This window comes from Dermochelys coriacea, chromosome 1, assembly GCF_009764565.3.
Source record: "Dermochelys coriacea isolate rDerCor1 chromosome 1, rDerCor1.pri.v4, whole genome shotgun sequence".
NCBI classification, from domain to species: domain Eukaryota; kingdom Metazoa; phylum Chordata; order Testudines; family Dermochelyidae; genus Dermochelys; species Dermochelys coriacea.
In genome coordinates, this window is record NC_050068.2 from 276,871,310 (window position 1) to 276,943,398 (window position 72,089).

Here is a 72,089-nt window from a genome sequence, read left to right on the forward strand (position 1 = left end):
CTTTATTAGGTTTGAGGAATAAAGGATAATGGTAAGGAAAGAATAGGAGTAACTAGAATAATAAAATAGCAATAATACCTTAATCCCTCCCCCCGCAACATTTACAACAGGTCCAAATCACTCAGCTCCCTCCCACAACCTGGCAAGGCAGATAGTGAGTTGAGAATCAGTTCTTTCCTAGGTGATGCAGCACTGTAATCATTGTCCAACGTAAAACTCATAAACAACATAATTAGACGTGGGATTTCTGACAATGTCTTCACCCAAAAAGAACTGCATCCTGAAGCTCCCTGGTTGTGACACGCTGTACCCCAAGGTAGCATCCTGCAATCCTCATATTCATCAATCATATATGGTTGTGATATTTCATACAAAGCATGCCATGTATGATATCATGATCTTCTGAATCCCATTGTTCTGTCAAAATATGTATATCATTAGTGTGTATGAAGTTCTGAGATTTTGTTGTATGGTTGTTATTGGAATATGTTGTAAATTTGGGAGTCCCCATTGCTAGTTCTCCAGTGACAACAAAGTGGGTAATCCACACCCAGGTGAATGTTACATGACCATTAATCAGCAAGGATATTATAAACAAGGGATTTCTGTAAGAAAAGCACCATACAATGGGGATTACTCAATCCTGTGACTCAGCAAGGCCCACAAGAACATGCCTGGGACAGTTTCTTTCCAGGGACATGGATCAAGAGTATAAATTAAGGGACAATGGCATCATTTGGGCACCTTTCTCCTCCCCCTCACTGGAAGCAACAAGAACGCTGGGATGACAAATGGGGGAGGGATAGCTCAGTGGTTTGAGCATTGGCCTGCTAAATCCAGGGTTGTGAGTTCAATCCTTGAGGGGCCATTTAGGGATCTGGGGCAAAAATTGGAGATTGGTCCTGCTTTGAGCAGGGGCTTGGACTAGATGACCTCCTGAGGTCCCTTCCAACCCTGATATTCTATGATCTGAGGAGACTGGACCCAGGCTTAAAGGGGAAGCCTGTGTATTAAACTGTAATCTATCTGCAACATCCAGTGGGATGAGGAAAAACTGCTTGATCCAAATACTGCCTAGTCTAATAAGCTTAAGATTTAGACTGTGTGCTTACCTTTTATTTTCTTTGATAACTATTTTGGACCTTTTGTGCCTGTCACTTATAACCTGTCTTTCTGTAGTTAATAAATCTGTTTTATATTTCACCTAAAACAGTGTGTTTTGGGTAAAGTACTTGGGAAATCTCAGCTCAGGTTAGAGGTGTGCCCTCTCCATATCAAGGGAGGGACAGACTGAGTAATAAACTTACAGTGGTCAGGCTTCAGATCTGGGGTGAAAGGCTGGTGCATTTCTCTGTGTGATTCATGAGTAGCTCAGGGAGCATTCATGCAATCTAGCTGAGTGTGGGGCTCTACATGTTATTGTATTGAGTGATAACAGCACCTGGAGGGGTTTGCTGCCTGTCACTAGCAAAGAATTGTGAGGGATAGCCCTGGCTGAAGAGTTAAGGGAGCACAGTAGTACCCTAGTTCCAGGCTGTACCCTGGCGATCCCATCACACTGTTCTGGAGAATAGATAATTAGTCTGGCTCTTGGTACCCTGACTTGGCCTCCCCTGTTGCTGGTCTCTGCCAGGCTGATACCCTTCAATGACCCAGTAACCACCAACAGAGTTCAAAGTTTCCCTTTGGGTAGAAATGGGAAGCTTAATGGGGACCTCCCAGGCCATGATGCTTCTCTCTTCTTTCCAGTCTCCTCTCCACTACAACAATAACCAAAGCCCAAAATAAAAACAAACCATTTGTCTCTGAGTTCTGGCTTATGGCTGATTCTGGTAGCAGCTTCCAGCTTGTTCTGTCGCCTCCCTGTAAGTGAAGCAATCTGGGAAACTGAGTCCTGAGCCTCTGTAGCCATTGCGGCTGTACTCCAGGGGCAAGTTCCTTAGCGGCTTAGGGTAATATGTTAGGAACAACCAACTCCAGAGGGGGTTACAAAAACATGTACATAATTTGTTTGATAATTAAATTAGATGTGGATTGTGGAAATCTTCAGTGAGGAGGGCCACCAACAACAGCAAAAAATACAGAAAACCTTCATGACAACCTCTTGTTGGAAAATGAGGTAAGAAAATTGACTTAAGTTTCCATTCAAACATTGTGACCAACACAGTACCCCTGAAACAGCAACTTTATAATCCTTTTCAATGAAAAATATTTGACTAGTTCTTGCATTGTAAAAATACTAAAAAAAAAAAAAGAAAAGAAAAGAATGTTTTTGGTGTTTTTGTTTTAATTTGTAAGTCACTTTGCAAAATAAAAGTTATAAAAGGAGAGTTAGAGATAGAGAAAAATGCCTCTGAGGATATTTAAAAAAATAGAATAAAGAAGATTCCACTTAGAGAAAACATAGCACTGTATATGTTAGGTTTAAGTAGCTGCAATAATTATGCACACAGATATACACACTATAGGCAACACTTTCTAAATGTCATTAAGGTTGTCCAATATTTCTCACCATACGATCCTGTTTTCTGTTGCTTATAACTTTGTCAAACATAAAGCATTCAGGCTGAAGTTTTCCAAGCCAGGTATGTGCCCCAGGCTGAATATTTCGGGAGAATTTCAGACAAAGTGGTTCGGATTTTTTCGAGAACAATGACTGAGAAAATCACATTATTTTCCCCATGTTAAAAATGTCTGGCAACCTTTTTAAAAAAATGCTCTAGAGCTCCTTGTTTTGGAGCATGTTTTTAAATTTAGCAGTGAGGTCTCCTTTCTGTCATGGATGTGCGTGTTGCTGTACCCATGAAAATCTGTCCAAATTTGGCCAAGTTATAAGCATTTGAAAAAATCACAATTTGCATATGCTCAGCAGAGACTGGTTGGAGCTTATCAGTTAAAATCTCAGAAGATTCCACCCTCTCCGAACAAGCTTCAGCCTCTCACAACATAAAGTGGTGACCAAACTATGCATGTGCTATTCCCACACAGTAATTGAGCATGTTCCATGTCCTCACAACTCCTATGTTTGACCAGACTGCACATGCGCTATCCTCACAGAGTGACTGATCATGCTTTCTCCAGCCCAGGGCTATGAGGGCTCAGAGTAGCCACACCTGTGAAAGCTGCTCCCAGCTGCTCAGGGCCAGGCATTAGAACTGAGAGCAGGAACCTGTTTCTCCTGTGCTCTCAATGATCCACCTGGTTCCACAATGGATGGAGGAGGAAACTGATTCAAATGCACATGGGACAAAAACTGGACTGGGAAAAAGGAAAGGAGTAGACTGGAACAAGGAGTCTGGTGAGACTGGGACTGGAGGTAGGGGTGGGGGAGTGAAACTGGGATTTGGAGGGGTGGACACTAACAGCTGGAGGGAGGAGAGGGTGAAACCAGTTGGGCAAAGAGAAAGGGACTGGGAGACAGTGAGTAAAACAAGGCTGGGAGCCAGTTGGCTGTCGTTGCTGGGGAACACTGAGATTGGATGAGAGCTGGAGGGAGCACGAGAGACTGGAACTAGGAATCAGTGGGAGAGGGAAAGGGAAAGGAGGAGAAGCAACCTATCTTGCACAGAGCTGAGGTGTGGATTAATTGGGATTGAGTGGGACAAGAATCCAAGAAGGGGTTGAGGGGGAAGTTCAGATCAGATGAGGAGCTCAAGGACAGAGACTGGGACTGTGAGCCACTGAGATGGAAGATGAGAGACAAATTGGATGAGAAGCCAGATGGAGGAATTGGTACTGGATGGACAAAGAGACTAGGGACAAGGTGTTGGGATGGGAGGGGGAAATTGGGACTAAGTGAGGGGAGGGGTAGAGACTTGGACTCTGACAGCGAGCTGAAAGGGGGAGATTAGGACTGACCAAGCAAGGAGACTGGGTCTGGTTTGAGAAGCCTGAAGAGTGAAGACTAGGACTAAGTGGACAATGAGAATGGTCCTGGCATAAGGATCCTGGGGTAGAAGACAGTCAGGACTAGGAAAGGGACAAGTTAGAGGGGATGGGGCAGAAGGGGCCAAGCTTAGGGGAAATGATCAGAAGAATCGGTGAACACTGGAGCACATTCCCCTCCAAAGCTTGGAATGGAAGCCAAGATTCTTGAGTCTCATCATTCCTCCATTGTCAGTGAAACCTACTGGCACAGTATGTGTCTCACTCCCCACTCGTGCTAGTCCATATAAAGGATGATCACATACTATTGCTATTAGTTGCTCAGTTAGCTCAAGTGGCAGAGGTAAAGTTTCCAACCCTGCTGATGTGGGTGTCAATATGATGTCACACAATGCAATTTCTATTTTTTCAATATGATTTTTTAAAAACCTAGGAAATTACACAGAAAAACTATGTTAAAAACACAGTTAAGGTTGCAAAGTCAAGCACTCAAAAGTTAGGAAATGCTAGATTTAAAGTTGTGTGTATTACCTTGATTCATCCCCTTTGTGTTTATGCCTTGTGATAGTCTTTAGTAACATGATCACATATGATTTTTTTCCACAAGACTCCTGCCTTATTCAGTGTACAGAATTGTCTTGCTGCAAGGATGAATCAGGGTTATGTAATAAAGGAGGTTGTCGCTTGTAGGGCCTCTTCTCGTTTGTTGCAGAAATTGAAGGGTGTGTAGTGAATAAGGCAGGGATTAAGAGAAGAGAAATGATGGTTTCATGGCCAAAGCAGTTGGATGCTGCCCTGGAGAACTGGATTCTGTCCCTGCCTCTGCCACTCCTGTGTGATGTTAAACAAGTCATTTAACCCAAGCTTTTCAGAGGTGGTCACTAGCTATGTGCTCCTCATTTTCTGGATGCCTGACTTGAGATCCTTAGGTCTGACTTTTGCAGAAGTGCTGAGTACTCACAAATGCAACTGCAGTAATTGAGAGCTGTGTTTCAAAGTGCTATATAATGCTGAAAAATCGAGTCTTAGGTGTCTCAAATTGCACACCCAAAATTAATGGATATATTTACCTTAATGTCTCTGTGCCTCAGCTCCCATTTGTAAAATGGGGGTACTACCCCATCACTTTACACGGGTGTTGTGAAGATAAATTAACTGTGGAACACTCAGATACTATACTGATAAACACCATTAAAAGTCCATGAGAAAATTAATAATTTGATCTTCATAACAGAGTTTGAATCGTGTGCAGTAGATAAGGCCCAGGACAACACACTGAACAGTAATAAAAAAAAGAAAATGTTCCATAACTGCTCAATAAGTGAACACAGTCTGTCCTGTGTACTGAATAAAGCAAAGGGTCCTGTGGGAAAAAACAGTATGTGATCATGTATTTAAAAACTGTATTATAATGTGTATGCACAAGAGGACAGAATTAAGGTTGCACAGGGAAATGTCTCCCCTCCAACCTTTTGCAGTCCTTTAGAAGTCACCCACAGCATGGCTGCAGGACTCGTGCATTGTTACTCCTGATGTCAATTTTTCCAATGTATGCTCTTCATGATCAGATCCTCATTCCCAGGCCTCCATCTCACTAATTTCCCAAATCACCTCCTCACCTCCACTCTTCCATCTTCCTACTCTCCCGTCCCTCAGAGATCTCTTCTCCCTCACTCCTTCATTAACTGTCCTGCCCCCGACTCCCAGCACAACTCCTTCCCGCCATCCTCCATCCTATGCAATTGTACAGAATACAGCTGGGCTCCTCACCTGCTTCTGGGCTCCTGCACCACCCAGCTCAGCTCCTCCACATCCTCTTTCCCTTCTGTGTACTTTTTAGCTCCTCACTCCTGTGTTTCCGCCCACCCTTCCTCTATCAGCAAGTCAACCACAAAACACACGCAAATACACACACCCCTCCCACCCGTTGCCTTATAGATCCCAACTCTCCATCCCGCCGGCTGCAGCGGAAGCGCTGGGCCGGGGCCAAGGGCATGGTAAGAGCGGTGACTGCTTCACTTTCCCATCACCCTTGGGCAGACAGATACCTTGCAGGCGTGCACCAGGGGGGAAGAGGGTGGAAAAAGGCGCCTCTTGCCTTTGGGAGGCAGGGCAAGGAGCACGCTGCAGAGGCCATGGGCCGTTCCAGCGCAGGAGCCAGGGTGGGGCCAGCTGATGGCTCTTGAACACAAAGCTCAAGCAAAGCCTTAAACAAAACAGGGCTAACGACCACCAGGCCGCGGCACGCTTGTGGCATGGAGCCCTGGGCCCCCGTCTCCACCCCTCCGCTCCCCGCACCCATCACCCCCCCCCCCCTCGCCGGCTGAGCCAGGACGCCACTGCGGGCGGGTGTTGCAGAGTTTCCTCTGCGTCAAGGGAGGTGCGGCTCCCCCTGCTCAGCCCTGCCCGCCCTCCTTCCACCGCCCCCCCCCCCCCGGCCGCCGTGTGTTTTTCTTTTTTTTGGCTGTTGCTGTGTCCGCCTTTGAGCCGCCGCTGCATAGAGGGCTGGGCACACGTGCGCCTGCCTCTCGCTCTCCATCCCGCGCACAAGCCCTGCGACAAACGCGCTGCGTCCTTCGCTCCAAGCCGCCGCCGCCGCCGGGCCTCGCCCCGCGGGACGCCCCCAGACAAAGGCAGGTAAGGCGGCCGCGCCGCCGGGGCGAGGGGGCCACGTGTGGGGCGCGGGGTGGAGAGGGATCCGCAGGCGTCCCCCCACCATGCTCTCGGCTTCCCTTGTGGGGGTCCCTGGTCTGGCAGAGCGGCACGGAAGGAAGGAAACTCACGGTCGGGAGGCACCGTTTGCCGGCGGTGGGGGTCGCGGGCACCGGCGAGAGCTCACGCTGGGGGTGTAAAGAGAGGCGCCCGCCCGCCGCGTATCTGTCTGTACTGGGAGGGGAAGTGGTTTCTCCCCGCCCGGGGGTTCCCCTCTCGTAGAAGCCCGGGGCACTGTGCCAGTCATTCTCCTTGCTCGGCTGAACGTCGCCTGCTCGGGGGGCAGCGGGCTCGCCCTTGCGGAAACAACTATGGCTATGGCCGGACGGAAAGAGCCGCCTGGTGCTTTGATTCGGTGGGGCTGGGGGGTTCCTTGCTTTCTTCCTTTCTCTCCGGCGGGGAGTTCCTCTCCCGGTGCGGATCCGGAGCCTTTCGTTCGGGTCCCGCGGCTTGTGTAAAACGCCTTGATCGCCGGGGGGGGGGGGGGGGTCTGCAGCGCCGGGAAGGGAGCACTCAGCCTGGAGATCTGCCTTTCTGGCTGGCGCGATTTCGGTGGCTTCAAGGCTTATTCAGAGGCAACTGCCTGATCCTAATCGCTTAAGCGACTCGGGGGATGAAAGGGGATGAATAGCGCCGGTTGCGCCTGTAGCGGTTCCCAAACGTGCCTCTCTCTCTCTCTCTCTTTAACGGGAGGGCGGCGAGCGGAGGAGGGGGTTAGGGAAACATCCTCCGAAGGCAGGATCTGCTCAGCTGAGGCTCCTGGCATATTACTTGGGAGACGGGGGCGAGGGGCCTGGATCCAAGATCGTTTTAGCGGGGCTGGGGAGGAAGAGGTCCCGATGCTGTCTCCTTCTGTGGTCACCGCCAGTGCGTGGTCCTCCTTCTCCCCCGCCTTCCGGATCCCAGTCTGGCGGGAGTAGCTCGGGGAGGGGGGGGCAAGGCTGGTCTACTGTGATGTCAGCCATGTTTGGGTGGGTATGTTAATGAGGATCTCTCCCCAGTCGTGTTCGGTCTTGGGCCTTTCCCCCCCTCCCGCATTTTAAGGCTCATCCCCTCTCTCCAGCACCTACTGACAGAGAGAGGGGAGATTCACGCCTGCAATTTTCATGCCGTGTTTGGACGCTGCGCTATTGGATTCCTTTGATAACCCCCCTCATTGCCTACATGCTCCTGGAATATTTTCCTTTGGGGCTTGCGAGGATGAGAATGAGCTGCCAGCCACGCAGAGAGGTTCAGCATTTCTCTGCCATACCTTGTTTCGGCTGAGGAAGCACATAGGATTTTTAAAAGGCATCATCGCCTCCCTGCCTTTAGGGATGCAAAGGAATGTAGCTTTCCATTGCACAGAATTTAATGTTATTTGTTAAATTTTGCAGGCAAAGTTTTATATTACCGTGTGGATCAGCCATTTTAGACCATCTCCTATTTAGTATTGCTACATATCAATCACAGTGAGTGTAGTAGCATTGGTTTATAGGAGACCCTAATTATTTTCAAAACACAGTCATCCTCTGAGGAGGCAATTATTATTTGTAATAGAGGATAAAAATGCTGGTTTCTCCCAATTTCTTTTTCCCTCAAAAATGCATAAATTAGCACTTGTGATTTCATAAGAGTCAGGTGTTACATCAGCCCTTATGCATGTGCACACAGATATGTTCTCCAGACAACTTTCTCCCTTTGATAAAAATGAAACAGTTTCCCCAAAATCCTTCTGTGTTGCAACTTACTTCCCAGACAACCATTTGTATTGATCTTTTCTGCATTAAAAAGAAAATTTAGTTAACTAAATGTTAGAAAACCCAAATCAGGATTTCTCCATTTTGGACTCCATTATTGAAGGATTGAATTTATGCATTGGCGCTATTAAGAAAACAGCTCCTTACACACACACAACTCCCTGGGAGCTCAATATTACACTCCAAATACAAGGGGAGGGGAGTCTTCCTGTTGATTTTGGTCTTAGAATCCAAAATTGGGTCCACTCATAGAAGTTCAGATGTGCCACCAACAGTGGAATTAAGAAGTTGCTGATGCAATTCCAAGTTACTTTTTCAGAATACAGCTGATTCATTGATTCATAGATTCCAAGGCCAGAAGGGACAATTGGGACCATCCAGTCTGACCTACTGTATAACATAGATCATAGAACTTTCCCAAAATAATTCCTTTTAGAAAAATAACCAGTATTGATTTAAAAATTGTTGGTGATGAAGGATCCACCACAACCCTTGGTAAGTTGTTCAAATGGTTAATTACTCAGATTGTAAAAAAATGTATGCCTTATTTCCTGTCTGAATGTTTGTTCTCTGTATTTTAAAGTATTTTAAAATGTTGGTATCCTTTAATATTAAAGTAAAATATTTTCCTTCATGTTCCTTCCTATCAGACTTCTCTTTGTCATCCTCTTCTTTTGGTAATTATCTCATGACATAAGTATCAGTAGCAATTTTTCAGGCAAGTGATTTGGCAACTACATAGTTTCCTGAAGGCGTTGTCATGTTGTTAAATTATTTTTGGTTAGTTACGGAGACTATTTTGTCCACACTTACTACATTTTTCATTTTAATCCCCTCTAACACAAAAGAATATCTGAACTTTTCACCAATTAAATATTAAGTTCTATAAAATCTACTATGAAGTTGCTTACAGTTGAGTGAATTAAGATGGCCGACAAAACCGCTTTACTTAATGCAAGCTTTTAGCACTTTTAGCACCTTATATGCAGCGCTGGTAACAATCCTTATATTTACATGGCCTAGTAGCTTCTGTTATAAAAGATTCTTGTGACCTTTTTTTAGAAACGCTAACACATCCACTGTTTGCAGCAGGTCTTTGAAGTTTTGCACAGAGAAGCACCCAGGCTAGAGAAGTACATTTTTCTTTTGTCCTCTGAAATTTCGTATAGATTTAACTCCTTTTCCCTTTTTCACTTGTATTTCTCAGGGAAAATTTAGCAACCTGCCATAATAATAACTGAATACCAACATTCTAAAGACCTGGGCCAACATCACCAAATAGCAGCAGAACACACTGTACTTGGTATGCCACATCTCAGGTGAGTACCCTAAACACTAGGCTAAAAGTTAGGAGGGAAGTCATCTTGTGTGGAACTGCACACCTACAGGATCGGGCCCCCCAGGTGAGTAAGATGGAGGAGGCCTGTCTTCCCTCAGTTAGTGCATCACACTGGGGCTTAAGCATCTGGATGTCTAGAATAAGGCAGCAGTGCACATGCTCAAAGGCAGCGACATAGGTGCTTAGGGAAGTTTTGCTGCAAAAACATAGGTGACGAGTGAGGTTAGATGGCAGCTGAAAAAGGGGTTTGGGAATAGTAGTGGTACCTAAATCTGGGATTTAGGTGCCTAAAGTGGCAGTTAGGAAGCTAGATCCTTTTGTGAATCTGGCCCTTTGTAATAGTTAAAATATCTTTATATCCTCTGCCACCTTAAGTAAGGCTTAAGGAGTAAGGGTTTTTGATAAACTCTTGATCATAATGTAATGGCAAATACATGATTAGGGCAGAAAAAGGAAAATCTCGGTGAATTTGCTTACCTTTGTGCCTTGTGTTTGCCTGGTGGATGTTTTCACTATTGCTTATCCATTGCCTCCTCCCAGTTATAACTGGAGTTCTGGGGACTTAAGCAGGGGTGCTGGAACAATTTGTATAGTGGGGATGCTGAAAGTTACTGAATTGAACTGTTAACCCTGTATATGATGGAAACCACTTCAAGCCAGGGGGTGCAGCAGCAACCCCAGTTCCAGCATCTATGAACTTATGGTAGTAAACAATTGGCCCTGACTGACATACCCATAGAAAATAATCACAAAGCAAGTGAAGTCTTCACTGAATCTAAAGTGGAAATATCTGTAACTACCCCCATGTAAGTCTGTAAAAGATTGTGTCCAGAAAAAATGGACATGGTACAGGACTCATTCAGTAACTCTGCGTTGTGGGTCACTGATGAGGTTTATCAGGTCTTCTCTCCCTCCTACTGTGGCATCAGAGCCCTAACATTCTCCACCAAAGGAAAATCCACTCAGACTGGGTAACCAACAAGACAGTTCTCCAGCGGCCTGAAAGGACCAGAAGGAAATACCGATCAGGAACCAGCAGATCAGTTAAGAAGGCTAGCCTGCTTTTGCTCAGGGGCAGAGCTGGGTGAGGTTGGACAGAGGAGGAGCTCATCAGGGCTAACCGGGAAACCAGGCCAAGGCCTTGCCCTAAGCACTGCAACTAAGCATTTGCATTTTGAAGGAATTTTCCCCCTCCTTGTTTAAAGGCGCAGACAGCCAAATCACGAGTTGCTGTTTTTGTTTAGAGCTTGATGCCAAGTTTACAGCCCCAAGTATGTGGCCAACTTTGCAGACTAAGGTGTGGAGTAGCTGCAGTACCACATACAGCCCTGCCTGCCACACCTTGGACCCAGAAGTGGGACTGACTTTTTTAGTAAAGAGGAACCATGGAGCAGATCATACAACTCCTAGCTCAGCAGCAGCAGGTCCAGGCAGAGGCCCAGCAGGAGACTCAGGCGAGCCACCCAATAGCAGCAAGCAAGCAACACTGGAATGGATCATCAGCTGCTCCCACTCTGAAGTGACTCAGCCAGCCCCGGTATTGTCCTTTCCAAATTGGGACCTGCTGCTAACCCTGAGACATATCTTGTTATGTTTGAATGCATAGGCACTGCCACACAATGGGAGAAGGCCACATGAGCCACACGACTATCCCCTTTTCTGGCTGGGGAAGCCCAGGTGGCCTACGTGGCCTTAGATGATGAAGCTGCCAAGGATTCTGATACCCTATTCTTGACCAACAAGGGGTATCGCCTAAGACGATTCTAGACAGAACATTTCCCACTGGGGGCACAACCTCACGCTGTGGCTTAGCGGTTAAAGGACTGAGCTGCCCACCAGCTCCAGCTGGCATCTCACTCTCCAGCCAAGATACTGGAGGTGTTGGTGCTCAAACATTCTGCCAACTGTCATCCAAACCTGAGTATGCTGATACAATCTCAGCACGGTGACAGTTCAACTCACAGAGGACTTTATGGCAGCAGGTTGGTCCAGCCAAAGTGAATGGCCTTTGTCTGGTGAAGCCTGGCCCCAACCTCCTGAGGAATCAACTTGAGGTACTAGAATAGGCCCAGGGGGCTCCCAGAGAAGTCCCCAAATGAGGGGTACCCTCCAAATGAAACGCAGAAGGCACCCCTTAAATGGTGGCAGTCAATGAAAGACACTAAACCTTGCATTACTTGGTGGTATCTGGAGTTAGAATGTTATGCCTTTTGTGTACACCAGCTAGGTTCACAGCATCAGAATGCAGATTTCTTTTCCTGGGAGGGTGGCATTATTGCAGAGGAGGGAGATTGGGTCAATAGGTGCATTCTGCAGGGTGGAGGTATGTGATGGGGTCTATTAGGCCTTCTCTGCCCCCTGCTGGAGGTATCAGTGCCCAAACCTCCTAGCCCAAGGAAAATCTTCTAAGAACAGGCGATCAACAAGCCAGGAGAAAATATTGACTACTCAGGAACCAGCAGGCTAGTTAAGAACTTTGCAGACTAACGTGGGGAGAGGTCCTGAAGGGGGCACTACAGAACATCTCTGCACATCACAATGACAAGTGCTGAGAAGTCTATAGAATCTGATGAGAAGATTAGAGGCACAAGAGATAAAATTAGGATCTGCTCAGGCCACAATTGAGATGATTATTAGAGACAACCTACAAATACAGAACAAAAATGACACTCAAGAATTCCAAAATAAAATAATCTTAGATATTCCCCCGATGTCCAACTGGAGATCCCCAAATATAAGTCCCAGCTGTGCCAGAGATTTGCAAGGAGAAAGTTGTCATTGAGTTAATGAACCAACTGTCGATAAATATGTACTGAAGTCTGACGATTCTGTGAAGAATAGTTTCTACCCCTAGCTAAGCCATATTGTTTGTCCAAACATTTCAGAAAGAATCCTCCAATGGACCTGAGTGTCAGGATGAGAGAGCAGGAGGGAGAAATGAAGGACTTATTTGGCCTGTATTTGAGATTGTGAAAGAAGTCCCTGTTCTAAAAGAGATCCCAGGAAGAACATTTATTAGGAATTGAAGGCTATATTCACTTTTAAAATAAGAAAGCATAACTTCATTGAAGTCAGAAGATATGCACCTACTTTCATGAGTGGTAAATTTGGTCCTGAGTCTTTAAATTATTTTCCCAGGGTCAAAACATTTAATTGGGGTCAGGGCATTTGAGGGGGAGACACTCATTATTTCTCATGCCTCCAAACCAAATGTCCATTTCGGAGCCTATAAGCCAGATTGTAATGTCACATTTTCTATGTTATATTCCTACATATCTCAGGTAGAATCACAAGGGAACACATAGAACTGGATCCCTCTTTATATGGATGAGTTCACATCTTTTATAAGGGAAAGATCAAGTCAGATGCAGCTTGAATCCTTGTCTGTTTCTACCATACTGGTTGATAATTTTTTGGAGTCGAGCCTTAGAGACAATATGGATGAAACTGAGAACACCATGTTTTCCTAACAGATTTAAAGTTCTTAAAGCTTATGCTCTAATAAATTTGTTAGTCTCTAAGGTGCCACAAGTACTGCTTTTCTTTTTGCAAACACAGACTAACACGGCTGCTACTCTGAAAAAAGTTCTTAATGTACACTTGTATAATAGTTTTATAATGGGAAACTTGTATTAACTTTTTGGTATGCATAACTACATTAATAATTAGGGCAAAATGCTATAACATGCAGCTCCTACTGAGGAGCTGCGTAATGGCCACTCCTATACTTTTCCATCTTGTAGGGTGCAGAAGGGTAACAATAGGCTTCACTTGGTGGGAAGAAGACAGTGCAAGGAATATGCTGCTGCACTGCAGCAATAGTTCAACGTTTATTAAACAGAGTATGGTAACATAGTGTAGCTCTTCCTCTCAGCTGCCTGCAAACAGGTCTTCACCAACTTTAGCCATTCTTCACAATCATAGTCTGCTTCCAAAACTTGGACCAATCCTACTACCTTTCCCCACCCATTCCTATTTCCCAGTCAGAACTGATGTCCTTCAGATCTTCCCCCAGGTCCTATCAGCAGCACTGGTCTACTTCTTCTCAGATCAGCAAGGCCCTCTGCTCCTGCTCTTTTTCTTTTCCTCTCCCAGCATCAGCTTTCACTGTCTTGCTCTATATTTGAATCGACTCCTGCAAGGTTCCTGTAAGGTGCTGAGCATCCTCATCTTAGTTTTGCAGCTTTTAGCACATAAATCTCAGAGATGGGTAAGCATCATCATCATTTTACAGATGGGAAAACTGAAGCATGGGGATGTGACTTGACCAAGGTCAGAAAGCCGCTCAGTGGCAGAATGAGGATAGAATCTTGACGACTTGTCTAGTATCTTATCTGCTGAACTACACGATCCTTCATTGGAGTCAATGGGACATTTTGTGTATGGGAGAAGAAGGCACTTAACACCTTGCAGACTGGACTTTAAACTGTTCTGGCACTTTCTCACAAAGTTAGGTGAATATGGCATGAACTCCATAAATCCTTTCACACCATGCATTCCAGCTTTCCCTAACTCTTCAAAGTTATGAATAGAGCTATCCGTGAAAGGAATATTGAGCTCTGAGAACATGAATCTCTTACTCCTGTTAGTGAGTAATTTTGAATTGAAAAGGAAATTAATTCCATTTTTCTTTTTTCTATTTTGAATGTGTAGGAATAGTGTATTATATTATAATTAAGTGAGACTTTTCAAACTAACGAGAAATTCTGCACTATTTGGTGTTTGTTGCTAGTCTTTTATAAAGCTTTAAAATGTGATGTCTTCATTTTGTCTTTGTTTCCTTTATGTAAATGTCCAAATGAGGGCTGAAACCAAATAGAAAGTATTAATTAGTGTATTTAGACTCTTTCACATTCTTTTTGATGAATGCTTTTAATTTTGATTAAATACAAAATAAACTATAAAAATAAAATAAAAAAGAAATAAAATACATTACAATACACATTCCATTAAAGGTGTGTTGGGATCTATATATTTTCAGATGATAGTATGTTCCCTTTTGAAAGCTATGAGTCTAAAAACATTTATGTTTTACTTTATGACAAAATAGATCTTTGCTATGGCTCTTTGCTGTTGAGTTACATCAATCAGTGTAATAATATTCTACTGTACTTTATGAACTAAAATTGCCTTACATATATATTTGCATATAGACTGATGCTGTGATTATAGCTATAGGATTTCCGGGTCAGCTATGTTTATTTTATTTTCAAATTTGTATGCAAGTCTACAGATGTTTTGTGCATGTTTTTCCCAATTGATTGTGAAAATCTCCAGTACCAGCACTTTTTAATTATTTATTCGTACTAAATAATTGACAGCGCTTGGAAAACAGTGCATATCCAGAAAGTTGCACTCATATATTAATATATACATCTTACCAGATAAGCCTGAAAAGGATTGTTGAGCCAGATTCAAGTTTAAATGCTAAAAAAAGGATTTAACTATTGGTGATGGTCTCTGGTATGGTGGAAGACAGTGCAAAGCTGCTACAACTCTTAATGAAAGAGCAGGAATGGTTGGCAGTGAAACCCCCCTAAGTGGGAAGGACCATCAGAAAAAAGCTGTCTAGCCAGGCTGCTTAGAGACTGTATCTATTCAGATTCTCCCACTGGTGAAGTTCCTATGGAGTCTGATTGGAAATTTGAACTCCTCTCTGCCTCCTGACAAACTCCATCTGCCTAACATCATCATTAAATGTCCGTAGTCATCAAAGAACTGTTGTGCCGGCAAGAGTGACCACGCTTGATGGTGTCACACCATGTATCGTGTAGTGAAGTTCCCAGATCTGGCTTAGTCCTGTGAATCCATGTATCTCTGGGATGGCCCTTTGAGTGGTGCCAGGTAGGGTTAGGGCATGCTTCCCTTCATGGTTCAATGGAAAGTTTGAGAGCCTTGGATGTTTTTGTCCCTCCTGCTGACATGGCCAAAAAGCATACAACATCACTTTTTAATATAAAGAACTATTGAAGGAAGGCCAAATCTCGGCAAGATTATGACATTTAGCACAAAGTCAAACTGGTTTATGCTCAGGATTTGGTGCTGACAGTGCATATGTAATGCCTCTAGCTGCTCCAAGTCTGCCTGTAAGAGGGTCCAGGTTTCTTATCCACATAGCAATAGACGTCATAGGTGCCCCCTCTACCCAAGGGGTGCTCGAACCTCCCTCCACCCTAGGCCCCGCCCCAACTCCACCCCTTCCCTCAAACCCTCGCCCTCTTCCTGCTCCTGCTCCACCCCTTCCCCATCTCTTTCCACCCCCTTCCCCAAGGACACCCCATCCCTGCTCCTCCCCCTCCCTCCGGGAGCTGACCTGCACGCCATGAAACCGCTGTTCGCGGAGGGCAGGAGGTGCTGGGAGGGAGCAGGAGGAGTGATCAGCTGGGCCGCCAGCAGGGGAGAGGCTCTGGGGGCCACGGGGGGAGAGGGAGAGCTTGGCTGCAGGTGGGTGCTGAGCACTATCTAATTTTTCTCTGTGGGTGCTCCAGCCATGAAGCACCTACAGAGTTGGTGCCTATGATACACAGATTTGATAGGCCCTGGATTTTGTCTCAGTGCAAAGATATTTTTGGGTCCGTAAGCGAGACTTGTACCAAAAGCAATGTAGTTTGGTGAAGGATTTAAAATGGTTATAGGGAAATGTTGGGTCTACTATAGTATCTTGTGTTGGAATGTCATTAGCTCCTAACTACATTTGTAATGGTATTATTAGTGGGGAACTTTTTTTTCCCTTAATGCTAGTTAACATATAAGTGACATGGTCTAAATTTACCTATCAGTCAGTACTATATGACTTTATCAGCCTGCTTAGAAGGTAACCAGGAATGGGCCTAATGTGGCTACACAGCAGATTATCTGGCAGTAGTGCCAAACTCAGGAGTTCACTACTTGGAAGATAAAGCAAAAATAAGCCTATGAGATTTATTTCCAATATATAATGCAAACACAGTCCATTTCTAGATTAGGCACTTGTGACAGATTTGCCCTGGGGTGCCACCTGGAACTGGGATATCACTGAGCCCTCTGACCCACCAGCCTGGTCTCACACTCACACTGCGTTGCTGTGACAAGTTGCAAAGGCCTGTATCTTGCACTTTCACCAGCATTCACACAGATAGGGACATACCCAGCTGCAGTCACAGTAGGCTCTCTAACCACCAGCCTCCCATCCTAGGTCCCCAGAGCAGTACCATCCTGCCCTGCTCAAATCTGGCCAGTATATGGGTTTAACACCCGGTCCCTCAATGTGAAGAGGACCATGCACACTTGTGGTAACCAAGCTGAGATTTTTCCCCGGACACTTTAGTCAACCGCATACTGGTTTGGATTAAAACATAAAATAAGTTCATTAACTACAAAAGATAGATTTTAAGTGATTATAAGTGATACCAAACATATCAAAGCATATTACCTAGCAAATAAACAAAAAACACAACCTAAACTTAATATACTAAAGAAATTGGATCTGAGTAGTAAATTCTCTCCCTAAATGTTGATTCAAGCAGGCTCCATAGATTCTGAAGGGGCTAGCTGCACTTGCTTGCAGCTTAAAAGCCCTAGGTGTTACTTTCACAGGCTAAAAATTGCTTTTAGCCAGGGTCCAGTACTTCCTCCCAGTTCAGTCCTTGTTCCTCAGGTGTTTCCAAGAGTTTCTTTGAGGTGGGGAGTCAGTGAAGACCCTCAATGATGTCACTTCCCTCCCTTAAAGAGCTTTTGCATATGATGGGAACCCTTTGTCTCCACGCTTCCTTCCCATGCCAGTCAGTGGAAAATCATTGGTATTCCAAGATGTAGTCCAGTACCAGGTGACCTGGTCACCTGTCCCTGTAGGGTCCTAGCAGCCATGAGTCAGAGGCTGTTTACAGTGTCCTCAGGAAAACTCCAAGGTGGGAGATAAGCTTTTCCTAAGGCCCATTGTTCTTCCTAATGGTTCATTAACTTCCCATCCAGCTATCTAGACTGAGTGCATTCTGCCTAGTGGGCGTTCCCCATGTGTAAAAACATTTGTAATAGATACATAGACAATATTCCTAACTTCAGATACAAAAAAGGCACATACATACAAATAGTATAATCATATTCAGTAAATCATAACCTTCCCAAAGATATCTCATATGACCTATCTTGCATAAAATACATCATAGTTATGCTATAATCATATCAAGAATATGGGGTGTAGTGTCACAGCATTATAGTACCATCCCAAGGAAACTTAAAGGAAAATACCCTAGGGTTGGGATGGGCAATACCATGTTCCTGTTTGTCCATCAGGAGCCATGTTTTGTATTTTGCCATATCACTACCTCCTCACCAATAACCAACCCACTCCAAGTAAACAGAAGGCCTACGTTACACAGGAGGTCAGACTAGATGATCACAATGTTCCCTTCTGGCCTTAGAATCTAGTAAAACTCATGTTAGAGTGCTTAGTAGTTTTGGCTACATCTATGACTCCAGGTAATAAAGCCCAACATTTAGTACAACACAGAGGTTCTTTTTATTCAACCTTATGAAAATCACTGGTTTAAAGTACTCTTTGTTTTATTTTATTATTTTAGGGACAAGGTCTGTCTTCTATTCCAGCGGTTCTCAAACTTTAGCAAACCAAAGACACCCACATTTTGATTTAAAAAAGACAGAACAGAAATGGCTCATACAAAATGTGAAGGGGTGATAGGATTTCATTACAAATGGCTATTGTCTCAGATAAATAAAGAAAAAAGACACCCCACCTTTTTTGTTGTGGCATGTTATTGCTGGTTGTCATATGCCTTTCGCTTTACGGACGTGCTATAATACATACCACATTATGCTGAAACTTTCGCTGTTTTTGTTGGGAACCTAACTGCTTGGTGAAAGAAAATCTAATTTGACAGAGGGTCCAGGACAGGATTTACCATAATATTTGCCCTATTGTGACTTGGCATATGTTCTCTCCTAAATGACCCATTCTGGAATAAATCACATAAATCATTGGGGTAATCTGATTTTTCTTTAGAAAATTAGTTATGTCACATATAATGCTCTGTCCGTTTGCTTAAGTGGACAATAAGGTGCTGAGGAAATGAGGCAGCAATTCAGGTTGTTTTATAAAGGGAAGAAATAATGCATAGTTTACAATGAGATACATGTGGTGAACATGAAATTATGTAAGGGCAAAAGTGGCCAGCAACTTGATCATATTGAGCTTGGATTGAACATAACATATATGAAAAAAGCATTCCCATTACTATATGTATAAGAGCTGAAAAGCAAGAAATAATAATAAAAATAAAAAAGAAGTAGCAGAAGCTAGGACACGTCATAATTCCTGTATGCCCCAACAGTGCATAGAAATACTTGAGAAATGAACATTTATGACTCTTCTTCTTCTTCATATTTGTTCCTTAAGATTAAAAGTATTTGAGAGATTAATTTAAATTATAGGCTAATTTGTATGGAGCCAAGAAGTGAGGCTGGGAATTATTTTGCTTTCATTACAAGATAACATGTTAAACATGTGGTCATGATCTAATTTTAAAAGATATTGATTTAGGTTAGATATTAGGCAAAAATTTCCCAAAAGGCTTAGGGGGTAAGGAGAATCTGATCTGGGAATCTGTAGAAGCTACAAACATCTGAGAATTCACAACAATTTGAATATGACATATTGGTCATTCAGTGAAGTAGTGAAATGGACAAGATGGACCAATTATACTTAGCACTGGTTTTTTTTATGTTTTAATTTCCCTTCCATTCAGTTACCAGAGGTTTTTGGAAATAATTCTATTCTAGTTTTTTAGTCTTTGGGAAAGATTGCTTGTTCCATCATTCACATTTCTTGATAGAAGAAATTACTCTTATAGGTTACATTTTAAAATTGAAAGTCTTGTTTAAGAAGTCTATTTCATTCTCTGGAAGCTTAAAATATAGTTCAAGGGTATACTACTGAAAAATCAGTGGAAACACTTATGTCTCTAAGGATTATGGTTGTGACTTCAATGGAACAACTCATGTATTTAAAATATTATTATTTATATCCTGAGAGCGCCTAAAGATTCCAGTCAAGGTTGGGACCCCATTGTGCTAGGCACTGTACACACAATAGAATAGAACAGCATTTTTCAAACTGGGGTCGGCGGATACCTGGGGGTCTGTGAGAGTACTCCAGGGGCCTCACAGGCCCCGCTCATCAACTCCTCCCCCTTCCTCCTAAGCACCTTCTGCATGCTGGGAAACAGCAGTTCAGCAGTGTGCAGGAGGTGCTGAGAGGGAGGAGAAGGAGAGGGGACAGAACGTGCTCGGAGGAGGGAGTGGAATAATTTTCGGCCCCACTGATCAACTCCTCCCCCTACCTTCCAGTGCTCCTGCTCTGCTGAACAGCTGTTCCCCAGCATGCAGGAGGCGCTGGGAGGGAGGGGGAGGAGAGAGGACGAAGTGCACTTGGGGGGGGGATGGAAACAGGTGTGGAAGAGGAGGCAGAGAGGTGGATCAGGGATGGGAAGAAGTGGGGTTGGGGTGGGGCCTTGGGGAAGGGGTGGGGTGGGGGGCAGGGCCTGGGGCTGAGCAGGATGCTTGGGAGTCTGTGACATTTTTTAAAATCAAAATGGGGGTCTTCGGGTTGCTAAAGTTTGAGAACCGCTGGAATAGAAGACACACCCTCTCCCTAAAAGACAAGGTAAACAAACAGAGATAAACAACAAAAAATATGATACTATTTCTTGTCACTTTTCCCTTTATATAACACCCCCACTCTCCCACCAATCTCTGCTGTGTTCCACGGCTAGTTCATTATATACCTAAGTACTTTTCAGAACTGGTGCCTTTGTAGGCCCCATTTCTAGTTCAACACATGCCAGAATGCCCCCTAACTGATGCACATGTACAGTATGCTGCACAAACAGTATTAAAGTGTGGAAAAAATTCTACTCAGCAGTCACCCCATGCACAGTTTTTGTCACCCATTTGCAGATTATTCTGCCAAAGTAGAAATTAAAGGGGTAATGTGGACTGTGCATGGGAGCCAATTTCAGGCCTGGAGGCATACATGCACCAATGGTATCTTCAAGACCCTGCTCCAGGATGCTCCTCTGGGGCATGTGACCCAGAAGGTCTGCAGAGCAACCTTGCTGCCACTTTTAGGGAAGCCAAAATAGGAGTGCAAAACTTTTGTTTTGTGCATGGGAGTCTGGTGGGTGCCTTGTCAGGATGTGAATCTTGGAATATAGAGTAATGTAGTCATTAATGCTAATTTAAAAGGGTTTTCTGAGGCCAATTTATAGTCCACAGTATCCGCTAGAGACTTGAAAACAAATACTCTTGATTTTCCCTTTTGCTACTTAACAAGTGTTTATTTTATGTTTTTCTATCAAGGCAAGCATACAAATAGGTTTTGTTTATTTCTCTTCCAATGCATGGGCTTTATTACATAATCTATGATAAAAATAGATATGTGCACATCATTGGCAATGCTGCTTTATACCATAGTAACAAACAGATGTGTATAACCCATTCTTGTTTTGCCTCTTTAAGAGTCAACATCCGTTTCAGAGCAGTAGGTTCATCTCAGGTAGCAAAGTAGGCAGTGCACACATTGACTTAGATTCACTGAGAAAATGCATTTTCTAATGCTGCTGAAGTGAGCTCGGGATTTCTATTGCTGCATTTATTTCCCTTGACCCACTCTTTTGCATTCACAAACCTATATGAATTATCAGTTACAGTGAATGTTGTTGTGTGTTGCCTTTATACTAACATGGCAAGTACAGTTATAAGTATATTGGCTTTAATATTATTAAGTTGTTATTCGGAAAAAAACTTTCTTTGTCTACATGGGAACTTGTTCTTAAAAAAAAGATCCAATCGTCCAGTCAGGATGACCATATAGAGGAAGGGAATCTGTGTAAGTAACAATCACAAATAGGCATGACTCATGGAAGATGTGGTGGAGATATGTGCTAATGTGCTCATCCCTCCTCTCCTGAGGCATGCAGGAGCCCTCCTACATTTTGGATTCCATGGTTGAAGAGGGATGGGAAATTTCTGATGGGCAGGAGGTGAGACACCTGGGTCATACCACTTTCCATGGCATTATCGCCGTCTAATCTTGCAGGCTTTCCCCACTCAAGATGATAGCACTTACAATGACAGTGAATCCAGCTCTGTTTCTGCAAACACTCCCCTTGATTAGCTGCAGGATGAGGACTGGGGCAAAATAACTCCCTTCATTGCTGTCATCTGGCATTAAGACCTGGAAAATAGCCTAGCTGACCTCTGTACAGATAAGCTGCCCCTCTATAATTAGTTTGAAATTCCTAAAACCTGCAGATCTCAAATTATCCAGGGGTTTGGCAGAGCACTACCACTACAGTGTAGCCCTACCACTAGAGGCCAGATGCTGCTACAGAAACTTAGAAATCTAAAGGTTAGAGGAGTTTTCATGCATCACGTAAAACTTCAATTGGGACTTCAAGATTAGGCCTTTGGGGTAAATTTACTTACTTCAGAGGGCCTGCACTAAGCTCTCCACATCACTTAAGCCTGAATTATAAGACCTCTGCTAGGGGTTTAAATTATCCAGATGGCTTCAAACCAGTCCTCTGCAGTAGGCTGAACTTCGCCCTATGAGAGGATGAAAAATTCCTTCCAAAGCACTTCCCCAGAAATCAGATAGCCACTCACATATATCTACAATACTTTATGAGCAGTTGCAAGCAAGCCCAAATGTCTTTTTAAATGACTTTTTAAATGACTTTTTAAAAGAAAGCATAATTATATACACTTTTTATGTCTGTGCTAAAATATGTATGTTCAAAAGGGAAGGGTTTTTAAAAACACGGGTTGTCAGACATTTCATCCTATGTTCAGATATCCTCTTTTTCCACAATAATTCTATCTAAAGCACCATTGCATCTCACTCCTAAGAAATGGAAAGCCCTACCTTGAAAGTGTTTGGGGGCTCTTACATTTCTCATGCTATATAGTATTGCACACAATATAGGCTGTTCACACTATTAAAGCAACAGCACTTCTCTGTATATTAAATTTGAAAATTGTACTGATGTCTGAGTTTCAGGAAACAATTTCAGAACATTTAGGCTGCCCCTTTTAAAGATTCTTAATAAATAAATTCCAGAAAAAAATTAAAAAATAATTTCAAGTTTTTAGCCACAAGTCAAATAGAAATTCTGAATTGAGATTTTTAATTTTATTTTACATATGTACCCAATGGTACAATATATGTAGGTATGACTACATCAAAATATTAGCAGTTGGCATGCTGGTCTGTAACGACTTCTTAAGAACATAAGAATGGCCACTGTGTCCATTGATTATCCTCATTCCACCAAGTTTCTGTGATGTCTATTATATCAATATCCACATTTAATATGAGGCACTCTAGTTTACCCATCTTATTATTTAAACTTCTAGCATCTTTAAAGCACTTTAAAAGCACTTGCCACTTTTTAGCTGTCTGCCATGGTGTAATTGAACGGGACTTTTTTAATCTGACTGTTTTTCATCAGATCCTACCTGTATTTTATCATCTTTCTTCCTCTCCTCCTTACTAGGACATACTGCATCTCCATTAATAGATCCTCCTCTAAGGGATGTCGCTGTCCGAACCATGTGCTCCTCCGCACCTGTCAGCTCTCCCCCCAGTCCTTAGTTTAAAAACTGCTCAATGACCTTTTTAAGTGCCAGCAAACTGCTTCTATTTTGGTTTAGGTGGAGCCCATTCTTCCTGTATAGGCTCCCCTTTCCCAAAAGCCTTCCCAGTTCCTAATAAATCTAAACCCCTTCTCTCTACACCATCATCTCATCCACACATTGAGGCCCACCCTGCGCTGTAAAGATTTCAGGGAATGCTACCATGGAGGTCCTGGACTTCAATCTCTTACCTAAATTTGACCCCCAAGACCTCTCTCCTATCCTTCCCTATGTCACTGGTACCTACACGTACCACGACCCCCGGTTCCTCCCCAGCACTACATATAAGTCTATCTAGATGTCTTGAGAGATCCTCAACCTTTGCACCAGGCAGGTAAATCACCATGAGGTTCTCCTGGTCATTGCAAACCCAGCTATCCATGTTTCTAATGATCGAATCCCCCATGACTATTATCTGTCTCTTCCTAATAACTGGAGTCCCCCCCCCCCCACCGGAGAGGTATCCTGAGTGCAAGAGGATACAACAACATCATCTGGAAGGAAGGTCCCAGCATCTGCTCCAGTTGGATATTCTCCTTCCCTGAAAAAAAGAAAAGGAGTACTTGTGGTACCTTAGAGACTATCAAATTTATTAGAGCATAAGCTTTTGTGGGCTACAGCCCACTTCATCGGATGCATAGAATGGAACATATAGTAAGAAGATATATATATATACATACAGAGAAGGTGGAAGTTGCCATACAAACTGTGAGAGGCTAATTAGTTAAGATGAGCTATTATCAGCAGGAGAAAAAAACTTTTGTAGTGATAATCAAGATGGCCCATTTAGACAGTTGACAAGAAGGTGTGAGGATACTTAACTTTAGGGAAATAGATTCAATATGTGTAATGACCCAGCCACTCCAAGTCTCTATTCAAACCCAAGTTAATGGTATCTAGTTTGCATATTAATTCAAGATCAGCAGTTTCTCATTGGAGTCTGTTTTTGAAGCTTTTCTGTTGCAAAATTGCCACCCTTAAATCTTTTACTGAGTGGCCAGAGAGGTTGAAGTGTTCTCCTACCAGGTTTTTGAATGTTATGATTCCTGATGTCAGATTTGTGTCCATTTATTCTTTTGCATAGAGACTGTCCAGTTTGGCCAATATACATGGCACAGGGGCATTGCTGGCACATGATGGCGTAAATTATATTGGTAGATGTGCAGGTGAACGAGCCCCTGATGGTATGGCTAATGTGATTAGGTCCTATGATGGTGTCACTTTAATAAATATGTGGACAGAGTTGGCATCGGGCTTTGTTGCAAGGATAGGATCCTGGGTTAGTGTTTTTATTGTGTGGTGTGTGGTTGCTGGAGAGTATTTGCTTCAGGTTGGGAGGCTGTCTGTAAGCGAGGACCGGTCTGTCTCCTAAGATCTGTGAGAGTGAGGGATCATTTTTCAAGATAGGTTGTAAATCTTTGATGATGCACTGGAGAGGTTTTTGTTGGGGGCTGAAGGTGACAGCCAGTGGCGTTCTGTTATTTTCTTTGTTGGGCCTGTCCTGTAGTAGGTGACTTCTGGGTACTCTTCTGGCCCTGTCAATCTGTTCTTTCACTTCAGTTGGTGGGTACTGTAGTTTTAAGAATGCTTGATAGAGATCCTTCCCTGAGACTTTCATCCTCCTCAACAGCACAGAGGCTGTCAGATCAGGTGTGGGACCGTTCTACTGTGTCCCAGAAAGTCTCATCTATATACCTCTGTCTCCCTTAGTTCCTCCAGTTCAGCCACTCTAGTCTTCAAAGCCTGTACATGGTCTCTAAGGACCAGGAGCTTGCATCGAATGCACACATACACCACTTGCCCATGGGGCAGGTAATCATACATGCTGCATTGAGTGCAGTAAACTGGGTAGCCCCCAATATATTGCTGGATTTCTGCCTGCATTATCTTTTTATTCCTGAAGCTCGTTCCTTTGCTGTTTTGTTTTTATCAGGGGGTGTTTGGCTTTACGTTTAAAGAATGTTAAGTGTATCTAGCCCCCTGGCTCACACTCCCTCATCTAAACTCCCTCACGAAACTCCCATTAACTGCTCCTGATGGGTGGTAAAGTGCTTAGGGATTAAAGCCTCATTACGAAGCTCTCAGCCTTGCGTAGCAGGCCGCTAGGCTTAGCACACACGCGGTCAGCTCACGGTCCCCCAAACAGACCACACGGTATATTTCAGTCAAGCAGCAAGCACACCACAAACACAAACACACTCACACTACAGACAATCAACTTACCCCAAGGGTCACATAATCGCTTCTCATTCACCTGGAGAACTCCCTCGTGAAACTCCCCTGTTAGCTGTTCCTGCTCGTTAGTTCCTCTGGTATCTTAGGAGTAGGCTTTTGAAAGCCCTGGTCTTCCGGAGTAGCCCCAGCACCTAGTTAAGGGTTGATGGGTGCTAAAGGGCTTAGGGATCAAAGCCTCATTAAGAAGCTCTCAGCCTTGCCTAGCAGGCCACTAGGTTCATTACACACACAGTAGTTCTTAGCAGTTGAGTAAAGCGTATTTTAAATAGATGCTTGAAATCTGAAAGGTAGAGTTAAGTGGATTATCATAATTTAATGTAAATCAGAATTTGGACCTCCACATATTGATGGTGTCTCTCTGACATTTTATTTATAAGGAGAGGAATATAACTTTCATTGTTGTCTATGGGCAAATTAGAACAATCATCTAAAAGATGAGTTAGGAGTTTTCTTGTAACCTAATGTGAAAATAAACTGAAATAGATAAATGGGCAAATAACTTTCCTAATTACATTTTCTTGTATAATTTAATAATGCATTCTTTTTTTTTTAATTTCACAGATATATATAGTTCAAACATTTAGAACCAGAAAACTTCTTTCTCCTGAACACTCTGTATGAAGGACTAATCTGACATCCTCTTCAGTCTAACTGTTCAGTAAATTACCAACATTTTTGGTTTAGCTGAAAGAAAGCTTTCTTTGAGGCTTGTCAGCTTGCCTGAACTGAATCTGACCCACTTATACCTTTTCCATATTGCAAATGCCTAAGAACAGCAAGGTGGTAAAAAGAGAACTCGATGATGAAGTCATTGAGTCAGTTAAGGATCTTCTCTCTAATGAAGACTCTGCAGATGATGCCTTTAAGAAGAGTGAACTGCTGGTTGATGATCAAGAAAATAAAGATGTAGATGTTGAAGAGGGGTCAGATGTAGAAGATGAAAGACCAGCTTGGAACAGTAAACTTCAGTATATTCTGGCACAAGTTGGATTTTCTGTAGGGTTGGGAAATGTGTGGCGATTCCCATACCTGTGTCAGAAAAATGGTGGAGGTAAGGGTCAGTGTTTACTAAACTTGCCTTGCTGATTTCATTGTAAAAACCCAATACATTTCTCCAGGATCTCAAATTTATCTTAATTTTGGCAAGTGTTTATGAGAAGAAAGCACCTCATCTTTATTTCAGAGAGACAAATCTGCTGAAGGAACCAATACATTATCCTGATAAGCTTCTTTGGCCTTGTGTTTTGTGGTAGAATTTCCCTGTTCATGTGACTGTTTTATATTAACTTAAATATTTGCTAAGCAAGGTCCTCTCACTTGTTATTTTCATGGGCAGATTATGGTATGTGAAATAGTTAGTGCCGGATTCTTAGTCAGACTAGGCCTCTTTACATCATTCAGACAGTGTAAAGGGGCATTAAAATGGACATAAATTTAATGTACACTCACTTTAAGGACTAAAGCAGTTTAATGGAGACTTAGCATAATTGAGCATCAAGTCCTTTTTCATTAGATCACTACTTCCTAGATAGTTTGATCATGACTAGTTCTTTGCCAGAACAAAATATTATGGGAATGCAATGGTGTTTCTGTAGGTAATGAATAACTTTAATGTATCATACAGTGTATAATATGAGACAAAAAGGAGCTAATCTAGATGTTAGAAGAACATATTATGCTAGAATATAAATTTGCTTCACTTTTTCTTAATACCTTTCACATAAAAAGGAAACCAAGTTGCATATTACTTGTCTGCTGATTCATGTCTTAGATACATTGTGAGGCATGAGCTGGGGCCTTCCTTCAAGATATGCAACAATAGCCTATTAATCCACACCCTGGTATGGCTGAATGCTCAGCTGAGTTGAAAAAGAGTCTGTCCATATTTGCTGAACAAAAAATGAGAAGGTTCTAGAGAATTGAAAACAAACAAGAACTTTTATTCATGGTGGACATTAAGGGTCAGATCCTTCAAAATGTACAGACTGGGAAAACGGATGCCATTAAAGGCTACTGAATCAGGCCTAAAATAATTATTTGAATTCCAACCTGTGGTCACAATGGCCCACATTCCATAGCTGCATAGTTTTCATTCATTTCAAACCCTTCCACCCTTCATTTAACTTTAATTTCTACCTTTATTCTGATCTAGAACCATTAAATTGTTGGGTCCCTGTGGAATCTGACTCATTTCCTTGTCTCTGTGCTAAATAGGAAGTTCTGATCCAGAAAGTGGAAATTGGATATAGTGTTCTTGAAAGCCATGTATTCTTTCTGTTTAAGGGCTGTTTGTAGGCAGTATATGGGTAGGGTAGGGCTGATCATGTATCCATATTGGCTAACACAAACAAATTAAACTAATTCACATTCATCAAACTTATAGTTATTTTGTGAAGCTTTGGTTAGTGCTAATCAGTTATGAATTTTGCAAACTCATTTCTTAATTCTGTGAACCAGCAGCACCAGTCTATCAGCTGCTTTCCTTAGACCAAGGAAAGATTGTTTTGACATGGTCAGGCATCTTTACAAGTATTGTGTCAGCTTGTGCTTGCCAAATTAATCCAGATGAAACACAAATTAATTAATAAAATAAATAATGTATATTAAATTAAATTAATTAACAATACAAATCTAGGGTTGTTCTGTGGTCTGGGAAAATAAACCTACAGTGGTTGACATTAAGAGCTCAATATTTGTCCTTCCAAAGTGACCGCAGTATCATGGTATCTCCTATTCTAAGTATAGGTAGATCAGTGGTGAGCTGGAGCCAGTTCGCACCGGTTCGCTGGAACCGATTGTTAAATTTAGAAGCCCTTTTAGAACCAGTTGTCCCACGAGGGACAACCGGTACTAAAAGGGCTTCTAAATATAACAACTGGCCAAAAGTGGCACCTTAGGCACTGACTCCGTGGGTGCTCCGGGGCTGGAGCACTCATGGGGAAAATTTGGTGGTTCCAGAGCACCCACTGGCAGCTCCCTGCCTGGCCCCAGCTCACCTCACCTCCACCTCCTCCCCTGAATGCACCACCCCGCTCTGCTTCTCCGCCCCCTCTCAGTTTCCTGCAAATCAGCTATTCATGCGGGAAACCTGGGAGGGCTGAGAAGCAAGCAGTGGCTTCGCGCTCAGGCCCAAGGAGGCGGAGCGGAGTCACTATTGTGACTATTCCCCCTATCCATTAGGCCATGTATCCTGTCAAAGAAAAAGAAGAAAATTAGAGTAGTTTATAATGATTTATACTTGGTAGTCCATGTTGGCTATTCCTTATCACCTTATTGTCCTTTAGCTGCTTACTAATGTATTGTTTAATAATTTGTTCTGGTATCTTTTTGGGTATCAAGGTTAGGATGACTGGTCTATAATTCCCCAAGACCTCTTTATTCCCCTTTTTAAAGGCAGGTACTAATGTGTGCTCTTATCCAGGACCTCATCTGTCCTCTAAAAGTTCTCTGAGATAATCGCTAATGGTTCACCTTGCTTCAGCTAGTTCCTTAAGTGGTCTTGGGTAAGCTTCATCTGGCCCTGCTGACTTGAAGATATCTAACTTATCTAAATATTATTTAACCTGTTCTTACCCTATTCTGGTCTGTAATGTTTCTCACTCGTTAATATTGTGTTAAGCATCTAGTCACAATTAATCTTTTTAATGGAGCCTGAAGGAAAAAAAAAACACACACACTTTAAACAGTTCAGTCATTTGTGTAATTCATTATTTGTTCTCCTTTCAGAAATTTACACCTGCCCCTGACTTAGAAGACTCTTCCTCATCCTAATAGTGATTGATGTCCTCTTCTTTTCATAGGTGCATATCTTGTGCCATACTTAATTTTGCTGATGATAATAGGGATTCCACTTTTTTTCCTGGAGCTTTCTGTGGGCCAGAGAATCCGACGAGGAAGCATTGGCGTATGGAATTACATCAGTCCCACGCTCGGTGGAATTGGATTTGCAAGCTGTGTGGTAAGTTTGTAATTTACATAGTTTGATGTTCTCCAGAGCATCACAATGAAATACATTGGGACTTTCTGCTCAGTTTTAACCAAAGGTTAATAATTTTTGTTCTAGCTCTAAAGTCAATTCACAATGTTTACAGAATCCATAAAGCTTATATTCTAATATATAAAAATATTAGTCTTTTGGGAGGAAGAGAATCTGCTAAAATATTACCAAGGTATGCATGATAAGCACAGAAAAAAAACAAACAAGAATTTGGAAAATATTGGACTTTAAATATATCCACAAGGGCCAAATCACAGAGCCTTTATTCGTTCCTTACTTAGGCAAAATTCTCATTAATTTCAGTAGCAATTTTATGTAGTGCTGGATTTAGTTCATTGTTTTATTTACTTTAACTTATGATATGCAGTTGTTCAATAAAGCTTTTAAAATATCTTGTTTTATACTTCAGGTATGTTTCTTTGTGGCCCTCTACTACAATGTCATCATTGGATGGAGTTTGTTTTACTTTTCTCAGTCGTTTCAGCACCCCTTGCCATGGGATCAGTGTCCTTTGGTGAAAAATACTTCTCATACCTGTAAGTCTTGGATATATTCATTTTTTTTAAAGTCACTTTGGGCTTGATCCAAAATCCACTGAATTCAAGGGCAGTCTTTCCACTGATTTCAGTAGGCTTTGAGTCAGACCCTTTATTTGGATATCACCATTTAAAAAATAACAACTTTTTTAAGGCTGTCAAACGATTAAAAAAATTAATCACAATTAATCGTGCAATTAAAAAAATTAATTGTGATTAATCACATGATTAATCGCACTGTTAAACTTTTTATTTAACTTTTTGGATGTTTTCTACATTTTCAAATATATTGATTTCAATTACAACACAGAATACAAAGTATACAGTGCTCACTTTATATTTATTTTTTATTATAAATCTTTGCACTGTAAAAAACAAGAGTATTTTTCAATTCACCTAATACAAGTACTGTAGTACAATCTCTTTATCATGAAAGTTGAACTTACAAATTTAGAGTTATGTAAAAAGAAACTACATTCAAAACCACAACAATGTAAAACTTCAGAGCCTACAAGTCCACTCAGTACCATTTTTTGTTCAGCCAATCGCTCAGACAAACAAGTTTGATTACAATTTGCAAGAGATAATGCTGCCCGCTTCCTGTTTACAATGTCACCTGAAAGTGAGAACAGGCTTTTGCATGGCACTGTTGTAACCTGAATCTCAAGATGTGCCAGATGCGCTAAAGATTCATATGTCCCTTCGTGCTTCAACCACCATTCCAAAGGACATGGGTCCATGCTGATGATGGCTCTGCTCGATAACATACAAAGTAAAGCGGACCTACACATGTTCATTTTCATCATCTGAATCTGATGCCACCAGCAGAAGGTTGATTTCCATTTTTTGGAGTTTCAGGTTCTGTGGTTTCCGCATCTGAGTGTTGCTCTTTTAAGACTTCTGAAAGCATGCTCCACACCTCATCCCTCTCAGATTCTTAAATCTTGAGTCCAGTGCTGTAGCTAGTTTTAGAAATCTCACAATGGTATCTTTTTTTCCATTTTGTCAAATCTGCTGTGAAACTGTTCTTAAAACGAACATGTGCTGGGTCATCATCTGCGACTGCTAACATGAAATATATGGCAGAATGTGGGTAAAATAGAATAGGAGACATACAATTCTCCCCCCAAGAAGGTCAGTCACAAATTTAATTAATGCATTATTTTTTTAACGAGCATCATCATAATGGAGGCATGTCCTCTGGAATGGTGGCTGAAGCATGAAGGGACATACGAATATTTAGCATATCTGGCACATAAATAACTTGCAACGATGGCTACAAAAGTGCCATGTGAATGCCTGTTCTCACGTGCAGGTGACATTGTAAAAAAGAAGCAGGCAGCAGTATTCCCCATAAATGTAAACAAACTTGTTTGTTTTAGTGATTGGTTGAACAAGAAGTAGGACTGAGTAGAGGTGTAGGCTCTAAAGTTTTACGTTGTTTTGTTTCTGAGTGCAGTTATGTAACAAAAAAAAATCTGCATTTGTTAATTACACTGTCACAATAAAGAGATTGCTCTACAGTACTTGTATGAGGTGAATTGAAAAATACTACAGTAAAAGCTGTTTTATCCGGCACTTCACCAACTGGAAAACTCTATAAACTGGCATTTCTGATCTTCATTGAAATTCCAGTTTATAGTCCAGTTGGCGTGGGGCCAGCAGGGGGTTGGGGTGTGAGAGGGAGTGTGGAGCGCAGGCTCTGGGTGGGAGTTTGGTGCGGGAGGGAGCTTGGGGCAGGAGAGTGTGTGCAGGGTACTGGATGTGGCCAGAGCCCTGAGCCCCCCGCACCTGGAGCCCTGAGACCCTCTGACCCCCTCAAGCCGTAGCCAACCCTCCCCCCGGAGGAGTCCCAAGTCCTGCCCCCTCCGGAGGAGCCCCCAGACCCCCTCTTTCTGCCAGAGGAGCTTTGGGCCAGCCGAAGCCCTGAGCCCCCCATCCACCCACCTGCCTGGAGGAGTCCCGGGCTCGCCAGGGTCCCAAGCCCCTCACGGCCAGAAGAGCCCAGGGTCAACCAGAGCCATTACTGCCATGCTATGCCTCCCCTCCCCTCCCCAGACTCCAAGCCGTCCCGCAGGAAAAGTGTCTCTTCTGGAAGAAGAATGTGAGCTTTTGATATGCCCCATGCAGGTTCCGGGGCAGCTGAGGAGGCGGTATGTGCTACTCAGCTTTCTGGGTTCATCAGTAATATCCCTGGACTCCGGAGTGATTACTGATGATCCCGGGAAGCTGAGTAGCAGATACTACCTTTTCAGCCACCCCAGAACCTGCATGGGGCATAATAACAAGCAAAAACTTCCTCCACCAAACCCGCAACAGGGCTTCCGGAGGCAGTGGCTGTGCCATGGGAGGCTGAGCTGGCATATTATACTCGCCGCCCATGTCCATTTCCCCCTTTCCCCTATATAATGCGTCACTTATCACTTTGCCTTTGTCTGAGATTTTTAAACAGCACAAGGGGAGAGGAAAAAAAATCACATTTCAAACCACAAATATTGACAGGAGGATTCAGGGACAGGTTTCTGGTCTGTACAGGCATCAGTACTGTCCCAAGACTACCTTTACCTCATTGAAAAAAACACTGACTAGATTTTAAACCTAAAATAAGGCAGATATGGCGTTACGATGCATACAAAGAAAAATAACCCACCTCATGTCTAAGAAAAATAGGCAGAATTTGGAAAAGGCCTAATAATGTAAAAAGGTCATTTGAAGGGTAACTGGGCTGGTTGAATGCTAACCTCTTAAGAAATATTTTGATGAGGAAAGTTATAGGCTAAACAATAAATATACTTTTCTAATTTTAATCATGAGTTGTATATTTACTCTGACTTGGCCACAAATGGAAGATATAATCGCAGAGGAAACTTTTGTATATTTAATACAGTATGTCAAAGCTCCCTGCGGCTACATTAAGATGTTTTCTTTGAGGACATAGTTGTACACTGATAACATCTGGATTATATTTTCCATTAGTGATTTCAGTGGCATGTTTGTTCAGTGTCCTAATGAAAACACGTTAGACAACAGAAAGCCCAAAAGAATCAGTGAAATACCTGTGAATTAAATAATATTATGTCTGTCTCATAAATAAGTAGGAATTGGAGAATTAGTGATTGGTTTATAGTCATAATGCGATAATCCTATCCTGGCACATCATGAAGCACAACTAAGTGCTTCTTAAACCTAGGATTTGATTACCTCATGATGACTGACCATACACCTAGAAGTAGGAAACATTTCTTTTGATTTTTTTTATTTTTATTCTTTCTTAAATATTCAGTGTGTGCTGTTTGTTTGTTTGTTTGTTTGTTTTTCCTGCATGAATAAGATGACCAGGGTAATTTGAAATGTTGCAAATAATTTCTTTATGAAGTCTTTTCCCAGTTTTGATTGCTTTTTCAATACCCGGAGGCAGATTTCCAGCTCATATAAGTTGTCATAGGTTCAAATTGCCAGGCCAACACGTACTAGTCATGATGGAGCTCAGACAATTTATACCAGCTGAGGATCTGCCCTTTGTATTAATTAGACTTTAAAATAAACCTTTTTCCTCCATAAGCTATTTTGATTCAAGAGCTAGATTAGAAATGCTATTATTTAAAAATGTAAGTGAATTTTATGAGTCTTTTTAAAAAAAATTCCTTTAAAATACATTTTAACTATTCTGTTTGATAAGTATAAGATTATTGGAAAACTCATAGTAACATTACAGTACCATAAAATATCACTACTGTAATACACATAACCACTTTCAGTTCAACATAACAATATAAGGACCCTGTTTTTGAGTGCTTTAACACTTTGGTATCATTAAATCATTATTTGGACTTGTAAAATAGTCATTTGTGTGCCTACCTGCCAGACTGAGTGTGTGTATGTAGGATTTGGATATTCTGTTGAGGCACCCTGTAAAAGGGCACTCACCTCTTGAGCACCTCCTAGTGGCTGAACCCCTGCATGCTGCTGGCCAACTTTGCTGTGTCTTCAGTAGCTTGGCCATGTGGCCAAGTCAAAAAGTCCAAAAGAATTCCTTCCAGGTATTAAAGAGTCCAATAACTAAACAGTCTATTTCACCTCGGTAGGGTCTTCAGTCCTGGCTCTTGGCCCTTTAAATATGGTGCATTGTTTGGGCTCCCAGATCAGGCCTCTCCTCTTCCTGGCATTTATGCCATTTTACAAATGGCCCATAAGGGAACCTGGGCCCATCCCCTCCTCTGGGGGCCCACCTAAGGACTCTATACACAGCAGCCACATACTGCTTACTCCAATTCTCTGCTGCTGTTTCCCTGAGCCTCTTCCTTCCAGGCCCTTTTATTTCCAGCTCTATCTCAGGGCCAGTATCTGCAGTCTCAGAGTAAGTGCAGCTAGCCTTAAACTCTGGCTACTTGTCAGGCTCCTTTGGCCAGAGAGGCACCCCCTTCCTCACTCCTCTAGTCCCAGCCAGCAGTTGATCAGCTAAACCCCTGCAGCTCCTTTTATCTAAGCCTGCTGGGCTCTGATTGGCTGTTGCTTGTCCTTCTAGCCATTGGAGAACAAGTCTCTCTAGCTTCCAAGATGGCTTCTACAGTGAGGCCTCTCTAGGCAGGCCTGGAGGACTCACATTTTCTGCCTTTTTCTCCCACCATGCTGCTTCCTGGGATAGGATGTGGCAGAGGCACACACAGTGGGGCGTCCAGAAGCGGGCCATGAAGGCCTAGTACACCCCATCACACACACACTTGTTTGAAAATGGCTTCACCATATTTATTCCAAAATTAATATCATCCACATTTCAGAATAACTTTACAGTAAATTATTTTCCCTAATGATAATGGAAAACCTGGAATTCAGTTTTGTGCAGAAAACTATGTACAAGACATGTGCACGACTCAAAGCTCTATTTTGAGGGCTTACATGGGATTTAGGTGATTCATAGGCTTTGGGTTGGTGTTCTGCGCATGAATGGATTTCATTTCCAGGGAGTAGAGTTGGGTATTTTTTCAAGGGCTGTATACAAAACTTTCCATTCAGTGGCCTCAAATTCCATCTTTGAACTGTAATATTTTCATATTAATAGACTTTAATCACTTTATGTGTGTGGATTTACTTTTTCAGTAAAATGATGCCACCATGGTAATAAAATATATCAGAACTAATTCCAGGTTGCTGTGATGATTTGCTGGAAGACTGTGAAGGTACTTTCTACCCAATGTCCAAAGATCAATAATGATTTATTGACTTTTTTGCCAGTTGTGGAGCCTGAGTGTGAAAAAAGCTCTGCTACCACCTATTACTGGTACAGAGAAGCACTGAACATTTCCAACTCTCTCTCAGAGAGTGGGGGTCTGAACTGGAAAATGACTCTGTGCTTGCTGGCTGCCTGGGTTCTGGTTTGCCTGGCAATGATCAAAGGCATTCAGTCTTCAGGCAAAGTGAGTATATTCTTTATCTTAATTACAGTGTTTTACTTCTCTGTACATTCTTACTTGCCACTTCCTTTGCCTGCCCTCTCATAAAATCTGCACAGGCAGACTAAAGGTAGCGATTTTTATAATCTCAAGTAGAGAACTGTTGGTACCTATGCATTAAAACTGTAGACATAATGTTTGGTTATAAAGAAAGAGGGAGTGCTGAAGTCTGAGAACCCTTTTTGTTTTCATTTGACATAAATAATGCAGGTAATTTCACCTCTGTTTTATTGCACCACTGATATATGTGCATATGTTTCTATGTATCAGATAAAGGGGTGAGATGCTCTTACCACATCCATGCCTACAGCATGGTAGATTGGGTCCTTATGATCCGTTATCATTTTGATCCCCTGTCTCACAGGCGTCCATGCTGCTGTAACATCCTTTATCATGAGGGCTGGATACAGCTCCCTTTGGAAGCCGGGATTTTTCCTTTTTTATCAGCCATCCCCTTTTGCTGCTGAAGAGGAGGAGGAGAGCAATAGATGCTACAGAGTAATTCTCATGCTTGTACTCTTTCGTGCACTCTCTGTGTGTCAGAGTCATTTGGGCCAGCAAGAGAGTAAAAGAGCACAAGCATGAAAATGATTCCATAGTCCAGTGGTTAGAGCACTGAGGACCCAGCCCTCCTGTGCCAACGACTAATTATCCAGAGTGCGCAGCTTCAGCAGGAGAGAACTCCCACAACAGAATATGCCATAGTCCAGTGGCAGATGACTGCTCAAATCCCTTCACCTCCTCAGGGAGAGTGGGTCTTGAACTGTGAGTCTCCCATGTTCCAGGAGAATACTCTAACAACTGGGCTAAATGTTATGAGGGAAGTTGTCCTCTTCCTCCTTCTCCTGTTTGTTTTGTGTAAACTCACCTGAGGAGCCCAATCCATTAGCTGTGTTTGGAGGCTGTCCACAATCAGGCCCCACACATGACTGAGGTGACAAAAAGTCAATCTTCCCCGGATCTGTGAATCACTCTGGGGATTAGGCAGGAGATAGGCATGCAGACGCGTAGAGTGAGGCAGCAGTGTATATTCTCAGAGGCAGAATCATAGGTGCCTAGGGAAATTTTAAAGGAAAATCTTAGGTGCCAAGTGAGTTTAGGCATCTACAGGGTTCAGTGGAAATTTTATGCATCACAGTAAAGCCTAAAACTGGGACAGTCAATAAAGTTACACGTGAGTGTAAATATTTACAGGGTTGGGTCGTAAGTAGGGCTGGCTCAACTAGCATTTAGAAAGGAGACACCTGAAGTATGCTGTAGGAAGGTCTGAAGTTGTGGAGGGGCATTTTGGGATGGACCTAGAAGGTGGCAATGGCAATAATCCTCTCCCCAGGTTCATCCTCCAGTTATTCCTGATCCTAAGTGAGTCTGCAAAATTTGTATTTAACATGACTGCCACCCATAATCTCCTGCCCTGGAGGCAAGAGGACTGAGTCATGCCAGGCTATATTATAAAATACTAGCCAAATTTAAGGGAATGCATCTTTCCTTCACATACAGCCCCAGATAAGAAAAAAAAAGTTGCCCTTAAGACTGGCTGGTTCTGATGCCTCATGGTTGACAGCATCATCTGCCCTGTTCTTTGTGATCAGAAAATATTGTGATAGGATGTTATATCAGATCATTGGGAATTATCATATGCCTCTTTAGCATATTGCAGTAACAGAAATGATTTAAGTGTGGCCTGTTTTGACACATTATAAAACGATTGAGCTTTTCAAGCACCAAATTCATTTACTGGCCTTTTCAAGAACAGTTAAGGAATGAAAGATAGCATTTCACTTACTGGATACTGTTTTCTTTCCACTATGAGATCAGATAAGTTAACAATAAAGCAAAAAGATATTTATCACCAGGGGTGGCAAGTATCTCAAAAATTAAGCTTTATGCTTGTAAAACCAAATGAAGTCAGGCCTCAAGTGTATGGTAAAAACCTGGTCCTTAGCTGCATGGGTGCTGTAACGTTCTCCTGGCTCAGAAAGTTGGCCAGGATTGTATTCTAGGGCTCTAAAGTGTACTAACTTCTGTGCCTACTAGCCCAGTGAGATGTTATCTTCAGGTGAGGGGGAATGGTCCAATCCCTATGGAACATGGCTCAAACCCCATGGATCTTGGGGCATTTGCACACTGTTTTGGACTCCCCTTCCTTCTTGGCAGTACAAATTATTTGGTGGGGTGTACCCACTGGGCTACCTGTTATCCCACTCCCAAAGAGAGTACAAGTTGCAGATTATAACAATGCTGCAAGAAGCATCCACATTCTTCATCATGATTTCTGCCTGAAACAGTAAATTTAGAAGCGGAAGCAAAGTGCTTAATAATGGCTGCTCCCCACTCCTCTTATCAGGTCTGACATACCCATTGGATTTCCATGGAACCCCAATTCTGTGTTGTTCAACCAACCAGACCAGATATTGTACTATAACTGTTTCTGCAATTTGGGGAATGATTTGAGTAATGATATCTTGCTTTTGCTCCTTTCTGCACCATAGAGAGGAACAGAGAGTCTGTCTTGCAATTTAATCTTGGTCATGCAATTGTACCATGAAAAGGCACTGACTATAGAAAATGAAACTCTGAGAAAATAAAGGCCATGAATGTCTTTTTAATGATCTTTTAATGTTTTTCAGATCATGTATTTTAGTTCCCTTTTCCCTTATGTGGTACTTATATGCTTTCTAGTCAGAGGACTGCTCTTAAATGGTTCCATGGATGGAATTCGTCACATGTTTACACCTAAGGTATGTGCTTAGTTTCCATTGAATGTTCACTTATGGCTTCAATGGCAAATTGTTCATTTATGAATTCTTTGAATAATAAAACACTGGACTCAGCAGCCTTCTTTCAGGGCCTGCTCCTGCTCCCATTGTAATTAATGGGAATTTTTCCATTGACTTCAGTGGCACAGGATCAAGCCCTTAGAGCTTACCTGCTCAAAAATACATATGGGATCTGTTCCTGTTTCTGTACAAGTCAGTTCTACAGTTGAGTTAAGTGGAAGCAGGACTGGCCTTCACAGATGAATGGTAAATAATATATGATAAAACTGAAGGGGCCATAGTGGCCAGAGAAAAATAACAAGAATGTTACCCCTTGTTTGAATGGAAGGAGCACCATCGATAGGTTAAAATGACCTGCGTTAGCAATCATATTATTTTTTACTTTCATGATAGTAATGCTAAGAGTCCCTAACTGAGATCCAGGCTCATTTTGTTAGGCCCTGTACAAACACATTGTAAGAGACAGTCCGTGCCCTAAATTAGCTTACCATCTAAATAGGCAAGATAGTTGCCAGGTGGTTGTGAGGAAGTGTTATTCCAATTTCTACAGATGGAAAACAAAGGCACAGAGATATTAGGTGATTTGCCCACGGTCATACAGGAAACCTGTAGCAGAGGCAGGAATTAAACTGAGAGCTCCTGAGTTGTAGTTCAGTGCTTCAACTGAGAGCTCCTGGTTTGCATTTCAGTGCTTCAAACACAAGACTATCTTTCTTTTAATCATAAAAACACTTTGGGGCCAGATCCTGAAGGAAGCTAAGCTCCACAACTCCCACTGAGGAAAAGGGACTCAGCATCTCTTAGGATTTGGCCCATCATGCTTTAAACATAGTGATGAGTACATTACAAATAACGTTTTATTTAAAATACTGATATTTTTTTAATTAAAAGAATTTAGTAATAAAATTGTTCAAATAAATAATGTTTAAAGAAAAATTGTATTCTTAATATTTTCTATTGGTCTCTAGAAGTGTGTCTCAAAACCTGATTTTCTTTACTATCAAGTGATGGTGTAAATACATGTTGTTTGCAGTGTATATAACCAGAAGATTGTCAATTGAACATTGACTTGATGTAGCTAGAGTAGCTAACGAAATACATATGGTCCTGATTCAAAACCCATTAAAGTCAGTTACTAGGGCAGAAATATCACAGTATGTGGAGAAATGCTACCTTTTACTGCACAAAAACTGAAATGAAAATGCTCTATATTAACAAAGTGAATAAAAATGTGAAAAAATGTTCTGACATGCTCGTAGGAATTAAGAGTGTATGTTTAACTCCATCTAGTGAGCAAGCACTAGAAATGATTGTGTGATAGATACACACAACATTTGAAGTATTGGTAGAGTATATCTGTTTGTACCATTTGTAATTACAGTACTGTGCATCTTTACAGAAAAATATATATTTCCACCTTTACACTAAAGATCCATTTGTCAGGACTTACAGGACCAGAATTAGCTTTATGAAAACAGCTCCTTTACTGTTTACATACGATATATATAATCTTTCAGTTTTTACAGGAAGTTGGAAACTTTTCTAAAATTGTATTAAAGTAACTTGAGGCATATTCTGCTTAAAGCAAGGAAAAAACAATTCATATTCTGATGCTTTTATTTTCTTATAAAACTAATGACATTTAAATACAAAGTATGTCATCAAAATTAACGTCTTTTAATGTTATATATAATTTCATAACATATTTATGAAGATATGGTTCAGTTTGATCTCAGTAGACAAATCTAATATGACCAACTTAACCATCAACTTCTGATCTTCTTTGAGATCTATGGAAGAAAAACAACATATAAGAACTAGACAGTGTTGTTATTCTGTTGTGATCTACTAATTGGGTAGATACAAGATAAACAGGTGATGGAGTATAAATTATCTAGTTTCACCAAAGGCATTCATTGAAATTGGACTGGCTGAAAAAGCAATGCAAATGGAATTTACAATCAATTTTCAGTTCAGGGCCAAGCTTTCACTTGCATAAGTGATCTATTTAAGTCAGCGAGAGGTTTATGTGTATATTTGAAGACAGAATTTGACCCACAAATATCAGCATAGGTTATAGCGGTCAGAGTTTACTCTGCTCAGTGAATCTTTCTATACAGACTATAACGTAAGTGCATTCACAGAACTCTCTCTTTTTTATACAACAAAATTTCACATGATGCTTCATGTAATTCATTTTTGCTATTCAAACAATCTTCAACATACTTTATTTTAATTTTATAAAGGAAATGTATCCCAAAATATCTTAACAATTGCAGCTCAAATCAATTAATCCACAGTTAAACTGGAAACGTATTACAAAGTGGCCTCCAATACCGGGGTACAACTAGCTACCGTTTTAATAATGATCTTAACTGGCCAATAGTGCCTCATTGTGTTCATCTTGCACCATGTGTAAAGCCAGTGGAAATCTTGGCCCATACTTTCCTCCAATGGTATAATTAATATTCAGCTTTGTTCTAATACTGTATAAATAATTTTATATTTGTGCTTTAGCATTTTAGTTGGTGTGGGTTATTTTACAGGATTATATGTTGTCTATCCATACAAAAAAGTACTGTATTTTGTAGCTGACGTATATTGTGTCTGATTTCAAACAGCTTGAAATAATGCTGGAGCCCAAGGTTTGGAGAGAAGCTGCTACTCAGGTGTTCTTTGCCTTAGGGCTTGGATTTGGTGGAGTCATTGCCTTTTCAAGCTACAACAAGAGAGACAACAACTGCCATTTCGATGCTGTTCTGGTGTCCTTCATCAATTTTTTCACTTCTGTGCTGGCAACTTTGGTGGTGTTTGCTGTTCTGGGCTTCAAAGCAAATATCATAAATGAGAAATGCATTACCCAGTATGAATATTCATTTCTTTTCTTCATTTTTATGTTATATTTCACTTAGGAATTCACACAAGAAATCCTCTGATTTATTATCACTATTTCATTGTATTTTACAGAAATTCAGAAAAGATTTTAAAACTTTTGAAAATAGGCAATCTGAGCCAGGATATGATCCCCCATCATATCAATTTCTCTAGCATTACAGCAGATGATTACAATTTAGTTTATGACATCATTCAGAAAGTTAAAGAAGAAGAATTTCCTGCTCTTGACCTGAAATCTTGTCTGATTGAAGATGAACTTAATAAGGTTAGAATGATGTTTGTGTCTTCAATGCAAAGATTTTGAATGATTCGGTATTTTATTAGCCATCTGTTATTGTGAAATGTAAAGAATGCAATATTGTATACTAGGGATTGGCAATCTTTGGCATGCAACCTGTCAGGGAAATCTTCTGGCAGGCCGGGACGGTTTGTTTACCTGCAGCATCCACAGGTTTGGCCGATCGCAGCTCCCACTGGCCGCGGTTCACCATTACATGCCAATTGGGGCTGTGAGAAGCGGCGGCCAGCACATCCTGCAGCCCATGCTGCTTCCCACAGCCCTCATTGGCCTGGAACAGCCACAGCCAGTTGGAACTGTGATTGGCCGAACCTGTGGACGCTGCAGGGAAACAAACCGTCCTGGCATGCCAGCGAATTTCCCCTACGGGCCGCATGCCAAAGGTTGCCGATCCCTGTTGTATACCTAAAAGTTGCTTTATTTTCTGAACAGCACATCTGTAAACAGATGGGCCTGATCTAAAGCCCCAATCAGATTTTTTGGATCAGACCCCTAATCAATGTCTCTGCATTGAGCGACTGTATGCTATGGTCAAGATATACTGATCCTGAGATCATAAAATATGATGAGCCTGATTTTCAGAAGTTCTGAGCATGCAATATTATGAGTGCGAGACAGAATTTGTAAATGCAAGCTTACAAAAATATGTAAATAAATACTGACCCACTATTACTTTGACTCACAGTTTGCGCTGTTGTCTCCATTAATCATCTTATGTGGATTTCTTATTGACAGGCTGTTCAAGGCACCGGTTTAGCTTTTATTGCCTTTACAGAAGCAATGACCCACTTCCCTGCTTCTCCTTTCTGGTCAGTGATGTTCTTCCTCATGCTGGTAAATTTGGGACTTGGCAGTATGTTTGGAACCATTGAAGGAATCATCACACCTATTGTTGATACTTTCAAAGTGAGGAAAGAAATTCTTACTGGTGAGTTTTACAAGTTTTCATCTCTCATTAGCCCCGTAAAATTGGTCTCCTCCTTACAGATGGAAAAGTCTTTGGAGAAGAATATGATTTATGAGTGATTAATGGGGCATCCTTAACCATCTTTTACTAATCTTTTCTTTGGATAGAGAAAAAAATGAGGTAAAGAAATAAACAGTGAGATAAAATTTGCAGTTTGAAAATGGTCTACCACAGTAGACCAAGCAAATTGCCCATTCACTCTGATAGCCTACTGTCAGAAATGGCCTTTGTCAGATATTTATGAAGAAGATAGCATCCTTGCACCGACCATTCATAAAAAATACATTTTTACTGAGAGTTAGGCCCATCCAGCAATGCACTAGGCTCCTATGGGTTCCTATACAATTTTGAAAATCCCACTAGGCGCCTGTCTAAATCTTAGGTGCTTGAATACCTTTAAAAATCTGGCCTTGGAGAACTTAGTTAACAAAAAGAACAGGAGTACTTCTGACACCTTAGAGACTAACAAATTTATTAGAGCATAAGATTTCGTGGGCTACAGCCCATTTCATTGGATGCATAGAATGGAACATATAGTAAGAAGATAGATAGATAGATAGATTCATAGATTCATAGATACTAAGATCAGAAGGGACCATTATGATCATCTAGTCTGACCTCCTGCACAACGCAGGCCACAGAATCTCACCCACCCACTCCTGTGATAAACCTCTCACCTATGTCTAAGCTATTGAAGTCCTCAAACCATGGTTTAAAGACTTCAAGGAGCAGAGAATCCTCCAGCTAGTGACCTGTGCCCCATGCTACAGAGGAAGGAGAAAAACCTCCAGGGCCTCTTCCAATCTGCTCTGGAGGAAAATTCCTTCCCGACTCCAGATATGGCGATCAGCTAAACCCTGAGCATATGAGCAAGATTCACCAGCCAGATACTACAGAAAATTCTTTCTGGGGTAACTCAGATCCTACCCATCTAATATCCCATCACAGGTCATTAGGCCTATTTACCCTGAATATTTAAAGATCAATTAATTATCAAAATCACGTTATCCCATCATACCATCTCCTCCATAAACTTATTGAGTTTAATCTTAAAGCCAGATAGATCTTTTGCCCCCACTGCTTCCCTTTGAAGGCTATTCCAAAACTTCACTCTTCTGATGGTTAGAAACCTTCATCTAATTTCAAGTCTAAACTTCCTGGTGGCCAGTTTATACCCATTTGTTCTTGTGTCCACATTGGTGCTGAGCTTAAATAATTCCTCTCCCTTTCCTGTATTTATCCCTCTGATATATTTATAGAGAGCAATCATATCTCCCCTCAACCTTCTTTTAGTTAGGCTAAACAAGCCAAGCTCCTTGAGTCTCCTTTCATAAGACAAGTTTTCCATTCTTCAGATCATCCTAGTAGCCCTTCTCTGTACCTGTTCCAGTTTGAATTCATCCTTCTTAAACATGGGAGACCAGAACTGCACAGAGTATTCCAGGTGAGGTCTCACCAGTGCCTTGTATAACAGTACTAAAACCTCCTTATCCCTACTGGAAATACCTCTCCTGATGCATCCCAAGACCTCATTAGCTTTTTTCACAGCCATATCACATTGGCAGCTCATAGTCATCCTATGATCAACCAATATTCCAAGGTCCTTCTCCTCCTCCATTACTTCTAATTCATGCGTCCCCAGCTTATAACTAAAATTCTTGTTATTAATCCCTAAATGCACAACCTTACACTTCTCATTATTAAATTTCATCCTATTACTATTACTCCAGTTTACAAGATCATCCAGATCCTCCTGTATGATATCCCGGTCCTTCTCTAATTTGTCAATACCTCCCAGCTTTGCATCATCCACAAACTTTATTAGCACACTCCCACTTTTTGTGCCGAGGCCAGTAATAAAAAGATTAAATAAGATTGGTCCCAAAACTGATCCTTGAGGAACTCCACTGGTAACCTCCTTCCAGCCTGACAGTTCACCTTTCAATAGGACCCATTGTAGTCTCCCCTTTAACCAATTCCTTATCCACCTTTCAATGTTTATATTGATCCCCATATTTTCCAATTTAACTAATAATTCCCCATGTGGCACGGTATCAAACACCTTACTGAAATATAGGTAAATTAGATCCACTGCGTTTCCTTTGTCTAAAAAATCTGTTACTTTCTCAAAGAAGGAGATCAGGTTGGTTTGGCACGATTTACCTTTTGTAAAACCATGTTGTATTTTGTCCTCCTCAATGTCCTTAACTACTTTCTCCTTCAAAATTTTTTCCAAGACCTTGCATACTATAGATGTCAAACTAACAGGCCTGTAGTTATCCGGATCACGTTTTTTCCCTTTCCTAAAAATAGGAACTATGTTAGCAGTTCTCCAATCATATGGTACAACTCCTGGGTTTACAGATTCATTAAAAATTCTTGCTAATGGGCTTGTGATTTCGGGTGCCAATTCCTTTAATATTCTTGGATGAAGATTATCTGGGCCCCCCGATTTAGTCCCATTAAGCTGTTTGAGTTTCGCTTCTACCTCAGATATGGTAATATCTACCTCCATATCCTCATTCTCATTTATCATGCTACCATTATCCCTAAGATCCTCTTTAGCCTTATTAAAGACTGAGGCAAAGTATTTGTTTAGATACTAGGCCATGCCTAGATTATCCTTAACCTCCACTCCAGCCTCAGTGTTTAGTGGTCCCATTTCTTCTTTCTTTGTTTTCTTCTTATTTATATGGCTATAGAACCTTTTACTATTGGTTTTAATTCCCTTTGCAAGGTCCAACTCTACTTGACCTTTAGCCTGTCTCACTTTATCCCTACATGTTCTGACCTCAATAAGGTAGCTTTCCTTGCTGATCCCTCCCATCTTCCACTCCCTGTATGCTTTCTGCTTTTTCTTAATCACCTCTCTGAAATGCTTGCTCATCCAGCTTGGTCTACAACTCCTGCCTATGAATTTTTTCCCCTTTCTTGGGATGCAGGCTTCCGATAGCTTCTGCAGCTTTGATTTAAAGTAATCCCAGGCCTCCTCTACCTTTAGATCCATAAATTCTTCAGTCCAATCCACTTCCCTAACTAATTTCCTTAATTTTTGAAAGTCAGCCCTTTTGAAATCAAAAACCCTAGTTGCAGATTTATTTTTGTTAATCCTTCCATTCAGTTTGAACTGAATTAGCTCATGATCACTTGAACCAAGATTATCCCCTACAACCATTTCTTCAATGAGGTCCTCACTACTTACCAAAACCAAATCTAAAATGGCATCGCCTTAGTCGGTTGAGCAACTACTTGATGAAAGAATCCATCAGCTATTGCATCTAGGAAAATCTGAGCCCTATCATTATTACTAGCACTGGTCCTCCAATCTATATCTGGGAAGGTAAAGTCTCCCATGATCACACAGTTTCCATTAGTATTTACTTTATTAAAAATATTAAAAAGGGCTCTATCCATATCCAAATTAGATCCCGATGGTCTATAGCACATCCCAAGCACTATCCCAGGGAGTCTCTTCTAGTTTTCTTCCCCAATGTAATTTTTGCCCAGACAGACTCTGTCTTATCCATTCCATCGCTTCGTATTTCTTTACATTCTACCTCATCATTGATATACAATGCTACTCCACCGCCTTTATTTTTATTTCGGTCTTTCCTAAAGAGCACATACCCTTCAATACCTGTAGTCCAGTCATGACTACCATTCCACCATGTTTCTGTTATCCCTGTAATATCTGGTTTCACTTCCTGCCCCAGTAGCTCTAGTTCCTCCATTTTGTTACCTAGGCTCCTTGCATTGGTGTACAAACATCTTAATTTTTGCTGTTTGGCCTCGCTCACATTCTGTACCCTATTAGGCACAATCATTCTACAGCCAGTATAACACATTAGACTGGTATCCACACTGCCCTTCCTCATTATATACATTCTCCTACCCACGGCTGTATCCTTTTTTACTTTGTTTTCTTCCCTCTCAATGCTAAAATCTGGCGTGGAGATTACCTGGACATCTCCCAACCATCTCCCCCAAATTCCTAGTTTAAAGCTCTCTTAATCAGTTGTGCCCTCTCCATCCTAGAAGTCTATTTCTTTCCCTACTCAGATGAAGTCCATCCTGAGAGAACTGTCCTCTGTTCATGAATGCCTCCATTTAGTTTAATTTAATTTAATTTAATTAGCCTTTTACAATTTGTATGGCAACTTCCACCTTCTCTGTACGTGTATATATATATATATATATATATGTCTTCTTACTATATGTTCCATTCTATGCATCCGATGAAGTGGGCTATAGCCCACAAAAGCTTATGCTCTAATAAATTTGTTAGTCTCTAAGTACTCATGTTCTTTTTGCGAATACAGACTAACATGGCTGCTACTCTGAAACCTGTCATTAGGCAAGGCACTTAGTTAACAAGTGGTGCTTAAAAGGAAACATGTGCTTCAATTGTTTGCTGGATCAGGGCCTTACCATTTTCACAAAGGCTAATCAGCAGATATTCATGAGTGCTGAGCCATTGAGTAGAAATGCTCACCACTTCTGAAAAACAGCCCTTACATTCTTTTGCTTCTTTAAAACCCTATCAAATAACTCACGTAACATTAATATAGTTTGAAAATTAGCTACTTGTTCTGAATGTGTATATGAATGCCCTGTTGCCATGTAATACAATTTTAACACTTCACAATAAACCTTTGTTATGATTTAGGAATTTAAATAATAAAAAATGAAATAAAGTTCCATGATACTACTTTAATCTAACACTTTTTCTGAGTGCTGTGCATTGGTTTTACCTCCATGATTCCATTAAGTCAGTTGGACTCAAGGGATTACAATTTAGTGTAATGTTTTCAGAATTGATCTCCAATCTCCAAATTCTACGCTGAATTACGCCCCATACAATGCCAGTTGAATTGCACAGCATAAAAACCAAAAGGAGAATTTAGCATGAAGAGTCATAGATACCCACAAATCTACAATTTTGATTAAAGTGTTCCTGCATTTGTAACTTGCAGCATTATGGGCCTGATTCAGCAAAACACTCAAGTATCTTCAAATCTCCATTGCCTTCATTGAGACTTATCACATGCTTAAATGCTTTGGGGTGTATGTGTTCAGTTACATTAGTGCTCTTATCTGAGTCTTCATATACAGATTGTTGCATACTCTGGCTATATACAACATGAAGGCACAGAGGGGAGAGTTAACGATTCAGGGCTAATCTAAAGTCTGAGGGTGGGATTTTCAAAAGCACACAGTAGGGTCTAAATCTGTTTCCCTGAAGTCTCTAGGATCACTCCTATTGACTTCAGGGGGAGCAATTAGGCCAGTGCTGAGCACTTTTGAAGATACCACACTAACTTTCCCTGCTTTTGTCAATTTGTGTTGGGCCCTGAATGCTATGATTAACATCCATTTTTTAGTTTAATAGATGTTTCTTCTGCAATGCTTTAATTCAAAACTTTTTCTCCAAAAGACATTAATAAAGTAAACAACAATGGCTACATGATAAAAAAAGAGAAGTTTATTTTTATATGACCGTATTTACAAGATTATTGTTCTCTTCCCTTACAGTACTTAAGTCAGTACATATATTGGCTGGAGTATAACCAGTGGTCATTATGGGGTACTGTTACACTTTGGGGCCAATCCTACAAGTCTTCTCTGTTCGGAGTACAACCAACTTCAATTTTTTCCAGAATTTGTCTCACTGTATTACCATTGTAGGGCCCAGTCCTGCTCCCATGGAAGCCAATGGCAGAAATCCCATTGACTTTCATCATTGAATTTCATTGACTTTGGGATGGAGATTTCCAGCTGGACTTTAGAAGAAGAAAAGGTTGTGATGCTGTTGCTTTGAAAGCCGGTAAATAAAGATAGTTCCCATGGCAAGTGAATGCAATCTGAATTGAAGTGGCAGTGAATGATTCTACCTAGTAAACCTATATAGCTGTTTGGTTTTGAAAAATGTGGTCTAAAACTTTGACCCACTTAACTTTCATTGATGCAAAGAGAGAACTAAGAACCAGTTCCAAGCATGCACTGCATTAAATGTTCTGTTTTCCTGGATTCTACCCTTACATTCACTTTAAGTGTCTAATGATAAATAGTCCTTGGTTCAGCAAGAACTTACTTTGCTGAATCAGGGCTGCCTTTCATTCTAGTAATTCAAATTTGGACTGTTTGCTGCCTAGGGAACAGCTAAGATTCCTTTTATGGCTTTACTGTGCCAGTGCAAAAGTGGAAAGGAAAGAAGGGAAAACTAGTGTCAACCTACAGTAAAGCAAAACAATAATTATTTTGATGTTTGGTAACTCACTCTTTCTTCCTTCCTTTCTCTGATGCATGATTATGGTTACAATTCTCATTTCTGTCCTTTGTTCCAGTCATCTGCTGTCTGGTAGCATTTTTAATTGGCCTGATCTTTGTGCAGCGCTCTGGAAATTATTTTGTCACAATGTTTGATGATTACTCTGCTACTCTGCCTCTTCTTATCGTGGTCATTTTGGAGAATATTGCCATTTCTCAAGTTTATGGGATAGACAAGTAAGTTCAGGAAATGGAGTTGCTCCTTTCTATGATGGTTAATATGTTAACACTATTAATTGTTATCCTTGTTATTGTTTTAGTTGAATAGGATCAACAGCCCTCTGGATGTGGTAAAGACAGATCCCTGCCCCAAAGAGCTTTCAGATTATCTAGGCAGAATACAAAAGCAGAGAAGGGAAGGGAAAGGATGAACTCAAGGGTGAAATCAAGCCTTCATCCTGGGGTTGTTTTTTTCTTGTGTGTGTAGGTACATTATTTTTGGTAGGTTATGGGTATCAGGGTGGGTAAGCCTGTGCTTGTAGGATTCCTGAGTGAAGTGCATTTTTAAGGATGGATTTGGAGAATATATTGGACCAGGGTAGGAGGAGGGTTTTAAATCTATGGGGGCAGCATGGAAGAAGGCCTGCAAGCACGAGTAGTAGGGGGACACAGAGGGTTGATTAGACCAGTGCAACAGAGGAGAGGAAGTCAGTGGAAAGAGACAAGGTCAGAGAGATGGGCAGGATGAGAAAGGCCTTGAAGTCAAGGAAGAGGAGTATAAATTTGATCTAGACAGAAAGGGAAAGCCAATGGAAGGATTTCAAGAAGAGATAAACATACTCACAGTAGTGGGTGAGGAACAATATATGATTTTTGACAGACTGAATTATTTTATATAGACTAGAGGGGAAATGAGCAGGTGTCAAGGAGATCAACAATGAAGAAATTTCAGTACCTGAGGTGAGAAATAATCAGGCCCTGGACAATTTTATCAGTGACCTGGGAGAAAACATAAAGTCATCACTGATAAAGTTTGCAGATGACACAAAAATTGGGGGTGTGTAAGTAATGAAGAGGTCACTGATACAGAATGATCTGGATTGTTTGATAAACTGGTCTCGAGCAAACTGTATGTGCTTCAATACAGCTAAATGTAAAGGTATACATCTAGGAACAAAGAATATAGACCATACTTATAGGATGGGGGTCTTTATCCTGGGAGGCAGGAAAAAGATTTGGGGTTTGTATTAGATAATCAACTGAACATAAGCTCCCAGTGCAATGTTGTGGCCAAAAGGGTTAATGCAGTCCTTGAATGCATAAACAAGAGAATATCAAGTAGAAGTGGAGAGGTTACTTCACCTCTGTCTTTAGCACTGGTACAACTGCTGCTGGAATACTATGTCCAGTTCTGGTGTACACAGTTCAAGAAGTAGGTTGATAAATTGGAGAAGATTCAGAGAAAAGCTACAAGAATGATAAAAGTGGAAAATATTATAGTGCCTTATACTGATAGACTCAAGGAGTTCAATCTATTTAGCTTAGCAAAAAGAAAGTGAAGGAGTTACTTGATTAGAGGCTGTAGGTGCCTACATGGGGAACAAATATTTGATAATGGGTGCTTCAGTCTAGCAGAGAAAGGTATAACATGATCCAATGGCTAGAACTTGAAACTAGACAAATTCAGACTGGAAATGAGATGTAAATTTTTAACAGTGAGAGTAATTAACCATTGGAACAATTTACCAAGGGTTATGGTAGATTCTCCATCACTGGCAATTTTTAAATCAAGATTGGATGTTTCTCTAAAAGTTCTTCTCTCAGTCAAAGGTCAGGACCACACTGTAGTAGATGCTGGACAAACACAGTACAAAAAGGCAGTGCCTGCCCCATGGACCTAATAATCTAAGTGTAAGAAAAGAGACAACAGGTGGATACAGATCAGTGGGGGAATGCAAGGAAACATGAGACAATATTGATCAGCCTGGTAGACAGCAGTCTAAGCACAGCACCTAACCCTCAAGTTTTCTGTAGGCATCACAGCAAAGGAAAGTTTAAGGGAGGTGACCTTGTGGATGACCTTGTAAACTGGGAGTAATAGTAATAGGATGAAATTTAATATTGAGAAGTGTAAGGTTATGCATTTAGGGATTAATAACAAGAATTTTAGTTATAAGTTGGGGACGCATCAATTAGAAGTAACGGAGGAGGAGAAGGACCTTGGAGTATTGGTTGAACATAGGATGACTATGAGCTGCCAATGTGATATGGCTGTGAAAAAAGCTAATGCAGTTTTGGGATGCATCAGGAGAGGCATTTCCAGTAGGGATAAGGAGGTTTTAGTACCGTTATACAAGGCACTGGTGAGACCTCACCTAGAATACTGTGTGCAGTTCTGGTCTCCCATGTTTAAAAAGGATGAATTCAAACTGGAGCAGGTACAGAGAAGGGCTACTAGGATGATCCGAGGAATGGAAAACTTGTCTTATGAAAGGAGACTTAAGGAGCTTGGCTTGTTTAGCCTAAGTAAAAGAAGGTTGAGGGGAGATATGATTGCTCTCTCTAAATATATCAGAGGGATAAATACAGGAGAGGGAGAGGAATTATTTAAGCTCAGCACCAATGTGGACACAAAAACAAATGGGTATAAACTGGCCACCAGGAAGTTTAGACTTGAAATTAGATGAAGGTTTCTAACCATCAGAGGAGTGAAGTTTTGGAATAGCCTTCAAAGTGAAGCAGTGGGGGCAAAAGATCTATCTGGCTTTAAGATTCTACTTGATAAGTTTATGGAGGAGATGGTATGATGGGATAATGTGATTTTGGTAATTAATTGATCTTTAAATATTCATGGTAAATAGGCCTAATGACCTGTGACGGGATATTAGATGGATGGGATCTGAGTTACCCAGGAAAGAATTTTCTGTAGTATCTGGCTGGTGAATCTTGCTCATATGCTCAGGGTTTAGCTGATCGCCATATTTGGGGTCGGGAAGGAATTTTCCTCCAGGGCAGATTGGAGAGGCCCTGGAGGTTTTTCACCTTCCTCTGTAGCATGGGGCACGGTCACTTGAGGGAGGATTCTCTGCTCCTTGAAGTCTTTAAACCACGATTTGAGGACTTCAATAGCTCAGACATAGGTGAGGTTTTTCATAGGAGTGGGTGGGTGAGATTCTGTGGCCTGCATTGTGCAGGAGGTTGGACTAGATGATCCGAATGGTCCCTTCTGACCTAGTATCTATGATGTTTATGCGGAGCTCCTCCCAAGCATGAGTAGCAGCATAGGAGAACGTAAGAAAGTGTGATGGAAAAAGTAAGAAAGTGGGTGATGAAGGCTGTCACCATTGGCAGATCAGAGGCAGGAGATGGCATCTTGATAGTATATGAGAGACGATAGATAGTATGGCGATAGGTCATGAAAAATCTTAAAAGTGAAGACAAGAGCTTATGTTTGCTATGGTGGAGAAAGGGAGCTAGATACCCAGGGTTAAAGCCCTTAGTGAAATCAATTATTTTCACTGGTTTTAACTACGTGCCTATCTCTGTCCTTTGCTCACAATGAAGTATGTTCTCAGTGGTATGTTTCCAGGAATTAGATGAGATTTTATGTCATAGTAACCTTGCATGGGACATTTCTTTCACAACGTTAATTACAGTAGAAATGTTTTGTTACAGTAACATTCAAATAGGGAAATGAAACAGCAAAGGAGTTAAAATGCCATCAGAGTTTGCTGACAAAATCCAAAAGGAGCCAGTTCTAAGTTAACACTCTCATTTTCTGCTGGCATTGGAGTATGTGTACTTTTTCATCAGAAAGTCCTAAAACTGTAGGCTTGGTTCAAAACATATGTTGCACTATTAAGGCACAGTGGCAGAATCAAGACCTCACACAGTCATTCAACAACTGATAAGGTGCAAAACAGTTGCTTGTTGATAATGTAATTTATTATAATAGATAGCACACTTGAATTCAAATTAGGTGTTTTGTAACACCTGTTTTGTCCTTTCTGGTGCCCTACTTGTATGTGAATTCAAAAGCAATGGCACATTCCTAAATAGATATCCCAGCACAATATAAACACTTCAGTAGGATTTGAGTTTGAGTTGGTTCAGGGTAATATTTCTTTTTACACTTATACTGGTTTGGGGTAGCATATTTGAATTAGCACACAGCTGCAAGAATGGGTTGGAAAAGCTCATAACAGTGTGTGTGTGTGGGGGGGGGGTTCTAATGTATCACACCTACACAACAGTGTTAAATCTTTCTGAGCTGAACACTGTGGTCTTTCACAATGATTCATCAACATTCAAAATATGTTTCTTACTTATTTTAAGGTCATCTAATCTATATTTGTGACACACCAGGGACTAACCATTGGTCTAACATTGTTTAGGGATCACACTCGTTTCTGCCTGTGACTTAATCAGGATTCGAATCTAAGTTTTCTAGCACTCTGAGTGAACTTGATCTGAGCTGATTCAACCCATTATTAATATAGGTACTATTTGTAAACCCATACAATTGATCTAAGTGCAGATATTTCTATGTGTACTCTTTATGCCAATTGTTGCAAATTAGCTGATATGTCTGAACTACAGACACTCAAAACCTCAGTTTCTAAACTAATAATGTGCATTTCCCCCCAGATTTATGGAGGACCTAAAGGATATGCTTGGTTTTTCTCCAAACCAATATTATTACTACATGTGGAAGTACATTTCTCCTGTAGTATTGTTATTTTTGCTGGTAGGTAGTATTGTCCAAATGGGATTAAGTCCTCCTGGTTACAATGCATGGATTGAAGAAAAGGTAAGAAATAACATATACCATTGCCAGAATAATGTAACATGTATTTAAAGTGCTTTGCTAGACTAGGAAAAGACACTTTGTAATTCATATAGTTCATTACAAATGTAAACATGGCCACTTTTGTTTCTAGTTATACAAATACAAAAACATCATTACCTTTAATATAGCATTAGTTCCTTCATTTCCAAAAAAGGTAGTCACTGGCTGATAATGGCGTTTGTTTGTTTGACTTAAAGCAGAATACACAGCAGTGGCACTGAGCTAGCATCAATTGTTTCACCACTTTGTTTTCATCAGCTATCATAGAACTAAATATTGAGATTAGGCATTTCATGGCCACTCCCCTTGGAAGCTGGCACAGCATATCAGTGAACAGCTACTTTATAGAACAATCTGTGGATTGTCCAGTATAGTGAGATAACGACATTCAGTTTTTGGGAAATCTATCTATATTGTTTTTCAGTGAAGAATTGGTAATGTTCTGTTTTCTAGGTTTTTTGCAACATTAGAACTACTTTTAGTGCTTATTTCATCTCATGTAGCAACACCAAATCTGGGGTTGACTGCTAATCAAAATTTGGGGGAAGTTAATGTGTGATATCAATAGGAGTTTCACCTGGGTTAGGATTGCAAGCATAAGCGCTGACTCTGTGAGTGCTCTGGGGCTGGAGAACCCACTGGGAAAAATTAGTGGGTACTCTGCACCCACTGGCAGCCAAGCTCCCCTCACCCCCCATCCCCCCTGAGCATGCCACATCCCCACTCCTCCACCTACCTCCCAGCGTTTCCTTTCCAGCTGCCACGAAACAGCTATTTGGCAGCGTTGGCGCACTCCGGAAGGAAGGGGGAGGTGGGAATGTGGTGCTTTCAGGGGAGGAGGCGGGACAGAGGCAGTGCCAAGGTGGGGATTTGGGTAAGGAGTTGAAATATTGGCAGGGAGGGGGCGGAGTTGGGGCGGTAACTTTGGGAAAAGGGTTGGAATGGGGGCGGGGTGGGAAGGGGTCGAGCACCCAAGGGAAAGAGAGGAAGTTGGCACCTATGATTGCAAGCTTTGTCTCTTATTAAGTAACAATGTATTAATTGTGTTTCTCTTGGCCCGCATAGGCTACTGAGGAGTTCCTGAGCTATCCACTATGGGGAATGATTGTCTGTATATCTCTGATGATACTGGCCATACTTCCTGTCCCTATAGTCTTCATAGTCCGCCGCTGCAACCTTATTGATGATAGCTCTGGTAGTTTGGCCGCTGTATCCTATAAAAGAGGACGGATAATAAAGGAGCCTGTTAATCTAGAAGGAGATGATGCAAGTCTGATTCATGGGAAGATTCCAAGTGAGCTGCCATCTCCAAATTTTGGTAAAAACATATACCGGAAACAGACTGGATCTCCAACTCTGGATACTGCTCCCAATGGACGCTATGGTATTGGCTATCTAATGGCAGATATGCCAGATATGCCAGAGTCTGACTTGTAGCTAGAGAACAAAATTACTTTTTTTGTTGTTTATACTGTATCACTGAACATTGGCTCTCTAAGAGAAGTTGTCCGCTTCACTTACTAGAATGTGATCTCAGGTGCCCCCTAGCTACAGTCTTTAAAATATCATGACGGTACATAGTGTAAAAATTCCCTTTGGATTGATCTTCTGGTTTTATATTGCATTAGGACATAAGAACTGTCATACTGGGTCAAACTAAAAGCCCATCCAGCCCACTATCATGTCCTCTGACAGTGACCATTTCCAGGTGCTTCAGAGGGAATGAACAGAACAGGCAATCATCAAGCGATCCATCTCCAGTTACCCAACCCCAGCCTCCAGCAGATGCCAGGGACACCATCTCTGCCTATCCTGGCTAATAGCCATTGATGGACCTATCCTCCATGAATTTATCTAGTTCTTTTTTGAACCCTCTTATAGTCTTGGCCTTCACAAGATTATGTTATGTTTAGACTTGGAAGGATTTGATTTTTATCAGTAAATGTTGGTAAATGTCAATTTCATCATACACACAAAAACCAATGAAAACATATTTTCATTGATGATCATTGAAATTTACAAAGGCAAAGTAAGAAAAATGCTGCATGAGAATTCATTAGAGTTTGATTTAAGGATATTTACTTTGTATATTTTGTGTGATGTTGACAATCTGTATTTTCCTAAAGCTTCAGTTTTTTGACTATGTGTCTACTGTCATTAAATAATTGTCTGACACCCTCAATGCCTGATCCATCCATAATTTCCTGCAACTGTTGAAAACTGTTATAGTCTGGCAAAGAGTTCCTCAGATTGACTGTGTATTGTGTGAAGAAATACTTCCTTTAATTTCTTTTAAACATGCTGCCTATTAATTTCATTTGGTGACCCCTAGTTCTTGTGTTATGAGAAGGAGTAAATAACACCTCCATATTTACTTTCTCCACATCAGTCATGACTTTATAGACATCTATCATATCCCCCCTTAGTCGTCTCTTTTCCAAGATGAAAAGTCCCAGTTTTATTAATCTCGCCTCATATGGAAGCTGTTCCATACCCGTAATCATTTTTGTTGCCCTTCTGTGAACCTTTTCCAAATCCAATATATTGTGTTTTTAGATGGGGCGTCCACATCTGCATGCTGTATTCAAGATGTGGGTATACCATGGATTTATATAGAGTCAATATGATATTTTCTGTCTTGTTATCTATCCCTTTCTTAATGATTCCCAGTATTCTGTTCACTTTTTTGACTGCTGCTGCACATTGAGTGAATGTTTTCAGAGAACTATCCATAGTGACTCCAAGATCTCTCTCTTGAGTGATAACAGCTAATTTAGACCCTCTCATGTTGTGTGTATAGCTGGGATTATGTTTTCCAATGTGCATTACTTTGCATTTATCCTCATAGAATTTCATCTGCCATTTTGTTGCCCCGTCACCCAGTTTTGTGAGATCCCTTTTGTAACTCTTTGCAGTCTGCTTTGGACTTGACTATCTTGAGTGTTGAAGGGAATGAACACCACACAAAAAAATTAGTGATGGCTTAGGTCTGTCAAGATAGCCAAGATTTTTTTTTTTAATTTAATTTGAAAGCTTTCTGTCTATAAAGTACAGGTGTTACCTCAGTTTGCAGCAATTTCTCAAATGATGTAATATTTCTGACTTGATTTAACTGAAAATCCTTTTTTTGATGTCAGGGTAACTCCCCAGTATTAGAAGTGAGCTCCAAAGTAGTTCACCAAACCCATATTTCTGCACACATTTGTATATACATTATGTAGATACGCTGTACTTATTTTGTTAGCACTGATAATTACTTAGGCTACTAGCTGAGTACAAAATCTTGCAAACTATTTTCTTATGTAACAGCTGTATAGAAAAAATAGTATTAGTAAACCAAGGAGGAGGCTTCTAATGGGAATATGAGTCCCCAGTTCACTGAGGACTGCTTAAGCTGTGGCTGTATATTTTATGTAAAATATTTTCTTTTTCAGTGTGAAAATGATGTAAGAGTGAGTCACTCCAAGACTCTTAATGATTGTGCAGATTCTGCATTTTTTCTATGCTGTGTGCCTAAAAAACCTTCTTGATATTTATTGTGGTTACAAGATTACATATATATTATATTTATATAATATACTTGTAATGTAAATATGTATATTAATACTGTATGTAATGGTTTCAAAACTTGAAGCAAGATGGCTTTTTTAATTAGTCTATTTCTGTTTTGCTTCTGGTTTATGCAAAAATAAATCCTTAGTTTTTTTAGTGAATAATTGTTAAGAACTGTATTGCATTACATTTTAACCTATGAATAAAGAGAGTGAAAAAAAGACGTTTATTTGTTATATCTTGATATGTTTTTATAGTGTAACACTCCTGCTTATCAGCTGGGCTAGCTGAAAGAACAATGTTCACAAACTGGAGAGAGGTGCTCAAAGTCTGTAAAAGCAAAAATATATTTAACTGGGAGGTCATGTTTTCATTAAATTACTGCATCAGGAATAAAGATTTTTTATTATTACTACAATAATTTATGTAGCCCTGTAAATCTACATAGCATTTTACAAATCCAGACATATTATATGCCTTGAGGAGCTTATAAACTATAGACTCAATTCTGCTTTTGCCACAAGTCCTAAGCAAAGAGTAAAGAACGGCTATGTTGCCTCAGGGGCAGAACACGGAACCAGATTGTGTCTCTGGGAGGGGAATGCAAGGAAGTTAGAGCCACTATCTGGTACTTTGTTCTCCTTCCACCTCCCTTCCTCTGGGATTGACTTGCACCTATCCTCATCCTATCCCTGACTGCCCCTCTTCATGTCTACATAGATAGGAGAGAAAGTTGTGAAAGCTGCTTTGTTTCTCTGTGGCTACCTGTGCTTCTGGTAGCCCACATAGGTAAGCCCTATGTTTGCTTATGTCTTTGCACAGATGCATAAAATGGCTCAAATTTGAGCCTTAAGATATACTACAACAGTGTGTGATTCAGAATAAAATAGTTGTATGTGAAAATAAAGGTCCAGAGCAGGGATCGGCAATCCTTGGCCCACAGCCTCCAGGGTAAGCCCTTTGGTGGGCAGGGCCAGTTTGTTTACCTGCTGCATCTGCAGGTTCGGCCTATCGCAGCTCCCACTGGCCGCAATTCACTGCTCCAGGCCAATGGGGGCTGTGGGAAGCGGTGGCCAGCACATCCCTCAGCCCACGCCGCTTCCCGCAGCCCCCATTGGCCTGGAGGGGTGAACCGCGGCCAGTGGGAGCTGTGTCACTGTGCCTTCATGGGTCACAACTCAGAATACCAAATTCAGGACAAACTGCTGAGAAATTGGGCAGGGACACACCCCAAAACTGGTGGTTATTCTCCCATAGGATATACCAAACCAAGTAAACTGGTTTCACCACACTGGCTAACAAGAAGTCAGAAAAGCAGTCTCCTTAGGCATTCCAGTCCTGATTCAACATCCAGGCACTAGACTTAAAGATGAGTTGTTATTTAAAACCAATTTCATTAAACAAAAGGGTTCTTCTGATCCCAAAGGACTAGCCACATACCCAGGTCAATATATTACTCAGATCTTACCCCAAAAATCACACAGTGGCCATTCCTTTAGTATCTAAAATCTAAAGGTTTGTTTATAAAAGGAAAGAAAGGTGAGAGTTAAAATTGGTTAAAGAAATCAAATACATACTTGTTGCTTCCAAATCACTCTAAGGTCCTCATTCCTTTGGTTAGAATGCTCCCATTAGTTAGTATAAGTCCATAGTCCAGAGATTTAAGCAGGAAAGAGGCACAATGGAGATGTTTCCAGAGCCTTTTATAGCTTCTCTCAAGTGAAGGGAAACCCATTGTTCTCACTGTGGAAAATGACAAGTGACAAGATGGTGTTTGGAGTCACATGGGCAAGTCACATGTCCATGCATGATTTCACTTAGTCACAGCAGGAAAGGCCATTAAGTGTAGATGGGCAACTTCCACTGTGAGTTAAGTGTTCTTTAATGGGCCACTCAACTCGAATAGTCCCCTCAAGTTGTGCAAGCTAAATACATTGTGGGCATTACCACAGGAGCACACATATTTAAAATGCAGGTATAGAGCCAATACTCATAACTTCAAATACAAAAATGATACATGCATACAAATAGCAAAATCATATTCATCAATTCACATACTTTCCCTAGACACCTTACTTGACATACTTTGTACAAGATCTGTTACAATTATATAGCAGTGGCTGCAACAATGACCTACATAGTCATATTTTATCAGATAATGTCACATATACCACAGCAGACTAGCAAGAGACGTAGAGGAAATGTTTACAAAATGTATAGATGTGCCCAAACCTGCTACATGGAAGCAGCAGAAGTGGAGGAATGTACTATCATCTCCAGAGAGGGGGGAAGTCAGGATAGCTCAGGCAAAGGCAGTAAGGTCTAAGAGGGCACAGGCTTTGACTGCTGGCTAGAGGGTCCCTGAGCTGGAACCTGGAGTAGAGGGCAGGCCCATGTTCCCTTGCCTGCCACTGAGGGAGTGGCACTATGTGGCAGTGAATGAGAAGACTACCCAGGATTGCTGAGAGAAGACCCCAGAAGGGGAAAACATAGATGTTAACCTTGCCAGAGGGCTGAGTTACAAAGAGGCAGCTGCAGCTTGTGGAGTGAGAGAGGGGCTGCAGACACTGAGAGAGAGAGATGGAGAGACAATGGCAACTACAGGATGGAGTGTCAACCTCGAAAGCTATTACCCAGAATGAGCAGGAAGAGGCAGCATCCTGGCAGTGACTGGCACACCCCGTCACACTGAACAAATGGAGATGATCATACTAACATCTGTCAACAGAACTACCTTTTCCCAATGGACAGCCCCTATCACAATATACCCTATCCTCAGGCCTGGTTACATTCCCTTTGCCTATTCCAGAAATACAAAAAAGACTTCAATGCAACCATAATCACAGAGTGAAGAATTGTCCCAGTATGGTAGAGGAGAATCTGTCAGCTCTTTCTCCTGTTTCATCTACTTTTTGTAATATTTTTATCCTTTCCTTAAAATGACCACACATTTAAACTGCTAACTCTTGATTAGTTTCATCACAAGAACCATACTTTGATTATTCTGCCATACCGGTTGCATGGAATGTGCATTAGAGCACCAGGAATCCCTGTGCTCTAATGCACATCCTGTCTACTGCCACTCAAATGCTTGGTGCCTACTGCTGCTAAACATCCTCCACCGTTGAAGCTGAGTCCTTTGAAAAACAAAAGCACTGCTGAAAAAGTGTAAGTAAATGTGGAGGTCTTCAAAGAGTCACCTTAAAAATAAAGAGTAGAAAAGATTCTGTGCAACATCCCAGCCCTAGGAGACAAGCCAAACATGAATACATACTGCCTTTTTCAATCTCTGGTGAAAGTCCATTGAAATCTCTGTTGAATTACTACACATAGAAGTTTGCCTCAGCGTGTGATTTTTGTTGAGCTAGCCATTAGTGGAGATAAAATACCCTCATATGAAGTAGTTATAACATGACCAGTGAGTAATTTAGTATTGTCTGTGAACTTTCCCACTCACTGTTTACCCTCTTTTCCAGATCATAATGAATATGTTGAACAGCACTGGTCCAAGTATAGATCCCTGGGGTACAGCACTATTTACCACTTTCCATTGTGAAAACAGATAATTTTCCTTTGTTTCCTATCTTTTAACCAATTACTGATTCATGAGAGGACCTTCTCTCTTATAACATGACTGCTTACTTTGCTTAAGAACCTTTGATGTGGGATTTCATTTCAAAGGATTTCCAAAAGCCCACACTATAGTAAATGTATCACCCTTGTCCACATGGTTGTTGATACCCTCAAAGAATTCTAATAGTCTGTTGAGGCATGATTTCCCTTGACAAAAGCTGTGTTGATTCTTCCCCAACATATCATGGTCATCTATCTCTGAAAATTCTGGCCTTTACTATCATTTTAACCAATGTGCCTCGTTTCAAAGTTAGCTTACTGGCCTGTAATTGTCAGGATTGCCTCTAGGGCCTTTTTAAAATATCAGTATGACATTAGTTATCCTCCACTTATCTGGTACAGTGGCTGATTTAAGTGATAGATTACATACCACAGTTAGTATTTCTGCAATTCATATTTGAGTTCCTTCAGAACACTTGGGTGAATACCATCTGATCCTGGTGAGTTACTACTGTTTAATTTATCAATATGTTCTTAAATCTCCTCTGTTGACAACTCAATCTGGGACAGTTCCTCAGATTTGTCATCTAAAAAAGAGCGGCTCAGGTGTGGGAATCTCTATCACATCCTCTGCAGTGAAAACTGATACAAAGAATTTACTTAGCTTCTCCACAACATTTGTCCATCTTGATTGTCCCTCAGTGCCATTGATTGTTGCCAGACTTCCTGCTTCCAATGTATTTTTAAAAAATGCTGTTAGTTTTAGTGTCTTTTGCTAGTTGCTTTTCAAATTATTTTTTGGCCTGCCTAATTATACTTTCACACTTGAGTTCTCAGTATGTATGCTCCTTTTGACATTCCTAACTAGGATTTGACTTCCAGTTCCTAAAGGATGCCTTTTTGTCTCTATACACCTCTTTTACTTTGCTGTTTAGCCATGGTACCACTTTTTATCCTCTTACTGGTTTTGGTTTTTTTTATTTGGGGTATACATTTCATTTGAACCTCTATGATGGTGTTTTTAAATAGTTTCCATGCAGCTTGCAGGCATTTCACTTTTGTGACTGTTCCTTTTAATTTCCATTTAACTAGCTTCCTTATATCTCTGTAGTCCCATTTTCTGAAGTTAAATGGTACTGTGGTGGGTTTCATTGGTATTTTCCCCCTACAAGGGTATTAAATTTAATTACATTATGGTCAGTATTACCAAGCAGTTCATCTATATTCACTTCTTGAACCAGATATTGTGTGCCACTTAGACATAAATCACAACTTGCCTCTCCCCTTATCGGTTCCAGAACTAGCTGCTCCAAGAAGCAGTCATTAATTATATCTAGAAATGTTATCTCTGCATCATATACTGAGGTGACATATAACCAGTCAATATGAGGATAGCTAAAATACAATAAAAAGAAAAGGAGTACTTGTGGCACCTTAGAGACTAACAAATTTATTAGAGCATAAGCTTTCGTGAGCTACAGCTCACTTCATCGGATGAAGTGAGCTGTAGCTCACGAAAGCTTATGCTCTAATAAATTTGTTAGTCTCTAAGGTGCCACAAGTACTCCTTTTCTTTTTGCGAATACAGACTAACACGGCTGCTACTCTGAAACCTAAAATACAATATTATTATTGGGTTTTCTTCTTTTGTAGCCTCTCTAATCTCTCACAGCATCTCACAATCATCATTACCATCCCTGGCTAGGTGGTCAGTAGTATATTTCTACTATTATACTCTTATTATTCAAACTTGGAATTTCCATCCACAGATAAATGACAACACAATGAGTGATGATTGTTTTAGATGGACTGGGGCCTTGGTCCAGTTCTCTCACATCTCCCCATTTCAGATTGCCTCAGTATTTTTAGTCACTACTTGCTCTGCCAGAAATGGAAAAAAAAAACCCATAAAGGGGCAGGGAATATAATGCAGAAAAGGAAGGAAGACAACACAGAAAAGGAAGGCTTCAGACATTTAGCTACAAAGAAGTTGGAAGGCATGGAGTGTCATGCCAACCTATTAACTAGTAAGTCTGTTGAAAGAAAAAAGATCATCACGCAAGGCAATTATGCCCCAAATTAAAGAAAAGCTTCTTTGTATCTAATACATGTAGAAAGGGCCCAAGGACAAATCATTCATGTGGAAAGTGAAAATATATTAGCACTATAATTTATTGCAAAAGTCAAAATGGATATGCTTTCTGTGATCTGATTGCACAAATCAGCAAATTAAATGGAAATTGTCAGCAAGTTAAGGAAGTATGGGCCGGATGAATGCACTATAAGGTGGGTAGAAAGCTGGCTAGATTGTCGGGCTCAACGGGTAGTGATCAATGGCTCCATGTCTAGTTGGCAGCCGGTGTCAAGTGGAGTGCCCCAGGGGTCGGTCCTGGGGCCCGTTTTGTTCAATATCTTCATAAATGATCTGGAGGATGGTGTGGATTGCACTCTCAGCAAATTTGCGGATGATACTAAACTGGGAGGAGTGGTAGATACGCTGGAGGGGAGGGATAGGATACAGAAGGACCTAGACAAATTGGAGGATTGGGCCAAAAGAAATCTAATGAGGTTCAATAAGGATAAGTGCAGGGTCCTGCACTTAGGATGGAAGAATCCAATGCACCGCTACAGACTAGGGACCGAATGGCTCGGCAGCAGTTCTGCGGAAAAGGACCTAGGGGTGACAGTGGACGAGAAGCTGGATATGAGTCAGCAGTGTGCCCTTGTTGCCAAGAAGGCAATGGCATTTTGGGATGTATAAGTAGGGGCATAGCGAGCAGATCGAGGGACGTGATCGTTCCCCTCTATTCGACACTGGTGAGGCCTCATCTGGAGTACTGTGTCCAGTTTTGGGCCCCACACTACAAGAAGGATGTGGATAAATTGGAAAGAGTACAGCGAAGGGCAACAAAAATGATTAGGGGTCTAGAGCACATGACTTATGAGGAGAGGCTGAGGGAGCTGGGATTGTTTAGTCTGCAGAAGAGAAGAATGAGGGGGGATTTGATAGCTGCTTTCAACTACCTGAAAGGGGGTTTCAAAGAGGATGGCTCTAGACTGTTCTCAATGGTAGCAGATGACAGAACGAGGAGTAATGGTCTCAAGTTGCAATGGGGGAGGTTTAGATTGGATATTAGGAAAAACTTTTTCACTAAGAGGGTGGTGAAACACTGGAATGCGTTACCTAGGGAGGTGGTAGAATCTCCTTCCTTAGAGGTTTTTAAGGTCAGGCTTGACAAAGCCCTGGCTAGGATGATTTAACTGGGACTTGGTCCTGCTTTGAGCAGGGGGTTGGACTAGATGACCTTCTGGGGTCCCTTCCAACCCTGATATTCTATGATTCTATGATTCTATGAAATGAAAGCTATCAAAGACCGGCATCAATATAATTAGGCTTGGCAGATTCAATATTTGTTTATAATTTTAATGGATGATATCAATATTCATTTTAAGCTTTTTTAATGTTTATAAGTTTTAATTTTTAACAGTTGCAGAATATATGGATGGATCAGGCATTGAGGGTGTCAGACAATTATTTAATGACAGTGGACACATAGCCAAAAAACTGAAGCTTTAGGAAAACACAGATTGTCAACATCACACAAAATATACAAAGTAAATATCCTTAAATCAAACTCTAATGAATTCTCATGCAGCATTTTTCTTACTTTGCCTTTGTAAATTTCAATGATCATCAATGAAAATATGTTTTCATTGGTTTTTGTGTGTATGATGAAATTGACATTTACCAACATTTACTGATAAAAATCAAATCCTTCCAAGTCTAAATATAACATAATCATGCTCCACAACATTTCCTCCACATTTTTGTAGAGGGCTAATGGGCAGAGAGTGCAATGGGTCACAATCCAAGGACTGTACTATATCTGTTGCTCTGTTCCTATCCTTTCCCTAATCCCACAGAAATTTTGCCATGGATACCCCAGAGGGGTGCAGGATCCCTAGAAGGGAAGGAGGCATTTTAGTCTCACAGAGCAGGCAGTTTGTGCTCAGGAAGCCCAAGGTGCATTCTGACATAAGTTGATGATGACCTAGAATTCTCAGGCAGATTGTGTGTGTTGTGGTGCAATCACAGAAGACATGAGTTATGTTTGTGACAGTGACAAGGGAGGGAGAATATCTGTAAAATTGTTTCCCAGCCCTGCACTAAAATGGTTCTGTAGAGAACAAATTACCACTCTGTTACTGATCATGGGAAAATGTTGGGAGAACCGTATGTTTATCATCTGAGATGCAGTAAGGTATCTAGATAAACTGAAGTTTGCTCCCTCCTTAATACTCTTTTTGAAAGACTAATAAATTTAGCTATGTCAATTTCCAAAAATGTACTAAATTAAAAATAATCCCTAGAATAATGGGCTAGATTTCATGGTGTGTAAAAAAGCAAATATGAAATAATCAAACACACAAGGTGTGAGTCAGTTCTACTGCCACTGGAGGGTGCTGACATTCCAAAAGTGTGTTGATGAGCTGCAAGGTTCATGAGATTGTTGCCTGGGAAAAACTTTTACATTCACATCCCCTATTAACCAGCAACAGTGAGCATTTCAGAATGAAAACAGGTTTCTATAAAGCAAGAACTGGAAAAACAAACCAAAAAACACTTTCATTCTGTGTTCTGAACTGCATTCATTAGTATTAGTGTTCTCAGCTGCATTTGTTCATAAGCAACAAACCTGTAATGCTTATAAATATAGGGAGAAACTATCTTTTTTTTTCTGTGCCAGAAAGGTCTTCCTTCAGGTTTGAAGTGCGATAGTGACCAGGTAGATAATCAGCTTCTTGCTCTGATATTTTGATTTTTTTAAATTACCACCATGATAAGAGGTCAAATCTGAAATGCATAGTACAGAAGTCAGCAAATTAATCAGCAAACATGAGATAACCTTAGATTCTAGAGAACACTTCAGTATTGCTTCTCATTGCTTTCCTTCATAAAGACTGAAAGATGCAATGAGGGGGATGAGGGGAAAGGAGGGCAACACTGAGAAATAGTGCAGCACACAGTGATTCATCTAAACTCGGGTGACTTGCTTCAGAAGGAAGGTAGTGGTTTGAATGCTGATATATTATGGCCTTCTCCTACAGTGCCTCACACCTTGTGTAGTTATTTGCACCTGTGGGTAAAGCAGGTATGAAATGTTTCCCAGTCACACAGGAGGAACAGTGCCATCTACTAAATTACCAACACCACCTCTTTTTCAGCACATAGACATCCCATTAATGCCTTATGTTCACCAGTGTTCAGAATGAAAGAGATTAATAATTAAGGCCCTACTTAACTTTGATATTGCTGAAAACTGGGGATTCCACAATATTAGGCTTCCATTGCAATTTTGACAGCGGGAGCCTGCTATGTATGGGGCTGAGAGTAAGAGCCCCAGCCATCCCCCAGGCTGAGAGCAGAGGCCCCTGTTGACAGCCCTGGTCAGCCAACAGCAGGAGCCCTGACTCTCAACCCCAAGTGCCTACTGTCAGCCCTGCCTGCCCTGCTCTCAGCCCTGGGTGGCTGACACCAGAAATTCACGGAAAAGTAATAATGGACTTTATTACCACAAATAATAAAGTCTATTATTATATTTCCACAATTTTCTGTGGTTTGTCCGCAATTCAGCTGCAATTTTTTGGACAATCATCCCACAATTCAAGTAGGACCTTCCTCATAATACAATATGCAAGCCTCAGCTCAGCAATAAGTTCTTTCTTAATTAAACAGGGAGAGGGCTTTGGCAAAGGACACAGCTTTAAGATGGCTGGAGCCATCCCGTAATTTTAAAATTAGTCTGTTAGCATGAATTAGTCATTCAATGGAAAACCACACAAAGATACCTCTGGCTATGTGCCATCCCACATTTATGCCAGCTTTTGAAATGTCATCCTGGATGTCCCACAACCAATTCAAATGCACTGTGTTGAAAGATAAACTTCTCTTCCCTTCCTTTATTCATCATTACAGATAACTGTTCACCAGATTGTTGGTAGTGGAAGCTGTGGTAGGTTTGAGCAGGAAGACAAAGTTAGAAAACAGATGCTGAAGTTCCAAGGATAAGCACCTACTACTCCTGGGGGAATTCTGCACCACTGCACAATGCAGAATTTTGCAGAAATTAATGCTTTTTGTGCAGAATTTTCTTTCCCCCACAGAAATGGGCTGCAGTGCTGCTGGCCACCACTAGGGCCTGATGGATCCAGCAGAGCCAAGCTTATGCATAGAAGACACTGCTGGGGAGAGGTGGAGTGGGAGGAAGAGCAGGTACATTCCTGGCAGCTGCAGTTACCTGCATACCCTGAGTGAAGGAGGTGGTGGTGTGCAGGAAACTCCACCAAGCCTAGGACTGAGTATCAGGCTGTTTCTTCCTCTGGATCCCTGGACTCTGAGGGTAGGAGGTGGGTGTCTGGGCTGGGGGGTGGTCTGGCTGGGCTCTCAGGGGGAAGGGGATGCAGCTATGTGAGCTGGGGGGGACCCTGCAGCTGGGCTCTGGGGTGGAGTGTTTGTGGGTGTCTGGCCTCCAGCTAGGCACAGTGGAGGGAGAGGGCAGAGAAACAGGAACTAGGTTGTTGTAGGGGTTTCTTTAACTCTCTGCTCCTGGGGGAATTTTTCGTGTGTCTGTATTGTTACAGACATACTTGCTGACAGGCATTTTGAAATAAATTATCAAAATAATTGAAACTGGTATGATTCTGTAGTGCTATTTTCACAAATAAAATTTGCAGAATTTTGTAGAATTTTTAATTTTTTGGCATACAATTCACCCAGGAGTAGCACCTACCAAGGAGAAGAAGTAGAGCGGTTGAGTAACAGAAATGTCAGAGCAGGAAGAGAGACGAAATCTGTAGTGAAGGAAGCCCACTTAAGCAATGGCAGAAGGTGAAAATGTAATGGGTGATGGGAAGGGAACTCTGAGGCTGTGTCGTCAGAATGAGTGAATGATTTGGTGGATATGAGATTGAGAGTATAATCAAGATGATAAAAGACAAAGCTCTTAGGTCAAATAAAAAAATCAAAATGTAGGGTTGGAAGGGAGCTCAAGGGGTTAGCTAGTCCATCCTCGCATGCTGAGGCGGGATCAAGTAAACCTATACCATCCCTGACAGGTGTTTGTCCAGCTAGTTCTGAAACATGTCCTGTGATGGAGATTCCACAAGCTCCCTTGAAAACTTATTCAAGAGCTTAATTACCCTTATAGTTAGTAAGTTTTCCTAATGTCTAATTTTAATCTCCCTTGCTACAAATTAATCCCATTACTTCTTGTCCTGCCTTCATGGACATGGAGGAACAATTGATCACTGTCATCTTTGTAACAGCCCTTAACAGCCAAGTAAGTGATACTCTAAATTTTAAGTCTAATGAGAGAAATAACTATATGAAAGCTCTGAAAACTTTATTGCACTTGGGAAGAGTAAAAATTAAAACATTGTCTTGGTAAAGTCCATGGGCCTGATTCATCACAACATTACTGTGATTTGACATTGGAATAAGTCTATCTCCAAAATTGCAGTGATGAATCATTATTATTATTATTAGTAGTAGTAGTAGTACTGTAGCACCTATAAGCTCTAGTGCTAGGTGCTGTACAAACCTAGAACAAAAACATAGCCCTTTCACCAAAGCATTTACCATCTAAGCATAAGATAACAGATGAATACAGACTAGACAAACTGGGGAGTACAAAAAAGCAATGAGTTGGTCAATGGAGTTCTAAGGAAGGATTTGAAGAAGGGTAATGTGTTTGTTTTGCTGATGTTTACAAGAGCTCCTTCCAAGCATGAGGGGTAGCATGGGAGAAAGCACAAAAGTGCTTGTTTGAAAATTTAAGAAGTAGGTGATAGAGGCCAACACTGTGGAGTTACTGGAGGCAGGAGTCGACCTCTCATTAGTGAATGAGAAATGTTAGGTATGCTGGAGATAGGCTAGGAAGGGTCTTGAAAGTGAAGACAAGTAGCTTATGTTTGATGCAATAGAGAAGCGGGAGCTAGTGGAGGGATTCAAAGACAAGGATGACATGTTAAAGCAATGCATTAGAAAACCAATCTTTTCAGCAGCATTCTGAATGGATATTGAGCAGGACAAGATTGCCTCAAAGCCAGAGAGAAGGAGTTTGTAGTAATCGAGATAAGAATGATGCCAGCCTGGATGAGAGTTTTAGGTGTGTGGATGGATAAGAATGGCTATGTCTTAGAGAAGTTTGTAGAAAGAACCTGCAAGTTTAGACATAGCCTGGATCTGAGGACCTAGAGAGAGGTTACAGGCCTGAGTGACAGGCGGGACAGTAGTGTTGTCCACTGTGATCAAGGAAGGAGGTAGGGAGGAAGTTTGGAAAGGTTGAGGAGTTCTGTTTTAGCCATGTTGAGCTTGTATTGATGGCTAGACATCCATGAAGAGATGTCAGAGAGACAGGCCAAGATTTTAATTTAGACAAAAAGAGACCAGGCTGGTGTAGAGAGATAGAACTGTGAGTTGTCAGCACAGAGATGGTAGTTGAATTTATGTTTGTGTAACCCACACACCTCCTGGGTGTGGTGTTCTGTCCCATCTAGTGGCACTGAGACCACTTAGAGAGAGAAGAGAGAGAGAGAAAATGAGTCTGCTCTACAGCCTTAGCTAAGATCCAGTTGGCTTTTAGCTCATGCAACAGAGACTCATTCACTAAGATCCAGACGGTCCCAGATTTGATTCTGCCCGCCGACAGATGACATTAGCCAGAAATAAGGTGGAGAGGGAGAAGAGAAAGTTACCAAGGACAGAGCCCTGTTGAATCCTCACAGAAAGTTGGAGGGATGGGGTGATGATGAAGATCCTCCAAAGGACACGCTGAAGGAACAATTAGAGAGGCAGTAGGAGAACCAGGAGAGGACAGAGTTACAGAAGACAAGATTTGAAGAAGAAGAGCATGGTGGATGGGAGTCAAAGACATTTGACTGGTTGATGAGGATGGAGTATTGGTTCTGATTGCTGGCTAGGAAGAGGTGATTAAAGATTTTGGTGAGAGTGGATTCAATCCAGTTAAAGGAGCAGAAGCCAGACTGGAGGGCATCTAGAATGGAATTGGAGGAGAAGAACTCCAGTGATTATAAGCTGTGCTCAAGATAAAAAGGAGAAGAGAGATGGGCAGTAGTTAGAAAGGCAAGTGAAGTCAAGGTCAGATTTTTGTTTTTAAGATGGGAGAGATTAAAACATGTTTGTATTCTTAAGGGAAAGAGTCAGAGCAGAGTGAGAGATTAAGGAGAAGAGTAAGAGAGGTGATGAGTGTGCATGAGGGAATTCAGGAGATGGGAATGGTTCATGGGGGTAACTGAGCCCCATACCTTTTTAGGAACATTTCCCTAAAGTCCCTGATGCTGCAAAACACTTAAGCATTTTTTAATTTCAAGTATGGGAGTAGCTTCATTCACTTCAGTTGGAATACTCGTGTGCTTGAAGTTAAGCAAATGCTTCGTACTTTGCTCAGCTGAGGCCTAAAATCATATCCTCCAAACCCGTTCAGTCCATGATGACCTTAAAGGAGTCTCTTTAATAATTGCCTTCAAGTGTACATTATCTGGGGTTTTCGCTTGCATTGTATGCATTGGTAATTGAGTCCATAATATGCCAAGTTTTCTGTTAAGACAAAAATTATTTCTAGGAACTGAGCTGAGACCAAAGTTAAAGTAACAATACACCTAGTTCTAAATTAGAAGGCATGTTTTCACACACTGACTTTTTGTGGTTGATTGCAAGGCACTGTAGCTGAACTGGACCTTAGAGAAGAAATTCCTCTCTCTGTGTAAATAAAGTGATGTGCTCCTGGCCTCTGATTATAATAGTCATAATATGGAATGACTACGTTTCCTATTACAAGATGGCACCTCTAGCTTAGGGAGCTCATTTTTCAGAGATCCATGATAAGTCTAAATAAACCCTGGACTTGGCTACGACACATCAAATATATGTCCTTTGATATATATATCAATCACCAGATGTTTTGAGCATAATCCAAGTGAGAGACCCGTAAATGCGTCCAAAGATAAATGGTAACAAAACTCACCATTAGTGTAACAATGTTCAGAGTAGAAATGAATGGACATAGGTAGTGAAAAAGTAACATTGTGATACCCCCAAGTGATTAAGGGCTTAATGAATAATCACCCGTAGATATCCAGAAACTATTATCTGAAGCCTACTAAACTGTCACACTCACAATATCAGGGACTTCAGCTGTGCCAGATTTTTCAATTTCTTCTGATCGACAAATTGAAGAAAAAGGGCAGCATGCATGAAGTTGCTCTCCAGGATTTATTCACATCCTGGGTCAGCAGCTTCCAGAGGATTCATCAGATAAGATTTTATACTTATCTTCACACAGTGAACTGATCTCTCAATAACACTCTGTGCATGGAGAACTTACAAATAACTGGCTGCTTGCTAGACTCAGAATAAGATCACACTGTCTGCCTCTGGCAATAATACAGGGAGCCCATGCCAGTGAAGTTAATGGGAGGTTAGCCACAGATTCAGTTGGAACAGACCAGGCCTATAGTCAGACTATGTTGACATCTGCTGCAAAATAATGCAGTCTTCTGCATAGATCCAAAAACCACATAAGAAATCACGACTGAACAGTGCCAGTCCACACAGTTAAAAGGGAAACTGGGAGGATAAGACAAGAAGATGCAAAGGCAGAGGAAAAGAAGAGATCAAAATTAATAACTGATAAACTAAATATTATAATAATGAGGTCCAAAGGTAATTTGTCTTATTCTGATCATCAAGGAAATAAAAAATTTACCAAGGTTTTAAGCTTCACAAAAATTGAGAACTCAGGCTGTTTTCTCTCTGGGTCTTGTTTAATTAGGAAAAAGGAAATCAATACACTGATAAAATGAAAAAGTGTCAATTATCCTATTACTACTGTGGTAAATTGCCAGCACTACTTTGATGGGTCTCGTGCTTTCTCTTCTTGGGGAGGGTTCAGGGCACCATTTCTCACCCCTGAACTGGGGTATTAGCTGTCCTACTAGTGTCCTAGAGGAGTGGAGAGGGAGGGACCCAGGCCCGCCCTCTACTCCGGGTCCCAGCCTAGGGATAGCAGTAAACTGCTTGAACTAGCAGTTCCTTCCCCTGGACTACTTCCCTCTCCAGCCCTTCAGCTTGGGGTGCTTCCTGCCCTCCCTCTGCACAAACCAGGTGTCTCTTTACATATGGTCTTGGTCTTCTTAGCCCACTGCAGCACTTCTCCAAACTCTCCTCTGCTTCCCTCCAAACTGCTCTCTGCTTCAACTCCTTTTCTTGTCTGATTGAAGCAGATGGGTTTTATCAGGTGACTGG

General features: G+C 41.3%; 1 protein-coding gene across 3 annotated transcripts; it reads left to right on the plus strand.

Moving 5' to 3' along the window:
- Window positions 1–6,200: 6,200 nt before the first annotated feature.
- SLC6A15 (solute carrier family 6 member 15) lies at window positions 6,201–57,404 on the plus strand. 3 transcript variants are annotated; one of them, XM_038381665.2, is made up of 13 exons: window positions 6,248–6,522; window positions 9,544–9,655; window positions 26,161–26,650; window positions 29,400–29,557; window positions 30,006–30,132; window positions 35,365–35,546; window positions 38,213–38,323; window positions 40,984–41,225; window positions 41,330–41,522; window positions 42,291–42,483; window positions 48,867–49,026; window positions 53,437–53,599; window positions 54,704–57,404. In XM_038381665.2, the coding sequence occupies exons 3-13, from the start codon at window positions 26,362–26,364 to the stop codon at window positions 55,073–55,075; spliced, it is 2,190 nt and encodes a 729-aa protein (XP_038237593.1). In that variant the 5' UTR covers window positions 6,248–6,522; window positions 9,544–9,655; window positions 26,161–26,361; the 3' UTR covers window positions 55,076–57,404. The 3 variants fall into 3 exon arrangements, with proteins under 3 accessions (XP_038237620.1, XP_038237593.1, XP_043348594.1); XM_043492659.1 differs by lacking the exon at window positions 6,248–6,522 and adding an exon at window positions 6,858–6,952; XM_038381692.2 differs by lacking the exon at window positions 9,544–9,655 and having other exon boundaries at window positions 6,201–6,522.
- The last annotated feature ends 14,685 nt before the right edge of the window (window positions 57,405–72,089 follow it).

Excerpts from the sequence above, each read along its gene's own strand:
- SLC6A15 (XM_038381692.2), top strand. The coding sequence starts at position 26,362 with ATGCCTAAGAACAGCAAGGTGGTAAAAAGAGAACTCGATGATGAAGTC. Across the intron at positions 26,651-29,399 it reads GTGTCAGAAAAATGGTGGAG|GTGCATATCTTGTGCCATAC; the intron begins GTAAGGGTCAGT and ends TTCTTTTCATAG. Across the intron at positions 41,226-41,329 it reads AATGAGAAATGCATTACCCA|AAATTCAGAAAAGATTTTAA; the intron begins GTATGAATATTC and ends TGTATTTTACAG.